We start from the raw sequence: 72,089 nt of genomic DNA, 5'->3' as shown, positions 1-72,089 counted from the left end.
ATGGGGCCAGTATAGATGGTTGGTAATATGTTGAGGACAATATAACACTGAGGTTTAAATAAAGTGGATCATAATATAATCTGTATAGCTATATTCCAATTATCGTCATCATTTTATTTTCATTTGAAATAGAAGTTTCCCCTGCAAAATGAATACGAACATACTTCATATTTAGTAACTATTTGGTTGTGCCCTTGAATTAGGATTATCCAGAAAAATAGAACCAATAGTATGTATGTATATAAAGAGATTTATTTTGAGAAACTGGCTTACTGGATTATGGAGGCTGGTAAATTCAAAATCCACAAGGTAGGCTGGCAGGTTGGAGATCCACTGCTATAGTTCAAGTCTGAAAGCCTTTTCCTGTGAATTCTCTCTTACTCAGAGGAACTCAATCTTTTGTTCTATTCAGGTCTTCAACTGATTGGATGAGGCACAACCACCTTGCAGAAGGTAATCCACTTTACTGAAAGTTTACCTGTTTAAACATTAATCTCACCGCCCCCCCAAAAAAGTCTCAGAAACATGGAGAATAATGTTTGACCACATATCTGGGCACCATAGCCCAGCCAAGTTAATGCATAAAATTAGCCATCATACGCTTCCTTAATTGTAATCAAGTTTAATGCAACTTTTAAAATTAGGCTAGAAGGATACATACCTGTGAGAGATAGAGTTGGTACAAAAAGTGAATACCAGAGAGAAAACTGTCAGTGTCTTTCCTCACCTCAGTCACTTCTGTTTTGCTGGTAAATAGGCTGCGTGCAATACATGCCACCCTGCCTGTCTCGGATCTCCACTCCCACTCTCTAATTGTTACCCCTATCTGGAGGAGCCACCAATATTTGTCTGCCTTTGGCCTTACTCAAAAATGTAGGCAGACGGTATCCCGTACTGTATTTCTCTTCTCTCACTCTACTTCTCTCCTCTGCTTCCCTCCTTTCCCCCTTTCTCTTTGGAGGTCTCCAAACCCAGGGACTCCCCTCATTTAGCCTATGCCTGAGTGGGTAATAAACCTTTAAATTACTTTTAATCATTGGCTCTGGAGAGGACTGTTTGTCATCTAGTATTTTGCACAGGAGGTAATGCAGACATGACAACTGGCCCAGTCATGCAAAAGCAATAACACCAAACTGTTAAAATGATCATTCCTAGACAGAAGTGCAGAGGTTAAAATTTCTAGTTTCTAATCAATGTATACGTGTATTAACAAATAAATATTTCATATTAAAAAAATTCATTTTAAAAGTAGGCCATCTAATTAGAGTAGCTCTGATGAATACTATATAGACCATGCATTTTTATTATATACATTTCAAATATAGTATTACCAACTGCATAAACAAGAATGAAGTCTATTTTCACACAAGTTAAAGGCCCTTGCAGGTATGGCAGTTGTACTATACAAAGTAATCAGAAGGTTAACTTCCTTCTGTCTTGTGGTTTGTCCATCTCTGGAGTCCCAGACGGCTCATTACCACTTGTACAAATTCTAGCTAGCAGTAAAAAGGAAAGAAGGAAGGAAAGGTATTTTCCTTTCTTTTAAGGGTATTACTTGTGGGTGGCAGAGATTAGGTCTGCTCATATGCCATTGTCCAGTACACAAGCACAGCTAGCTTGAAGGGAGACTGGGAATCTTTAGTCTGCATGATCTAGTGCCTAGTATTATAAGAAGAGGGAAAATGGATGACAGGGAATAAATAACCAGCAGAGTTGACCACATATGTAAGCTTTAGATTAATAATTAGATGGATATGTATTTGTATGTACGTGTGTGTGTGTGTGCATGTGTGTGTGTGTGTGTGTGTGTGTGTGTGTGTGTGTGTGTAGGGAGAGAGGGGAAGAGAGAGAGAAGTGGGGAAGGAAGTGAATAGTGTGATTCATAGCTTGAAATTAACTAAAATTGTAACTATCCATCTGCTATGATGGTAATATAATTCAACTCTGTCAATAGGATTTGCTTTATGTCATAAGGCATACTAGTTTCATTTTGATTGATTATGAAAATATGTACGCACTAGAAAATTTTTCTGTGGATATAAAATAAACTGTGTGGTTTATTCATGAATTAGTCATATTAAAAAAATCTCTTCGTAGATAAGTTTCAGCTATTGCCACAACTGTGCTTGTAACAAACTACCCTATGACTCTGAGGCATAAAACAACATTTATTCTTGCTTACACATTTGTGTCCCATAGAGGTCGGATGATTTAGGCTGACCTTGGTTCCAAACTATAGGTTAGGTTCAAGTCTGCTCTATCTTTCTTGGATCAGTGCAACTAGTGGGTTACCCAGGACATGTTCTTCACATGACAATAACAGAAGCACAACAGGGCAGACTCAACTACTTTATATAAGTTCTGTCATGGCTGCTAACAGTTCATACCCCACTGCTAGTCAAATGTGCAAGCCTTGAATTAAAGGCTGATGAAGTACTTCCTGCCTACCTGGAGACATGGCAATGGTGTGGATATATATTACTATTATAAGGAAGTGAAAATTTGGATGACTACATGTAATTTCACATGGCATATCAGACTTATTCCTTTAAATTACTTTATTGATCCGATACTTACTTGGCTCCTATTATGTGCAAGGTACATTTTTTTTGAAAAAAAAATACACTTCCTACTCTAAAGAAAATTAGCCTGGTGGATGATTACAACAAACTAAAAAACAATTATAGTATAATGTGGTAAATTCAGTGATAAAGATATGGAGAGGGCAATTCACAGACACAAAGGCATCTGTTCCAGCCTAAGAAAAAGGAAGAATATTGGGAAGATTTCCTGGAAGAAATGTCTTGAAAAGCTATGTAAAAGAGAATTAAATTCTATCAGTTATCTTTTGATGCATTAAAACTGCTCAGAAAACCTCTCAGAAGTTTTATTCACATGTCTTTGGGTTTGCTGGAGTGGCTCTACTTCACATGATGTTCATTTCCCACCTGGAGCCAGTAGCTAGCCAGGGTATTCTCCTCATGGTAATGGTAAGAAGCTGGATGGAAAGCCTGAATATACAAATACATTGTGTTATATCTTTTAAAACCCCACTGGCCAAAGCAAGTCATATGACTGAGTAAAACATTAAAAGGTAGGGAAGAAAGTATACTCTTTCATGTTTGGGAAGGAGGGTAAAGTTGTAAAGTTACAGGGCAAATGATTACAGGGAGCAGGCAAAAGAACTGAAGCAAATAACTCAGTCTACCATAGAAGTTAAACAAACCTCCAAAAACCGCATTTCCTACAAACACTGATCTGTCTACATTAATATATATTCATATATGTCTAATATTATAATAAAAACAAATACATAAAATGAATAAATGCAATTAAAAATACATACTCAGTTTATATTGTGATTAGTCCATATTAGATGTGATTTAGTCCATATCAAATGTTGGGCACTATGGTATGTGTTTGGATATGTTAATAAATATACACCATACTAATTCCTACAGCATTGGGAATGCTCCCTGTACCATGGTCCACAATGATAACATTTATTTAGTATTTAGTTATCCATTCTTTACATAAATGTTTATTTATTTATTTTGAGAGAAAGAGAGAAAGCATGAAAGCGGAAGGGGCAGAGAGAGAGGGAGAGAGAATCCCAAGCTGGCTCCACGTTCGGCACAGAGCCTGATGTGGGGCTTGGCTCGATCTCATGACTATGAGGTCAGGACCTGAGCCAAAATCAAGAGTTGGATGCTTAACCAATTGAGCCACTCAGATGCCCCTTATACTTTCTATGCCACTTTTCTATATTTTCACAGAATTAATTTGTGATATAACTATATAGATACATTAATTAAGCCCTTTATTAAATTCTCAGTACTAATTTTGGTGGTTATTTGTTGTTGTTATTAAACATAATAATATAGGACTTAATTTTGTAGACTGACTTTAGTAAAGTTAAAACCAGTGGCCATTAATAGGACATTAACAGTAACTAACAGGTTTATGTATGTGTGTTTTAAGTTCCATGGAGAACAGGACTTTGCCTTTGCATTACAAGGGGAGTTTAACAAAGTAGTTTCTCAGGTGTCATTCAAGAGAGTCTGGTGGTGTAGGCTTTTTTATGGATTCAAAAACACCTAATACAAAATTGATTAAATTATTTAATACATGTTATAAAAAAGCAGTCAGTTGATACAGGTAGTCCTAGAATCCCCTTTGGGAACAGGTTTTGGGTTTAGGAACTCTGGAGAAAAGATATGAAGACAGATAATAATGGACAAAAATAGTTCTCAATTCTTGGCTATTTATTTTTTCTGGTATGTACTTTGAACATAAAATAAGAAATGCAGTAACTCCTGGAATCATTATTGCACCATAGCCTAACTAACTTGGATGTAAACTTAACAATAAATAAATAAATAAATAAATAAATAAATAAATAAATAAAAGACATGCACTAGATGAGTGTGTTTAAAGCACACTGGAACTGGTAAATGAAGATGCATGCTATTTTGTATATCATTAGTATTTGCAATGAATCTGTGGATATTTAGTAGAATTGCCTAACTGTAAAAATCATAATAAGATGCTTTTCAGACTCTCCTTGATTATTAATTAGAAGTAAAGACTTTGAATAATTTGCTTTCTTGCTCTGTTATTAAGATGTCCTCAAGTCTCATGACTGATAGCCCTAATTCATATTATTTTCTAATATATCTAATCTGCTATAAGAATTAGTATAGTTGGATAAGCCAGGCAGGATTTTCAGCTTCCTTGCTGTCAACATTCTATACAAATGAATGCCACCAATATTCTTAAATTGAGACATCTGATGTGAGAATCTGGTAAGTGATTACTTAATGGAATATATAAATCCAACCTTGACTGGATATGCTTAGTGTCAAATTTAACTACAAAATTTAGCTTTCAACAAAATTTGAAAGTTATAACAATGCAGTAAAAACCAAACATTATTAAATTATGTCAAAGTTCATCATTCATTCATTACAATAAGAGTAGCTAACAGTTATTGAGCTCTTACAGGCACTTTACATACTTTATTTCATTAAATCCTCAAAGAAATTCTTAAGCTTGATATTATAATTATTTTACAGATGAGGTTCAAAAAAGTACTTTCTCATGATTATACAATTAATAATATGAGCTTTTCCTTACCTATTTATGTCTATCTATGGCTTAATAGTATAAACATAAATATGCTTTTCTTCAATCATCAAATATTTCAGGCAAAATAACCCAGATTTTTTTTTCTACTAAGTTATAGTGCTCTTAATTATTTTGTTCATTTTTCCCTCAGGTAATAATTGAACAATTAGAATGTGTAAGAAATTGCCCTAGAAATTGTTGACAGAGACATAAAAAGGAAGATATGGTCCACTACCTTCATGAGTTTCTTAGTCTGATGATGGTTTAATAAATATTCACTGACTGATTGAATGACTGACTGATGGCAGTGAGCCTACCCATTTTTCTCCTTCAAATTTTTGTCAACTGTTTGCTTGAAAACCACAAAATGGAGGTTTTTAGAATCATTCATAAACTAAAGATATGTATCTGAATAAGAAACTAAAGACATAGCCCCAATAAACTAAATCAATAAGTTAGAATTCTTTTGGTTGCAAGTGACAGAAAATGCAACAAAGCTAGATGTTACAAAAAAGGAGGGATACTGGCTAACATAAAGGAACACTGTAGGGGTAAATCTATCTCTAGTTCAGAAACAAAACTGCACCAGGATCAATTTTCAGTCTCTACTCCCCTTGAGGCTCTGATCTCAGGCCATGGTCCTCCAATTAACAGAATCCAAGCCACTCACATCAAGTCCAGTGTTGAAGAGAAGATCTGCCCTGGTATTCACAGCAACAGTCCTGAAGTTTACTTCAGTTGGACTGGCTCTTCTACTCATGTATGAAATAAACTCAGTGGCCAGGTGGCAACCGCTTCAAGTCAATGAGTCCAACCCTGAAGTACCTAGGGGTAACTCAATTCAAACATGAAGTCTGAGGAATGGCTGAGCGGAGAGCAAGTTCCCCAGATGACTATCAAGAGACTCTTGCAAGTATTTTTCTGATGGGGGCTATGCTTTATTTTACATAGAATAGGTTGCCAGGCTGCTTAATTCTAGAAAATTAGAGTATTTTCTAGAATTACTGAGCAATTCTACTCACCAAAATCATTTATTTAGCAACTATTGACTGCCACGCTTTGATTGGTTAGCTATACTATAAAAATTATCCAGAAGAGAATAAGATATCATTTTTAATCTTAAGAAATAGCTATTTTCTCTGACTTTATAAACTTGGTTTATCTAAAATTATCTAAAAATAGTTAAAACAGTTTAAAACATGATAGAAGCAAAAGAACCCTTTAAGCAAAAAAAAAAAAAAAAAAAATCCTTTTTTCTAGAAGTAGAGAAAATTTACTTTAAATGAGGCTTTTGATTAAGAAAAGGTAAAGCAAAGATCCTATTCTGGAATGAAAAGTTTAAAAAGACAACAAGTCAGGGATGCCTGGGTGGCTCATTAGGTTAAGCATTGGATTCTTGGTTTCAGCTCAGAGAGCCCCATGTGTGTTGAGCTCTGTGCCGACAGCATGAGTTTGGGATTTTCTCTGTCTCTCTCTGCTTTGCCCCTGCTCATGCTTTTTCTCTCTCAAAATAAATAAATTTTAAAAAATATAACAAGATAGTTGTTTCATATAATATTGTAAGTGCTTTCTTTACTGTGAAAGGAGCTGCATTGATATAGGTAGTCTCCGTTATGAAAATGAATCTTTGCTAAATTTGGATGAATATGATGTTTTTGAAAACTATTTATTTGGGGGAGATGTGATACCTACATGCCTGCCTATCCTTATCCAAATTGTTACTCGTAAGTGTTACAGATCAAAACAAGACACCAGATAAAGGCAAGAAGGAAAAAGCTGACCTCAAGTAGATGCAAAAAATTCTACAGGGGCAGAACTGTGAGTGCTGGAACCCAACCTACATTGTTCAGCTGTACTTGCTCACATGGTATTATATACACTGAGGAATTTGTCAATGTATAGTAATCATTGTTAGGCAATGTTTTAATTTAGAAGTGAGGTAGCAGATTCATGGATGTCCTTTTTATTATTACTAGGCTCTATAACATTTATATTAGATATGTTATTTTATACCTGTCTAATAGTATATTCGATATATATTAAGGGAAAATAATAAAGGGATTGGTTGAATTCATGCATTGGGATACTATAAAACATGATTTGAAGAACAGTATATAATTATATAAGATGTTTGTAATACATTACTAAGAATTACAAAGTAATATGAATGATAAACTTCAATTTTTACAAATACATGTATATAAAATAGGTAAACAAGTAAAAGGAATATACAAACTGTTAACAGACTTTATCAATAGTTGATGGGGTTATATTTTATCATTCTTTCATTTGCTAATCAGCACAGTTCAATATAAATATATACTACTTTTAGAAAATATTAACTTATTAATTTCCAGGATGGTATAGTTGTTTTTTAAATATGTGAGTTGTTAAGGTGACTTAATCTGGGATATTTGTGGGACAGTCATATATTTGAAAAATTTACTTGGGGGAAGCCTTCTTAGTATAATAGCTCAACTCATAAATCCTCTCTCAAGTTGAATATAAAATAATTTTATGAGTCAGGTTTGAAAGACAATAGAGTAGAGAGATTAGAGAGAAGCAGAAGTCAATGCAAGACTCAGAATTCATGCTACAAGTCTTCCCATGATGTAAGAAATCACTGTACTGAATGTGTTTTTCCACTTTGAATCGTTTAAACTGAGAAAGACTTTTAATATGTCTGAATTCCTTCCAACATTGCTAATGGTAGCAAGGTGTAAAAAATTAATATTAATAATTAAATAACTTATATTCCTTTCATTCTAAGCCACTGTAATTGAGACAGTTGAGTAATAGATAATCACCCTTCTTACTAAGCATAGAAAAGGAAGAAAAAAAATCATTTCTTCAGCAGTTGAAAGAAAGTTAATCAAGTTTCTTTCTTATAGCCAACATTTCACATCACATTACAAAGGGAAAAATAATAAGACCACTCTCTTAAAGTACTATTATTCATTTTACATGTCCACATTTTGAATATATTTTAGTAAATTTATTTTACCAGAGCATCTGCATATATTTAACCAATTTTAATTAATGGATATTTATAAAATTAATTTTCAGAATCAAAAAATTTGATCATTTATTTGTAGGCTCTTCAACACTTTCTTTTCTTTCTTTTATACCAGGTGCCTGTTAATAATTTTGTTAAACAAAAGTAAAGTTGAACAAACACAATGGCATTGAACCCCACAATTTATTTTCCCAAGATGATATATTAGTAGCTAGAAGAAAACAAAAATGACATATGGTTCACATCAGTGTGAGTGACCAATAATCAAAATAAAAGTTAAAGTTCTTGTATAAGAATGAGAAATGGAGGGTATAAGATATAGAGTAACTCATGTCTCAGCCAAAATCATAATGGATTTTTAGAACCAGCAGGCATAGGTTTTAAAGGAAACTTTTGTTAATAATAAATACTATAATAAAAATTTCTAAACACTGTTTTTTAATAGACAATTATGAATAATGCAACAAGGAGCTAGTAGAATGACAGAAATGCTAAAAATCATCACTGCAAAAGAAGCTGGTCAGAAGGGTAGAACATACAATGGAATAAAGCAGAATAAAATATAGGCAACTATTCTTATTTTATTATTAAACTTTCATCTTCCTATCATCCTGCCAACCTAAAAAACATACATATGACATTTCCCCCTCTCTTGCACTTTCACTCGGTCTCACGAGGCCTGATGTCAGCAACATTTGCCTTGCCTAAAACAAGTTTGCCATCTACTGTCAATTACTAGTAACTACAGAATATGAGAATGCATTCAGTGCATACAAATATGCATTCATTACCTCAAAACTTATACCATTGCTTTTTCTTTTTTCAACAGAATTTATAGAGTTTCTATTATGAACTGGAATCTTGGGATACGGTGGTGAGGAAAAAAAAGACAATATGGTTCCTAAAAGTCTCATGAGGAAGACAGATGTTACTCAATCACCAATTAACGTAAAAAAATGCATCAAATATAACAATGAAGCACTGACTCTGTGCCAGATTAATTCATATAATACTCATAAAAAGACTATGGGGAAGATATTTTCTACATTTTACTGATCAGAAAACTGAGGCAGAAAGTCACATTACTTCCCCTAGGTCACACAGAACAGGAATATAAACCCAGACTGTTTCACTCTCAAATCTGTGTTTTTAAACACTTCTGAACGTGGTGGTTAAAACTGAAACTTTGATATATGCAAGAAAGACAAATATATGATTGGAAAGCACTCATTAATTCACTATTTTGGGGGCATCTGGGGGCTCAGTCGGTTAAGTGTCTGGCTTTGGCTCAGGTCATGATCTCACAGTACATGAGTTTGAGCCCCACATTGGGCTCTCTGCTCTAAGCACAAAGCCTGCTTTGGATCCTCTGTCCCCCTCTCTCTCTGCTCCTGCCCTGCATGCTCTTTCTTTCTCAAAAATAAGTAAACATTTTTAAAAAATTCATTATTTTTGGCCTGTGAAGAAGCAAATACTAAAAAGACAAGACAAACACACTTAACTTCTTAAAACTTATATCATAAACACACACACGCATGAACACACTCATATATATGAGCACTAATGTATAATGCATAGGCTGTTATATGCCCAAAATATAATACATCAGGATAAGTGATTAGTGATGGGAAGGTGAGGAGGTACACTATTTCCAGGAAAATCCTCTCTGAGGAAAGGACATCTGAATAGACATTGAATAAATGTGAGTGATATGAGCATCTAGAAGAATGCTAGAGAGGTAGAAAACACAAACGCCATTAGGAAGGATTCTATTTTTCATTCTTTGTCTCCACCCTCCCACTCCCCTCCCCATATGAAACAAGGGTGACTAAAGGGGAGTGCATAAGAAACATAGTAGGATTATATGAGATTACAGAAGTATCTTAAAAAGCTTTAGAGGACATGGTAAGGACTTTATATTCCAAGTGTGATGGGAAACCAATTGAAAGGTTCCAACAGGGAAATAACATAATCAAATTTGTCTTTTTTTAACGTTTATTTATTTTTGAGAGAGAGGCAGAGAGAGAGAGAAAGAGTAGGGGAGGGTCAGAAAGACAGGGAAACAGAATCCAAAGTAGGCTCCGGGTTCTGTACTGTTAGCACAGAGCCTGACACGGGGCTCGAACTCAGGAACCGGAAGATCATGGCCTGAGCTGAAGTCAGATGTTTAACTGACTGAGCCACCCAGGTGCCCCTCAAATTTATGTCTTTTAAAGATCACACTAATTACTGTGAACAGAGTAGCTTGTAGGATGTATAGAGTGAAAACAAAAGAAATTGATCAGAAGGTTATTGCAACTTTCCAGGTAAGTCACAATTATGAATCTAAAAATCAGGGGTGCTGGCTGGCTCAGAAGGGAAAGGATGCAACTCTTCGTCTCAGGGTTCTGAGTTCAAGCACTACGTTGGGTGTAGAGATTACTTAAAAATAAAAATCTTTAAAAAATTTTTTTAATCCAATAATCAAACTTACAAATAACTGTAATACAAAGGAAACTATAGGTGTCATAGTAGAAGTTACAAAGTATATAGGGCATCAAAGTTTGTATTTGTATGAAGACCAAGAAACTCATCACTAGGGGCCAGCATACACAAGCATACTTAAGTACACAGAGAATACGTCAATGTGTTCAAGAAAGAGTAAATACACTTTACTATGTAATAAGGTGCATGGAAGGGTGAAACATAAATTAGAGTCAAATAATGGAGCAACTAAAAGGACTAGGGACATTAAAATTAGTCTCTTTATTTTTTTTCTTCTCTGCTTTCTTACACAGCTTCCTGTAACAACTCAGTTACATGCTAGTTTCCATCTGTCATTGTGGTTGGTCTATGTCTTTTTAAATGTCCTTGAGACTGTTGGGGAGAGAAAATGTTGTTCAAAAATGGTTAATAAATCTGTTCAAAGACCACCAAACTGTACCACATCTCTAGTCTGACAAACGTAGGTGTATTTGCTGCCAAAAAATTATACATTAGCAAGAAATGCGAGGATTTCACCAAAACAAAGGTAGAGCCAGTGGTCTTATCAGTTTGGGGTTAAGGTAGAGTTTAACTAAAATTTATTTTTTCATTTATTTTAATTCCAGTGTAATTAACACACACTGTTATATTAGTTTCAGGTGTACAATGTAGTGGCTTCAACAATTCTGTACATTACTCTGTGCTCATCACCATAAGTATACTCTTAATCGTCTTCGTCTATTTTACTCATCCCCCTACTTACCTTCCCTTTGGTAACCATCAGTTTGTTCTCTATACTTAAGAATCTGTTTTTTTGTGTGTGTCTTTTTTCCTTTCTTCATTTGTTTTGTTTCTTAAATTCTAAGTACGAATGAAATCATATGGTATTTGTCTTTCTCTGACGTTTCACTTATCATTATACCTTATAGATCCACCCACACTGTTGCAAATGGAAGATTTCATTTTTAATGATTAATAGTCCATTGCATATATATAAAACACCTCATCTTTATCCATTCATCCTACTGATGGAAACTTGGATTCCTCCCATATTTTTGACCATTATAAATAATGCTGCAATAAACATATGGATGCCTATATATTTTCACCTTAGTGTTTTTATATTCTTTGGGTAAATGCCCAGTAGTGTGATTACTGAATTGTAGGACAGTTTTATTTTTAATATTTTGAGGAACCTCCATACCATTTTCCAGAGTGGTTGCACCAGTTTGCATTCCCACCAACAGTGTACAGGGGTTCCTTTTTTGGCATATTCTTGTTGATACCTCTTTCTTGTGTTTTTTATTTTAGCCATTTGGACCGGTGTGGGGTAATATCTCACTGTGGTTTTGATTTGCATTCCCTGATGATTAGTAATATTGAGCATCTTTTCATGTGTTTGTTGGCCATGTGGATGTCTTCTTTGGAAAAATATCTGTTCTTCTCTTCTGCCCATTTTTAAATTGGATTATTTGTGCTTTTTTGGTGTTGAGTTATGGAAGTTTTTTTATATATTTTGGATTAGCCATTATCAGATAGGTCATTTGCAAATATCTTCTCCCATTCAGTAGGTTGTCTTTTAGTTTTGTTGATTGTTTCCTTCACTGTGCAGAAGCTTTTTATTTTGATGTAGTCCCAATAGTTTATTTTTGCTTTGTTTCTATTGTCTCAGGAGACATTATCTGGAAACATGTTTCTATGGCCAGTGTCAGGAAAATTACCACTTCTCTTCTAGGATTTTTATGGTTTCACCTTTCACATTTATGTCTTTCTTCCATTTTGAATTTATTTTTGTTCACAGTGTAAGAAAGTGGTCCAGTTTCAGTCTTTTGCATGTACTTGTCCAGTTTTCCTAACACCATTTGTTGAAGAGACTTTTTCCCATTGCATATTCTTGCCTGCTTTGTTGAAAACTAATTGACCATTGGTTCATGGGTTGATTTCTAGGTTCTCTATTCTGTTCCATTGATCTATGTATCCTTTTTTTTTTGTGCCAGTACCATAATATTTTGACCACTTTATAATATAATGAGAAGTCTGGAATTGTGATGCCTCCAGTTTTGCTTGTCTTTCTCAAGATTTCTTGGGCTATTTGGGGTCTTTTGTGGTTCCATACAAACTTTAGGATTGTTTGTTCTAGTTCTGTGAAAAATGCTGGTGGTATTTTGATAGGGATGGATTAAGTGTGTAGATTGCTTTGGGCAGTATAGACATTTTAACAATATTTGGTCTTCTAATCCATGAGCATGAACTCTTTCCATTTCTTTATGCTGCCTTCAATTTTTTTCTTCAGTATTTTATAGTTTTCAGACTGTAGGTCTTTTACCTCTTTGGTTAGGTTTATTACTAGGTATCTTATTGTTTTTGGTGCAATTGTAAATGGGATTGATTCCTTAATTTCTCTTTCTGCTGCTTCATTATTGATGTATAGAAATGTGACAGATTTCTATAGATTGATTTTATATCCTGTGACTTTACTAAATTCATGTATTAGTTCTAGTAGTTTTATGTGTGTGTGTGGAGTCTTTTGGGTTTTCTATATAGAGTATCATGTCATCTGCAAATAGTAAAAGTTTGATTTCACTATTCCTTACTATTGGATACTATTGGATACTATTCACTACTTCCTTACCTATTTGGATACCTTTCATTTCTTTTTGTTGTCTGATTGCTATGGCTAGGACCTTTAGTATCACATTGAATAAAAGTGGTAACAGTGGACATCCTTGTCTTGCTCCTGGCCTAAGGGGAAAGGCTCTCTGTTTTTCCCCATTGAGGATGATGTTAGCTAGGGGGTTTTCATATATGGATTTTATTATATTGAGGTATGTTCCCTCTAAACCTACTTTGTTGAGAATTTTTATCATGAATGGATGCTGTACTTTGTCAAATGCTTTTATGCTTCTTTTGAAATTATCATATCATTCTTATATTTTCTCTTATTGATGTGATGTATCACATTGATTGATTTACAAATATTAAAACACTCTCACAACACAGGAATAAATCCCACTTGATCATGGTGAATGTTTTTTTTTTAATGTATTGTTGGATTTGGTTTGCTATTATTTTGTTGAGGATTTTTGCATGCATGTTCATCAGAGATACTGCCCTGTAGTTCCTCTCTCTCTCTCTCTCTCTCTCTCTCTCTCTCTCTGTGTGTGTGTGTGTGTGTGTGTGTGTGTGTGGTATCATTATCTGGTTTTGGTATCAGGACAATGCTGGCATCATATAATGAATTTGGAAGTTTTCCTTCTGTGTCTATTTTTTGGAGTAGTTGAGAAGAATAGGTATCGACTCTTCAAATATTTGGTAAAATTCGCCTGTGAAGCCATTTGATCCTGGACTTTTGGTTGTTGGGAGTTTTTTGATTACTGATTCAATTTCTTTGCTGGCAAATAGTCTGTTAAAAATTTATATTTGAAAATTTCTTGTTTCAGGTTTGGTAGTTTATATGTTTCTAGAAATTTATCCATTTCTTCCAGGTTGTCCAATTTGTTGGCATATATTTTTTCATAATATTCTCTTAATATTGCTAGTATTTCAATGGTGTTTGTTGTTATTTCTCCTTTTTCATTTGTGATTTTATTTATTTTGGTTATTCCTCTTTTTTTTTCTTGATGAGTCTGGCAAGATGTTTACCAATTTTCTTGATTATTTTCAAAGAACCAGCTCCTAGTTTCATTGATCTGTTCTACTATTTGTTTTTAGTTTCTGTATCATTTATTTCTGCTGTAATCTTCATTATTTCCTTCCTTCTGTTGTTTTTAGGTTTTACTTATTGTTCTTTTTCTGGCTCCTGTAGGTGTAAGGTTAGGTTGTTTGAGACTTTTCCTGCTGATTGAAGTAGAACTGTAATACTATAAACTTCCCTCTTAGAGCCTCCCAAAGATTTTGAACCACTGTGTTTTCATTTTCATTTTTTTCCAGGTACTTTTTTATTTCTTCTTTTACTTCCTGGTTAACCCATTCATGGTTTAATAGCATGTTATTTAACCTCCATATATTTGTGGTCTTTTCAGATTTTTTCTTGTATTCGACTTCTAGTTTCATACTGTGGTGGTTGGAAAAGATGCATGTATGATTTTCATCTTTTAAAATTTGTTGAGGCATCTTTTGAGGCCTAATATGTGATCTATTCTGGAGAATATTCCATGTGCACTTGAAAAGAATGTGTATTCCACTGTCTTAGGATGGAAAGTTCTGAATATACCTGTTAAATTCATATGGTCCAGTGTGTTATATAAAGGCATTGTTTCCTTGTTGATTTTCGGTTTAGAGAATCTGTCCATTGATATAAGTGGGGTTAAGGTCCCCTATTATTATATTATTGTTGATTAATTCCTTTATGTTAATTCCCCTGTTAGGTGTATAAATATTTACAATTGTTATCTTCTTGTTGGATTGTCCCCTTTATTATATAGTATCCTCTGTATCTCTACAGTCTTTGTTTTAAAGTTTATTTTGTCCAATATATGTATTGCTACTTTTTCTTTTGACATCCATTTGCATGACAAATGTTTTCCATCCCCTTTCTTTATTATTTTAATTTTTTTTAACATTTATTCATTTTTGAAAGACAGAGAGAGCATGAATGGGGGAGGGACAGAGAGAGAGGGAGACACAGAAACAGAAGCAGGCTCTAGACTCCGAGCTATCAGCACAGAGCCTGATGCAGGGCTTGAACTCACGGACCGTGAGATCATGCCCTGAGCCCAAGTCAGCCACTTAACTGACTGAGCCACCCAGGTGCCCCTATATCCCCTTACTTTCAATCTGCATGTGTGCTTAGGTAAAAAATGAGTTTCTTGTAGGGAGCAATAGATGGGTGTTGTTATTTTATCCATTCTGTCACCCCTATGTCTTTGATTGAAACATTTAGTCCATTTACATTCAAAGTAACTATTGATAGATATATATTTATTGCCTGCCATTTTATTACTTGTTTGTGGTTGTTTCCAAAGATTTTCTCTGGTCCTTTCTTGTCCTTTTCTCTTTCATAGTTTGTTGTTTCCCTTCATAATATATTTGAATTTTTTTTCTCTTTATTTTTGTGTATTTGTTAGTGGTTTTTGACTTGTGGCTACAATTAGGTTTGTAATAACATCTTCCACATATAGCAGTCTATACATTTTTTAATTTTTTTTAACGTTTATTCATTTTTGGGAGCATGAGTCACGTAGGGGCAGAGAGAGAGGGAGACACAAAACCCAAAGTAGGCTCCAAGCTCCCAGCTGTCAGCACAGAGCCTGATGTAAAGCCCGCACCCAAAACCCAGAGATCGTGACCTGAGCCAAAGTCAGACACTTGACCAACTCAGCCACCCAGGTGCCCCATAGTAGTCTATATTATGTTGACAGTTACTTAAGTTTGAACCAATTCTTTACTCCTCTCCTCCCCATATTTTAGGTATATGGTGTCAGATTTGCATCCTTTTGTTTTGTGAGTTCCATGATGGAGTTTTTAAGCGAAATACTCATTTTTCACTCCTTTGTGTTTCCTACCTTCATACTGTCATTTTTGTTCTTTCCTTTCCACTCTAACAGTCCTCTTTAATATTTCTTGCAGGGCTGGTTTAATGATCAAGAATTCTTTTAACTTTTGTTTGAGAAACTCTTTATCTCTCCTTCTCTTCTGAATGATAGCCTTGCTGCATAAAGTACTCTTGGCTGCAGGTTTTTCCCATTCAGTACTTTGAATACATCTTGTTGCTCCTTTCTGGCTTGCAAAGTTTCTGCTGAAAAATCTGCCGATAGCCTTATGGGATTTCCTTTGTGTGTAACTGTCTTCTTTTGTCTTCTTCTTTTTTTTAATGTTTATTTTTTGGGGGAAGGGAAGGGCAGAGAGAGGGAGACAGAGGTCTAAAGTGGGCTTTGTGCTGATAGCAGAAAGCCTGATGTAGGGCTCAAATTCATGAACTGTGAAGTTGGACGCTTAACCAACTGAACCACCCAGGTGCCTGTGTCTTGCTTCTTTTAATATTTCTTTCTTTATCACTATATTTTTCCATTTTACTCACAATATGTCTTGGTGTGAGTCTGCTTTTGTTGGGGGTTCTATGTGTCACTTGGATCTGGATATCTGTTTCCTTCCTTAGATTAGGGAAGTTTTATTTCTTCAAATAAACTCTCTGGTCCTCTTTTCTTTCTCTTCTTCTTCTGGACATTCGATTGAGTCATTGAATTCCCTAACTATTCTCATTTTGCAAAATTATTTTTCTCTTTTGTTCAGCTTGATTACTTTCTATTACTGTCTTCTAGTCATTAATTCATTCCTCTGCTTCTTCCAGTCTGCTGTTCACTCCATCAAGTGTGTTTCTCATTTAGTTTATTGAGTCCTTCCTTTATTTCTATTTCCTTCCTTATCTTTGTGTTAATGGGCTCACTGATGTCCTCCACTCTTTTTTAAAGTCCAGTGACGACATTTAGGATCATGTACTTTAAATTCCCCATCAGGCATGTTACTTATATCTGATATCCTTTGGTTAGATCTCCAGCCATGGCCTTATTTTGTTATTTCATTTGGGACAAATTCCTCTGTCTTCTCATTTTGTCTAAGTCACTGTGCCTGTTTCTGTGTGTTAGAGAAGTCAGCTATACCTCCTGTTCTTGAGGGTAATGGATTTATGAAGAAGAGGTCTTAGAGTGCCCTGGAGTATAGTGTTCCTTGTTCCCCAAGGACTGGTGCTTCCAGAAGTATATCCAGTTGTGCTGTGTGCACTCTGCTGTTGTGTCATGGTTGCTTTATCCTTCAGGTCAGTCACCAACAGAGGTTCTCTGACTGTTGTGGGCAGTATTTGGTCCCTGGCCTAAATGTGGCATATTTTAATTAGGTGGGCCCTGGTCTGCTTGTGAAATGAGACCTGCTGCTGGAACCAAGATCCTGAAAAACTCTAAGGTCAGGATATGCAGTGTTGGCAGGGGTATGGGCCAATCTTCTGGGGGTGGGGGTCCACAGTAAAGGGACTGAGGCATGCATGACTAAGAAGGGTGTTTCTTACAGAACATGGTGTGGGGTGGGGGTGTATGCAAGTTATGTAGGGAGAGCCAGCACTGCACTGGTTCCTGCAGGTGATTCTGTGTTTATGCTAAAGGGCAGATAGAGGGAAAAGGTGCCTGTCAATTCCTTTATTCCTGGAGTGTTTTCTCTGTGAATGCTGCCTCTCTGGGAAACACTCCAAGATGAGCAAGATGGGCCACTCTGTGCCCCAAGCATAGAACATAGAACAGATGACTGCTTCTATGTTGTATGTCTATGCACTGTTTGCCTGCCTTCTTTCTAAGAGCAGTCCCAATGTCCTCCAAGCTCTCTTAGAGCCAAGCACACTGACCTTTAAAACTCCAGGCTTTAAGCCCTGCAGGTTGCAGGAACTTACAAAATTCAGGGTCTCTCACTTTCCAAGCCAATTTGCTATGGAGATTCATTTTCCCCATGCACTCTCTTGTGTGTTAGTCTCTCAAGCTTCTCCATAACCATGGATCCCTCCTCACCACAGTGACCACAATCCATTTCTCTCCCAAGCCACATCTCTGCACTTCCTACCTTCTTCAATGTGGCCTCTTTTCTACCTGTAATTGTGGTGTTTGTTCTTCCAGTCTTCAGATCAATTTCTGGGATAGATAGTATGCTTTGATAGTTACATAATTGCATTTGTGGGATGAGGCCAACCTAGGGTCCTCCTATTCCTCTGCTATCTTCCCCTCCCCAAATATACTCTTATTATAAGACTAATATATAATATAACATATATTCTTCAATATGTATATAAAGCAAATTTAAAATCTTATAATAAATAAAAGCTATATATTCACATAGAGAAAATACTTATTTTGAGGAATTGGCTCATGTGAGTATGGAGGCTGTAAAGTCCCATGATTTTCCTTCTGTCAGCTAGAGATCCAGGAACGCTGGGTATATAAATCACTCCAAATTTGAGTGTCTGAGAACCAGGGAAGGTAATGGTATAATTCCCAGTAAAGGCCAGAGGTGAGATATTCCAGCTCAATAGTAAGGCAGGAAAAAAAGGGACAGACTCTTCCACCATATACTTCATGTTCCATTCAAGCTCTCAAGGGATTGTATGATGCTCACCAATATTAGACTAGGCAAACCACTTTACTGAGTCCACCACACCTAATGCTAATCGCATCTAAAACCACCCTCAGAGACAAACCAAGAAATAATGTTTAACCTGGGCATCCTGTGGCCAGTCAAGTTGACTCATAAAATCAACCATCAGAGTGTATTTTTATTCATAATAGAATTTGCTTTGCTATGGTTAAAAAAAATAATAACCCTAAACTATCAGTGCATTAACATAATAAAAGATATTTCTTAATTATGGAAAGTTTGGTGGGAGTCAAGTAATTTTGTAAGGCAGTTGTCATTTAAATGGTGACTGTGTATTCTGTTATGTTTACCTGTCTACTTATGTTTACCTTATCTCTATAATCTCAATGTGTGGTCCCCATGATCACTGCTTTCACATCTACTCTTCCATGCTATGATCTGGAATTGACACATGTTGCTTTCACTAACAGCCCATTGACCAGAATGAACTGCATAGTCATACCTAAGAACAAGGGAGTTGGGAAATGAAGAACACATGGAATAATTGTTGAGCCTTTTTGTGTCTGCTCAAGGGGCAAGGACAAAAGTAGAATGGCCATAAGGCCACTGCAATTTCAGAAAGTTCATGGTGGCTTTAACAAGGGTGGTAACAGTGGGGATGGAGAAAAATGGTCCAATTTTTGATACATTTTGAAGGTACAATAAGGGTTTGTTGAATGGAAAGTCATGGGGTATAAAAGATAAAGAGAAATCAAAAGTAACTGAGATGGAAAAAACTTGAGAGTTTTAAAGAATATCAAGAGCTCAGTTTTATTTATTTATTTATTTTACTTATTTTTGAGAGAGAGAGAGAGAGAGAGTGAGCAAGTATGGGAGGGGCAGAGAGAGGGAGAGAGAGAATCCCAAGCAGGCTCAGTGCTCTCAACATGGAGCCCGATGTGGAGCTTGAACCCATGAACTGTGAGATCATGACCTAAGCTGGAATCAGGAGTCAGACATTTAACCGACTGAGTCACCCAGGAGCCCCAAGAGCTCAGTTTTAAACAAGTTATGTTTTTGATGATTATTATATAACATGGAGGAGGTATCAAAGCAAGAGGTTAGATATAGGAAAGAGGTATAGGCTGGAGATACTAAATTAGGAGGCATCAATATATGGATGGTTTTAAAAGCCATGAAACTTGATAAATTACCTGTAGGATGGGTAGAGTAAAAAGAAACTCCAACATTTGGAGGTCAGGGAGATAAGGAGGAACCAGCAAAAGAAACAAAGAGAGTGATCAGAATGACTGATGGAAAACATTGCAAGTGTGGTACCCAGTAAGTCAAATGAAGGGAGCTTAGTTTGGGAGTTGTGCTTTGTTTTGGTTGTTTTTACAGCAGAGAGTAAATAATTGTGTTTAGTGATATTGATAGATCAAGTAGCATAAGATCTGAGAAATTACCATTGGATTTAGCAATGTGTTGGTCATTAGTTACCTTGAAAAGGGCAATTTCAGTAGAATAGTGGGGTTGCTCACTTGATTAGAATAAACTGCTAATGAAAAAATTCAACTGAGTAAATTTGAAGATCTAATTGGCTTTATTAAGTGATTCATGAATCACTTAATAATCAGGCAGCATCCGATCTAACAAGCAGGTTTTTATAGGTAGGGGGCTGAAGCAAGAAGTTATTAGCAAAAGAAAAGAAAGGATTGTTCCAGACAGGTTTACCTTCCCTTAGGGGAGCTTAGGCAGATTACCTCATCTTCTTTTCTGGGGCTGAGAGGGTGCATGTGACAGACTACCTAATTGATGCTTAAGAGAAAACTCTTGATTACTTAAGACTAAATTTCTGGGGGAGGTTAAAACTCCAAGTAGGTTATACATTAAGCTTTGATTTGGTGACAGCCTAAGTGAAACCATTTTGGGCCTGTGGTTTTCTTTTTAACAATTCCCCCCCTCCCCCCGCCATTGATCAGACTCAGTTTAACTAAGAGATGTGATAAAAATGTAAGGCATCAGCACCGCTCTTAGCTACTGCTCTAAAATTCTTGCAATTTGTGTTTTTCCTTCAGTGTGGTAGCCATATGTCATGCTTAACCTCCATGATATTCACAAGTCATGGTTTCAGGTTCAAATTCTTTAAGTCAGTCATTTTCTTGGCTTCTCCTCCAAGGTTTCACTCTCAGGAAGATCATCTGCTTGGTAGTTAGCAGTTACAAACATGCATTTCAAATTTTTGAGAGGATACAATATGCCAAGGAGATTATAAGAATAGTTCCCAATGTTCAGAGTGCACTTCAAAGCCATAGTCCCCAAGACATAAGTATAATCATGAATTCATAAACCTAAATCAAAAGTAAAAGAAAGACTTCCTTGAAGAAGTGAACTTTTTAAGCCAAGTGGCTTGCTCCATGATTTAATATAATGAAGTTTTAACTTCCCCAGAAGTGTTAATCCAGATACAGCAAGTGGTGTTGGCCACAGCTCAAACACCTCCTGGCTCAGCGGAAAGATAATTATGGGCTATCCTATTATCAAGAACTTTGGCCAGAGAGTCTAAAGACCTTTTTGGGGCCACCATTACTTCAGCAGATGGTTCTGCAATAATTAAGAATTAAGGAGAGTTTGTTGGTCATAGCCTCATTTACATTTAGCCCTAACCAGGGAAATAGAGACCTGACAAACAGAAAGAATCCTAAATCATGAAAACCTCAATAGGTCCTTTCTAACTCAACAATGTAAATTCAGGGGAGTCAACCAATGAGAGATCTTATTTTGCCCTGTGAAAAGTTAGGGGCACAATTAGATTTTCTCCTAGCCTGAAATAAATTCTAGATTACCCCCTCTTAGCAATGGCCTGGGAGATATAGATGATGGCATTATCTTTCCAGGCAAATGCCAAAGTACAGGAAAAGAAAACAAGGGGAAAGGGTTTCATCTTTAAAATCTGCAGTTGATCTATTGTCATGGGCAGAATCAGTTTACCTTGATGTCACCTACTTCTCCTCCTTGTCAATGTGATTCAGAGGTCTCCAGTGTCTTATAGTTTCACAACAGTATCAGTGGTTAGGAGAACTTGGTAAGGTCCCTTTTAGCTGAGCTCAAGAACTGTCTTCCTTTGATAATGTTTCCAGAATACCCAGTCACCAGGCTTTAGACTGTGCCCAACAGGTTCCTCTGAGTTGGGATCCAGAAAGTCTTCTATAACCTGTTGACAGGTTTCAGCATAAGACATGGAAGATTTACTGTAGTTGGTCATACTAGCATGAGAAAACAAGGGATCTACAGAAGGCTGTATGCCAACAGACATCAGTCTGCCTGTGACTATATAATGTGGTATGAGTTTATGCTTCCCAAAGGAAAGCTTCTAATAGTAAGACCAAGGGCAATACCTTAAGACAGAGAAGTCCAGTAGTTTTGGCAAGTTTAGAAATGTTCAGTTTGAGGATCCCATTAGTTCTCTCAACCTTGTCTGATGATTGAAATGATATGAACAGTGATAATTCCAAAAAGTTTTCAAGATTTCCATTAAGGCTCATGTGATTTTTCTCCGTGAAGTAGGTGCCTTGATCATCAGAGATCATGGAAGGTATGTTAAGTAGGAAACACATTTTCTAGCAGTTTTCTTAGCTACCATGAGGATATCAGCCTTATAGGAAAAGAAAGCTTCAATCTATGTGGAAAACACACAAAAAAGAACAGGAACATATTGGTAAACTATACTAAGAGACAGTTGAATGAAGTCCAGCTTCAGGTATCCAAAGGGTCCAAAGGGAGGAAGTGTGAATCCTCTTGGAAAAAAACAAGTTTCTCCAGGATTATGAACATGACAGGTCAGACATCATTGGTAGACTATTTTTGCAATTTTATAAAAGTCTTCCCTTCAATGTCTATTAATAATTTGAGACATCTTGAATGCATGAGAGTGGTTAAAAAAATGTAAACACCAAAAAAATGGGGCATGCCAGGGAGCCAGAAAGAACTGTGCAGTCATCTTGGGTTTCCCATAGCCTTAATTTAATTTTTCTATGTTTATTTTTGAGAGAGAGAGAGAGAGAGACAATGTGAGCAGTGGAGGGGCAGTGAGAGAGAGGGAGACACAAGATCTGAAGCAAGCTCCAGGCTCTGAGCTGTCAGCATACAGCCTGACACAGGGTTCAAACTCACGGACCGCAAGATCATGACCTGAGCCGAAGTCGGATGCCCAACCAACTGAGCCACCCAGGCACCCCAACCCCCCATAGCCTTAATTGTTCATTTAATTTACAACTATTGTTACCCATCTTAATTTCTTTGTTTTAGAAGTAGGCTGTTGCCATGGGCAAGGACATCAGGATGGTAAAAGTCTGGCATCAAAGGGTCATTTTCTGCAGAGGCAGAATAGACTTCATCCACATATGCCACAATCTTTATAGATTCTGTTGCTGCTGCCTCTGCATGAAAGTCAGCTAAAGCATTTCCTTGATACTCAAGTTTAGTCCTTTTAATATGAGTCTCATTTTTGATGAGACACTTCAGAAGGTGAAAGAATATTTTCAAGTGGTAACATACCAGGACACATATTTCTAGGAATTTCACATAATTTCTAGAACTCTTATATATTTATACAAAAACAACATAAAAAAAGAATAGTATTAGTTCTTATTTGACAATACTTCCCATATAGTTTAACATATGAAATAAGCCTAGTTTATTAACAAATCCCTTGGAATGTTCCAGGGAAATTTCTAGAAAAATTCCAGTTTCTTCTAGGACTAAAAGACTTCACTTAGAATTTGATTTGGGGAAGTTTGTAAAAATAGCACACAAAAAATTTTTTTAGGTGCTGACCTGAGTAGTATCACAGACCATTATAAAACTTAATTACCTATTAGCAAAATTTAGCTTTTTTTTTTTAATATCCATTTATTTTTGAAAGAGAGAGAGAGAGACAGAGCACAAGCGGGAGAGGGGCAAAGAGAGAGGGAGACACAGAATCCCAAGCAGGCTCCAGGCTCTGAGCCATCAGCACAGAGCCCGACACAGGGCATGAACTCATGAACTGTGAGATCATGACCTGAGGTGAAGTTGGACGCTCAACCAACTGAGCCACCCAAGATCCCCCAAATTTAGCTCTTTTAATATTAAGAAGACTCAGGGGTACCTGGCTTTATCACTTGGTAGTGCATGCAACTATTGATCTTGGGGTCATGAGTTTGAGCCTCATATTGGGGACAGAGATTACTTTAAAAAGAAAAAAGATATATACGTACATACATACACACACACACACACACACACACACACACACACACACATATATGGAAAACTCAGTTTTCCTAGGTAATCAAAGACCTGATAAAGACAGTAGACACAGGAAATTATTTTTTATAAAACACAGAATATTTGTTTTCTAGGCAAATCATTCAAAAGGTAAAGAAATGTTCATAATCTATTAAGAAAAGCAGACCAAAAATCCAGCAACTTTGTCCTTTTAATGGAGAAAACCAAATTCCAATTTTGTAAGTTTACTTCTGATATTAAAACTTACTCATTCCAACCTCCTGACTGATGGGATTTTGGAATGGTGGGGGTCTGTAGCCCATGGCCAGGAATGAATTCTTGAGACATCTTTGGTGCAAAAAAGGTGATTTTATTAAAGCACAAAGACAGAGGACAGGCTCCTGGGCAGAAAGAGCTGCACTGGGGTTATGAAGAGTGACTGGTTATATACTATGTAATTTGAGGGAAGTAAAGGCAAGAGGGAGGCCTCCAGAAGGACTTTCATATGTTAAAGAGAAAAAAAATATATGCTAAAGAGGACTCCTAAAATACCTGAGTCCTTGCTTTTGTGAGGCTAAGGTTGTTTTCCCCCTAATAAGGGATTAACATTATGACAGTAGGGGGTTCCTGGAGAAATATTATACTCTATTTGCCTCAAGTATTTATTTGTCAATGGGCTGCAGGTTATAAAGAAATTTAACTTTACCTGCCATTTCCTTCTTGCCTTTGTTCCCCACATCACTATGGAGGGGAGGGTGATATTGGGGCTACACGTTTCTAGACATTAGGCTATTGATAAGATTGCCTTTTTCTTGTAATTTACTAAGATATTTGAAAATTGTCCTGTATGACTGTGATCTCTATCAGTTAACTGTTTGTTTTCTTTCCTTTCCTTTGTTCTTGGGCAGCCAGGAGTACCTGAGGAATATCACACATATACCATGGGTGGGGGTGGCTATAGGGTGTCAGCTTGCCTTATGGTCCCTTATCACTGACCACATATAAAATTATTTTCCAAAGTTTCCTTTTTCACAAACTTTCTACAATTTTCTTTTTTATATTCAGATTTTGTCTATTTTCTCTTTAAACAACAAGTCTCATTTTAGGACAAAATTACTTTCTTTTTCCTCAACAAAAATTGCATCTCAATTTCTCGTATCTTTTAATATCGAAAATACATCCTACTTTCTTGGTATGATAGGAAAAGATAGGATAAAATAAGCAGAGAGGGAAACTTCCTGAGGTCCCTTGGTGGGGAAAAACACGTATTTTGGAACAATGCTGGGAGTATCTGACCACAGCAAACCCCCTGGGGCATAAGGTTCCTCTTAAGAATGTAACAGACACCACCCCCTTAGGTTTTTCTCAGGAATTTGACAAAAGACCTCACTAAAAATAAGTAGATCATAAAACCTATGATTCACAAAAAACAGGTATGGCCTTAGACCACCCCTTATACAATGGAAATGAGTCAATCAGGAATGGACAACCCAGCACCTAGCTAACCAGTCAATAAGAGTAGAACCTGAGAAGGAATAAGGAGGAAGGGTGTGGGGGTGTGGGGTGGTGGTGACCAGAACCTTATAAAACAAGGACCCCTGCCTATTGTCCATAGGTATGATGACTGAGCATGAGGCAGGCTGAGGGCAAAACACAAGCCAGAACCAACCTTCCCTCAAGGTGGGACATGTGTGATACTCCTTGGACACTCCTGACTACCCAAGAACAAAGGAAAGGGGTTTAAGTGCTTGCCATGATAATGTGGGAAACTAAGGCAAATGAGAAATTAAATTCCCTTACTGCCTACAGCCCATTAACAAGTTCTTGAAACCAGCAGAGTGACCTCCCTCTAGAAGCTCAGTGATGATACTTGCTGGGGGCAAAAGAGAACCTTGGCTTAACATTGTCCCAACCTCACGGATCCTGTAAGTTTACCTCCTTTATCTTAACTGCCCCAAGATATATGCTGGCAATCACACTCCAAGCTTATAGCTCCCCAATATGCATCTGAAGGGTCTTATGACTGAGGTTTTATTAAAATGTTGATGAATGGTGTTTCGCTAGCAATAGCTAGCCCCTCAAGGTCCTGGAAACCTTGTTTCCAAAATTCTTTAGAGACTTACTCTATCCCTGATCTCCTCCCAACCTGAGGGTATATAATGAGTTACCCATCATGACTCCAGTGCAGCTCTTCCTGCTCATGGATCCTGTCCCCATGCTTTAATAAAATCACCCTTTTGCACCAAAGACATCTTAAAGAATTCTTTCTTGGCCATCGGCTCCAGACCCCACAAACCCCCCATCATCCCAAAACTTTTTCAAGTATTCACCTTCGAATGCCCCTCTCTGTAAAGAGAGCTTTCCTACTACTCTTCCTTTCTAATCTTATATTCTAATAAACCTCTGCCTGCTGCTCATTCTGTGTCCACCTCTTCAGTTTTCAAAGCAGTGAAACAACAAATCCCAGGTAATGAGGTAAAAAAATCCTACAACATAAGGAGATATTTCCCTTATTATTTCTAGTTGTTTTAATCACATATTAATTAGAATTCTTAACTCTTAGAAACCTTAATTTCTAGTGAAAACTAGAAGTAGGCAATTGTGAACCTTTATACCAGCATTCTTTACATTGGAAAATTTATGAATACATTTCATAATTTCCAGAAGCATGTGCCTTTTCCAATGTAGCATTAACACATCCGAATATCTTAGTTTCTCTGTTATAAAAAGCCAAAAGTAGAGAAATCTATGTTTAGTAATTAACGTTTTATTATTTTATTAGGAAATGATCCCAATATTCAACAAATTTAATTCATCCCTTAGCAAAACTTTAACGTTTTGAGTTACCAAGAAGATTTGGGGAAATAATTTTTAAAGTCTACCCAAAACGTTATCTGTTCAATCTGCTCGTTTTTAACAATTATGTTTAGATTATGTATAAAAACTTCATAAGACACCAGATAAAATCAACTATAATTCTAAATTATTTTTGCTAACAAATTGAAAATGATATTACATGAATTTAACTAGTAAATAAATTTAACTAGTAGAATAAAATTTGTTTATCAGAATTATATTCAATGTTGATAACTCTAAAGACATGCCTCTTTTAATTAAACCAGTGAATTTATTGAGCTAACTTTAATTTACTGAAGATTATCCCAGAATACAATGATGTAGAGAATAAAGGTAAAAGAAATATAGATAAAATTAAATCTCCTTAGGATTTATAGCCCATTGACAAGTACTCGGGACAGCCAGAGTGACCTTCCTCAAGGAGCTTAGCTGCCTCAATGATGATAAAACTTTGCTAGAGGCAAAAGACAACCTAATCTTAATATTAACAATATTAACCAGACAGCCAAGATCCTGTAAGTCTTCTTTAACAAATGAAAATCCTTTTGGAAACTTCCTTTGTCTGTACTTCCCCCAACTCCAAAGTATAAAATCAGCCATTTCTCACAAGTCCAGTGCAGCTCTTTCTGCACAGGGGTCTTGTCCCAGTGTTACAATAAAAACACCCTTTTGCACTTTTCAAGAATTCTTTCTTGGCCATTGACTCACGGACCCTAGTTCAAACCATACCAACAAGAACCTGAAAAACATTTGGGTTAGTTTCTATTACATTTCTGAGAACTTTTATGTACACTAATTTACGTAAGTGCTAGTTTGTTTAAGCCAATTAAACAGAGCTTTAGCAAATTAATTTTGGCAATACCATCTGGAGGTAGAAAATATCACACATCTACAAGACAGATACAGACACATATGAACTGTATGTTCAGATATACAGAGACCTTATAGCTTCCGTTTTAAAATTACTGCCATGAGGTGTGCCTGGTGGCTCAGTCCATTAAGCATCCAACTCTTGATTTAGACTCAGGTCATGATTTCATGGTTTGTGGGTTCGAGCCCCATGTTAGACTCTGAGCAAACAGCATGGGATCACCTTGGGATTTTCTCTTTCTTTCTTTCTTTCTCTCTCTCTCTCTCTCTCTCTCTCTCTCTCTCTCTCTCTCCCCCTCCCCTGTTCACATTCTCTCTCAAAATAAATAAACTTTTAAAAGAGAGATAGCTGTTTAATAGCCTCTTCAGAGTAGATATAAGTCTTATAATCTTTGTTTTAGGTACATTTTCTCTATTTTTTTATTAGACATTTGCAATGAATCTTCCACTGAAACTATTTTAGAAGTTTGAAAACTTTTGGAGACTTCTGCATGCAAATTAAAATAAGTATCCCATCCTATTTAATTTGGGGACTATTAATTTCAAGTATTCTTCTTAAGTGATCTTATCTAATTATAATGTTTCCCATAATGGCCATTGTAATTTTAGGTTGTTTTTAGTAAAACTGTTCATCTTGCTAGATATCTGCAACTTTCAGGACTATAGCTCTTAGATATAGAATAAGCAGGTGTGTGCTCAACTCTCTAGATCTAAAGAATCCTATTTCTTTAAGCTAGGCCTTTTAGTTAGGATTCTTGGAGGCAAACTCACACCTAAGAGGGATGTGCCATGGGGTTGGTTTTGGGGAGGTATTTTACAGTGTACCTCATTGTACAGATATTTTCTTGAAGCTGGCAAGTAACCTAGTGTCAGTCTAACTTATTCCATAACCAAGTTATCCTACCATGGGAGTCTTCTTGAGATGGCAAATACTCCAAAAGCCTTTAAATGCTCAACCTATGTCTATCAATGTTTGCATCTTTATTTTTGGCTTCCAATATTCCCATTAGCTACTAATTTCTATTTAAAACACCAAGTCTCACACTAAATGCAATCCAGCTTAAATCAGACCCAGTCTAATCCCGGACTCATTCTAGTTCTTAAATCAGACCCTGATTCTGAACTCAGTCTGGTTCTTAAGTCCAACCCAGTCCAACTCTAGCTGGTAACTACCAATATTTCCCAATACAGACCAAACTAGAAAACTCCAGTAAACAGGGACTGCAGACTGGAACTGGAGAAGGGATTCATATATCGCATTGTGGACTGAACCAAGGGTTGACTGACGATCTGTTACAGCTACTTTTAAGTCCAGAATGACTTATTAACTCTGGACAAAAAAAAGGCCAATTAGGTCACAGTTCAAACGTAAAGAGAGCAGAGCTGAAACTGAGAGGAACTCACCAATGGCATTTGGAAACAGCGAGAAAGACAGTGAATTCAACAAGGTTCATAGAGCACCATGCTTCTGTTTCTCATTGTCCCTGAATTTTGATGGAGGTTTGCTTTGGATCCCACTGCTGCCACCAAATCTGTTAAAGAACAAAATTCAACTGAATAAATTTGAAGATCTAATTGGCTTTAGTAATTCATGAATCAGACAGCATCCCATCTAGAAGGTGGAGGGGAGCTCCAAGGAATTGCACAAAATAAAAGGTTTTTATAGGAAGGAAGATGGAACAAGAAATTATTAGCAAAAGAAAAGAAAGAACTGTTCCAGGAAATGTTGCTTTCCCTTATAGGGAATGGTAGAAAGTCTTTACTAAGTAGACCACCTCATCTTCCTTTGGGGGCTGGAGAGGGCCCATTTGACAGATGCTTAACAGAAAATTCCTGATGGACCAGTTAAGATTATATTTCTTGGGGAGGTTGAAACTATAATTAAGTTATATATTAATTCTTATTTCAATGACTTGGCCTAAGTGATGCCATTTTGGGCCTGCAGTTTTGTTAACAAAACTGAAGAAAATATAGGAGAAAAAAAGTGGAGACAACAAATATAAATCCTATTTTTAGAAGTTTTGCTATAAACAGAAAGAGATGGCAGCTGGAGAGGGAAGTGGAAACAAAAGTTTTTTTTTTTTTTAATTTGTATATTTGCTGATGTGAAATGTTGGGGTTCAGTAGTGAATGTTCAAGAAAGAATTCTTGAAATGTCTTTGGTACAAAAATAAAGATGGTTTTATTAAAGCACAGGGACAGATTCCTGAAAGAGTTGCACTACAATTGTGAGGAGTGACTAATTATACACTTTCAAGTTGGGAGGGGGTTAGGGATAGCATAAGTCTCCGAGGAATTTGCAAGCAAGGTTTCTAGGACCTTGAGGGGTCATTTACTACTGTCTAGTAAAACCTTAGTCATGAGATCCTGCAGATGTATTTCAGTGGGCCATATGTTTGGAGGGCTATTGCTAACATATATCCTCTGCAGGAGGAGGAGGTGAGGGTAAGAGATAAAGGAAGTTTCCAAAGGGATTTTTATATGTTAAAGAAGACTTATAGGATCCTGGAGGTCAAGCTAATGTCAAGCTAAGGTTGCTTTTGCTTTTTGCCTCTAGCAAAGTATTAAAGGTAAGGCACTTGAGTTACTAAAGAAAGATCACCCTACCTGTCCCAAGTACTTGTTAATGGGCTGTAAGTTGTAAGAAATTTTTTTTTTCTATATTTCTTTAGCCTTTGTTCTCCAAATCATTTACTTTGCTTTTTTTTAATTTTTTTTTTAATTTTTATTTTTTGAGAGACAAAGAGAAACAGAGCATGAGCAGAGGAGGGGCAGAGAAAGAGGGAGACACAGAATCCAAAGCAGGCTACAGGCTCTGAGATATAAGCACAGAGCCTGATGTGGGGCTTGAACCCATGAAGCATGTGATCACAACCTGAGTTGAAGCTGGATGCTCAACTGACTCAGCCACCCAGGTGCCCCTGCTTTGCTTTTTCAAAAAGCAAAATGATAATAGCATACATACTGAATGAGAATGGTTCAGAGTACCCAAGAAGGCAGGGGATCCACTTCTGAGGTGAGAGTTTGGCTTAACCAAAGAGAACAAATATAATTATGATTGATGGGTATGGGAGTCCTGAATTTTTTTCAATGAGATTAACAAACAAGGTTGTAATATAACAGTAAAAGTGGAAAGGAAGTTCAAAGTTAGGGGACAGAGGGAAAAATAAGGAATTGAAAATTTATTAGAATCAGGTTAGAGAAAAAGTGAGCTAGAACAATAAGAGAAATGGTATGTTTTGAAAACCAAGGGAAGCTGATGCTTCAAAAAGAAAGCTGTCAAATGTTTCAAGTGCTGTGAAAAGTTAAAATGACACTGAAAAAGTCCACTAGATTTAGAGATTTGGAGGTATCTGTTGACCCTAGTGAGAATTACTCTAAGGACTAATGGAATCAGAAGTCAGATAGAAATGCATTTTTGAGTGAGTAGAAGGTAAGTGAATAAGGATAATTTATGTTTCTCTCTAGATGTTTGGCTATGAAGGAAGAGGAGACTTTTTAACAAAAAAATTGGGAAAGAATTCATGAAACTCAATAGCAAAAGAATATACAATAATTCAATTAAACATGAGCAGAAAATCTAAGTAGACGTATCTCTAAAGAAGACATACTGATGGCTAATGGATACACAAATGGATGCTCAACATCAGTAATCCTCAGGGAAATGCAAATCAAAACCACAACGAAATACCAACTCATGCCTATTAGAATGGCTATTATCAAAAAGAAAGAAAGAAAGAAAGAAAGAAAGAAAGAAAGAAAGAAATAACAAGTGTTGGCAAGGATGTGGAGAAAAAGGGAATCCCTGTGCACTATAGGCAGAAATGTAAACTGGTATAGCCATTATGTAAAACAGTATGGGGCCTCCTCAAAAAATAAAAGAACTACCATATGATCAGCAATTCCACTTGTGGGTCTCAGCTGAATAAAACTAACTCAGAAAGATATATGTATCCCCACATTTACTACAGCATTATTTACAATAGTCAAGATATAGGCTAAACAACCTACACATCCCTTAATGAGTGAATGGATGAAGAAAATGTGATATGTAATGAAATATTATGAAATATTTATCAGAAATAAAAATGAAGGAAATCTTGACTTTTGTGGCGAAGTGGATGGATCTCAAGGTCATTTTGCTAAGTGAAATAAGTCAGACAAAGAAAAATGACATCTGATCTCACTTACATGGGACTCAAAAACAAAACAAAACAAAACCAAGCTCAGAGATACAAAAAGTGGTTGTCATAGGCCGGGGGGGGGGGGGGGGGTGTGGGGGGAAGATGGGAGAAATGGGTGAAGGATGTCAAAAGATATAAAGTTCTAGTTATAAAATAAATACTGGAGATGTAATGTACAGCATGGTAACTAGAGTTAATAATATTGTATTGTATATTTGAAAGTTGCTAAGAGTAGATCTCAAAAGTTCTTGATCATAAGAAAAAAAAATTTGTAACTATGTAAGATGATGGATGTAAACTAGACTTACTGTGGTGACCATTTTGTAATGTATACAGACATCATATCATTATGTTGTATACCTAAAACTAATATAATATTCTATGTCAATTATATTTTAATTTAAAAAAAAGTCTGAAAAAAAAGAGTAAATTCCTTTCTCAGGTTAGCTCTCCACAGCCTTCCAAAAATAGCAGAAATAGGCCCCAGCAGTGCTCCTAGCTTCATGGGAAAAAATAGGGAGCTTGAAAATGGAAAGGAATGCAGATAAACTAGGGACAGAAACCAAAGTAAGGGCCAAGGAGCAGGGAAAGCTATTCTTCTCTCAGAAGGTACTCAGTGATAGAGGGGGAATTGATGAATATGAGCCCCTAAAAACCACATTAGCAGAGGCTTCCATCCACAGAAAGATAGAACCAGAGAGAATCAGAGTGAGATAAAGAACCAACATTTGGTCAATGAAGTAAGATACTCCCAACCTCTAACATTCCCTCCTTCCTTGCAATGAAGAAAATCAAAACCAAAAAGAAGTTAGAGCCACAATTCTCAAACTGTACGCTGAGGTGCCCCAGGTGCCCCGGCCACCTCACAGGAGTGCTATGGAATAATTTATTTTGATTTTTAATTAATCAATTAATTAATTAATTATTGTTTTAAGCAATCTCCACATGCAACGTGGGGTTTGAACTAATGACCCCAAATCAAGACTGAGCCAGCCAGATGCCCCTGCTATGGAATATTTTAAATATTTGAGGGAAACAGCAACACTCAATATCTGCCAGACACTACATGAATCACCAGCTTGAAATATTTTTGAATTTAAAAATGTTTGGTGGGGTGCCCATTGTCTCAGTCAGTCAATTCAAGCCCCATGTTGGGTGTGGAGCCTACTTAAAAATAAATAAATAAATAAACAAACAAATAAATGAATAAAAAATCTTTGCAAAGCTGGGTTTTTGGTTTTTTTTACCCCTGTTGCTTTGAGAAAAAACAAGTGCCTCTTGAAAGTCAAGGTGGAACAGGAAGCAAGGAGGCACCAAGGGATGTTATGAAAAAATTATTGAGACAATAAAAGCAACATGAGTTGAGAAAATTTGGGAACCTCTGCAGTATAACAAGAAAAGAAAATGAGAAATGTGCAACTCAGAACAGAGCACATCCACTTCTACTCAAACATGGGAGAAATAAAAGCAAATTATATCTTCCTCCTATCTCTCAGGTTAAGGCTAATATGAAAAGAGGGTAAAAAGTGAGGCCTGAATGTAATTTAGAGTTGACATTTCAAGACCACTGGGACTATTAACTGAAAGTGACTAAGAAATTATGAAATCTGTCTGAGCTATTGGCAAGAGAAGGATAAGACAGATTTAAGTGAGTGCAGATAAAAGTAATTAAATTAAATGGTAAACTATCCCAATAAGTTGTGATACTCAATTATAATATATAAGGACCATTAAATTTATGTTGATGGCCGATGGAGCAATTTTTGACCATAAGAAGCAGTTATAAATATTAAGGTTAATCCATTCCTGAATTCATTCCTTGAACAGATATTTATACATTATACACTCATCATTTAACTAATGGTACGAGACACAGCAAAAGTTTGCAAAAGACAGTGTTTAAAGCAGCATGCCTTCTCTAATAAGTTTATCCCTCTACCCTGTCTCTATTTTTTTTTTTTCTCCAAAGCACATATAACTCTCCAAAGGAACTTATTTACTTATCTACATGTTGTGGTCTATCTTTACTACTAGAATATAAGTGCCAAAAGAAAAAAGAATTATCTTGTTCTTTCTCCTCTCCTCCATTTCCCAACATTGGCATGCTCCATAGATCAATACTGGGCCCCCTTCCCCTGGCCTACACTATCTCTCATCCCTTGGATAGAAACATTATGTGTGTTGATGCTATATGTGCATCTCCGGTTGATATTTCTCTAGAATACCATATTTACACATCCAATTTCCTACTTGAAACATGGATACTGAATAGGTACTTGAAATTTAACATGTATTCCTCCATTTCCCACCCTTCCCTGCAGTCCCTAATCTAGTTAACATTTTAGTCGCTCTTCTCATGCTCAGTAAATGGCACCATCATCCACCTAGATGGTGAACAGTTTAGCGCTCAAGCTGAAAACTCAGAACTATCCTTAATCACTCTTTTTTATCTAAAAGTCTATCAATTCTACTTCCAAAATATGTTTCAATTCCAATTTCTTCTCTCTATATCTACTGTTACCAAACTATTTCAAGCAATGTCTTGTGCCTGGGCTACTATAGTAGCTTCTACTGGCTTCTACTATATTTTTCACACTGCAACCAAAGAGAAATTTTCATATCCAAAATTTAATCATTATACATAGACACACACACACCCATACTAGAAAAATCAGTCAGTTTACAATTAGTCTCCATATAATCAAGACTCCAAAGAAACATACTGGAGCATCAAAGTCTGACTCTACATAACTGACATTTGGGGGTTTTCCCATGTTTTCCTAGTTTTTATTAAAATCTGTCCCTTCCTGGGAAAAAATATTTACAGAGAGGGATGGAGACAAACCACAAGAAACTCTTAAATACAGAGAACAAACTGAGGGTGGAGGTGGGGTGGAGGAGAGGTGAAAATGGGTGATGGGCCTTGAAGGGGGGCCTTTGTTGGGATGAGCACTGGGTGTTGTATGTAAGCCAGTTTGACAATAAATTATGTTTAAAAAAATCAGAAAATCGTCGAGTACTACCAAATACTAATACTAAATTAGAGCCTCCTGAATTGCTCATAGTGCTTAATACAACTATAGAATTTAGACGTCCAAGCTTTATTATGATAATAAACATCAGGGATTTCATGTTAAAAAAAAAAAAAAAAAAGTCCCTTTCCTGCTTCTCCAACAATGCTCCATGAAAGCAGAAGTTTAGTATATTGCTTGCTGTTATATCTTTAATACCTAATTAAGTAGGAAATAAAAAGTAGGCTCCATAGGCCCCTAGACTATAGCCGCACCTGTACAGAATGTAGCCGACTGTAACCAATACCTCTCTCTAGAATCCTCAAGGGATTCTAGAGAGAAATTTTCATATCCAAAATTTAATCATTATACACAGACACACACACCCCTACTAGAAAAATCAGTGAGGAAGATTTCTGATTGATTTCTTGGGATGATCTCTCCCTCACTACATTCAGAAACTAGGCAGGATAGTGGATCAAAGTGTAACGCCAGTCACGCTAACAGGGTCGAATCTCAGCTTTGCCATTTATTAAACATCAATGCCCTCATTGTATATCAATGCCCCCTGTACATCAACGTCCTCACTTATAAAATCGAAATGAGTACCTACCCCCTTAGGGTTGTTATGAGGATTAAACGTGAAGATCTATCGCTTTATCTATATAATCATTTATTTACATTTATTAGAGTATATCTCCCTAGAGGCCACCAATTCCGTGAAATAAACAGTGGCCAGAGCCTATGAGGCTGCTATATGCACGATGATTCAAGAAAACAAAACACATTTCTTTGTTAACTTTTTGTTCCTTAAACTGAGTTCTAAGGGCACTTACTGAAGGAAGAACATGCTATCTTTAGGTTTTACTCTTCCAAGACTGTAAGCAACCCCCCCCCCCCCCCCCGCCGGCCAGCCAGTCAATACGCTTTCGCGATTGGCCAGGAAATAGGAATCCAGTGAGCTCAGCTCCCGCCCAGGCCAGCGCCGCGTCCAGTCTTGCTCCCCGCCTGCGCTGTCGCGGCAGTGGCTCTTTCATTCCCTGGGTTTACGTTCTTTCCCCTTCACGCGACTGGGACCCCTCATTCCTTATTTGATACATTTTTAAATCCTCACGCTTCTCTAGGGCAAAGGTTTTTTTTTTTTTTTTTTTTTAATACCTTCAGCAGCTACCTGTAATTTAAAACCACTTTGCTTTCCCTTCGTTTGGAACCTAGTTCTTCATTTTCAGAAACCGGTTTCCGAAGAGACAACCGTCGCGGATGCAAGTCTCGCGAGAAAGTGACCGTCTATCGCGGTATTTCTCTGTTTCCAGAATCCTTAGCGCGAGGCGGAAAAATACTCGTTTATCCCCAGCTTCTGTTGATTAGCTCATTTTCACTGCGGCCTCTTCTCTTCGCTTTCCGTGTTGCAGTTTCTCTGAGGGAAATGGCGGCTCCCGAGCAGCCTCTACCGCCGATGGCAAGAGGATGTCAGAGCTCTGCTTCACTCTCTCCGTCACGGGGCGACCGAACCCTTCTTGTGAGGCACCTGCCAGCCGAGCTGACTGCTGAGGAGAAAGAGGATTTGCTGAAATATTTCGGGGCGCAGTCGGTGCGCGTCCTGTCAGATAAGGGACGACTGGTAAGGGCGCTCCTGTCCCAAGCCGCCGGGGAAGGCCCTTGACTCGGGGAGGGGGAAGCTTTGACAGAAGGAAGACAGAAAAGAGTGGGAAAATGCGCTTGTGTAGTGAGGGCGTGTCTGTCTTTCCTCTTTAATGTCCAGATGTCTTGCGTACCATGTGAAGTTTTAATTGGCTTGAGCCTGCATTAGTCACAGCGCCGCCGAGAAGGGCAAGGCAGAAGAGTGGCTTATGTTCCCTTTTCTGATCCATCCGGGGAATCTCAAAACTCCTCTGAATTTGAGAGCATTTCTTTTAGACTCAGTACTCAAATATAAAGTACAAAGGACTTTGCAAAAATGTTGGTTCACGTATATGCCACTGTGAAGATATTCATTAAAATAGAGGAGAAACTACAATAGTAACTTCAGTAAGCCAGTTATAGAATTTCTACTAGACTTTTTACGAAGAAATTATTCATAAAATCTTTTTCTAAAGTAAAGTGAAAAAAATAAAAAGGGGCACCTGAGTGGGTCAGTGGTTGAGGCTTCATTTCTTGATTTCGGTCAGATCGTGTTCCGTGGGAGGTGAGATGGAGTTCCTCTCCGGCTACCCGCAGAGCTTGGACCCCGCTTAGGATTCTCTCTCCCTCGCCCCTCTGCCCCGCTCATGCTCGCTTGCTCGCTCTCTCTCTCTCTCTCTAAAATAAAATAAAAATAAAATAAAAATTTATTTCTAACGGAATCTTTGGGGAACAATATTTTGAGACTGCAGGAATTTACTCAATAACTTCATTTGCTTTTATGCCTGAAGATGTTTTAGATGGGTTTCTCTCCATTAAAATAGTACGGTGATGTTAAGTTTCTGCAAGATGGCCTATGATGCAGCGAAATCAGTGGTTTTAGTCTCCTCTGGTGATTCTAATATGCACCCAGGGTTAAGAAGTACTGAGAAGAACGACCAGTTTTGATCAAAGTGTCATGTATACCAGCAAGTACAAGTATTCTGTGTTATTCAGTTTAAATACACTCTTATTAGGTCATGTTGGATCAGATCTGACAAAATTAGAATGTGTGATATAATATAAGCAACTCTTGACAACAACTCTTTCACAGCATAAGGATTCATTTACTTTTGACTTATGTTTTTTTCTGATGGTTTTTAAACTATTTACAGTTTATATTGAAAAATAGACTTCTCCCATTGAACCCTTATTACAAGGATAAATCACAAAGGAAACATGCACTTAATGATTTTCTGTTGGTAAACATTTTTAAACTTCGCATTTATCTTATAGAGGAAAGTTTTTAAGATCTTCATATATATTATAAATTGCAGATATTTGTATATTGAGATAGTTTAAGAGTTGTCCTGTGTATAGTAGGGGTTTTTAAACTTCTGGTCTATTGAACTATTTAAAAGCATGTGTAAAACATACTGTATATGTGTGTACACCTTCGTATTTAAAAGGCTACATAGCTGTCATCTCAAGGAACTCTGAAGCAAAAAAGATTCAGAACCACTGTACTGAAATTAATTATCAGTTAAAACAATCTCGATTTTCCATCCTTTTCCATGACTATTAATTTTTGAAATCACTGTCAACTGGTGAAGTATCAGACTTCCTTATGGAAGACTGAAATTATGTTACAAATAATTTGTACCTTAATTATTTTTCAGAAACATACAGCTTTTGCTACTTTTCCTAGTGAAAAAGCAGCTATAAAGGTATGACTTTTTTATTTATTTATTTTTTTACTATTAAAGTTGTCAGCAATTTCCTATTAACTTATCTTTGTTCAAAAATGAAATGTGATGTTAAACCACAGTTTTCAAAAGCAAAAGGGTCTGTATTTCAAGAGTTTTCCTCACAGACTGCATTTGGTTTATCAGTTGGCAAATCTTCTCCAATGTTTAGGTATTTGGAAATTAGAATAGATTCACTGGAGGGGCGCCTGAGTAGCTCAGTCAGTTCAGCATTGGACTCAGGTCATGATCTTGCAGTTCAGGGGTTCGAGCCCTGTCAGGCTGACGGCTCGGAGCCTGGAGTCTGCTTCAGATTTTGTGTCTCCCTCTCTCTCTCACAATAAATAAATAAATAAATAAATAAACAAACAAACAAACATAGATTAACTGGAAAGCAAATTAAGATTGAATTGTAATTTCATATGTACTTAAAAATAAATTCTAAAGGATGCAAAGATTGATAACTCTCTTTAACTGCAAGGTAAGATGTTTTAAGTATTAAAGGGAAAATACATGTATTTTAAAAATCCTAGGGATTCATTCACAAAGAAGTTGACCTTTGAGGTAGACCTTTAAATGATTAGTTGGATTTTGAGAAGAAAACAAAGGGAGATGGGCCCTTTCAGGTTGGGTGAACACTAAGTGAAGCTGTCAAACATGGAAAGTTGTAAGTAGAGCAAGAATTAAGGGTTGAAATGGAACTAGGACTTGGAAAATAGGTTGAGATCTAAATTTGGGTGGGAGGGAGGGACTGAATTTTGTTTAGTAGATATTAAGGCACTGATAGTTTTGAGCTGGCCAATAATATAGTCAGATCTGTGAAAATATCTGGTAGAGTTCATGTAATGGATTAGATGGGGAAAAACTAAAGGTAGGAAGACCAAATGGAAAGCCAAGACAAGAGAAGTGTTATAATGGGCAAGGCAAGATAAAAGGTCTGAATAAATCAATAAGAAGACAAAGGAAGAAGTAGATATACACTTGGTAGAGATTGAGTTTGTAGGTCTTGTGATTCCTATACATAATTAGGTTTGAGATTTTTGGGCTGAGGTATTAGGTTATTACATTAGCTGACATTAAGGGCAGGATTTAAAAGATACTTGCAAAGGTAGATAATGAATTCAAATGCTATCTGTTAACTTTGAGGAGTCAGTGAGCTACTTCTGTGGAAATATTTTTAATACAGTTAAAAATATGGCTTTAGAGCTGAGACAAGCTCAAAATGGAGTTTTTTGAATCAGGTGAATGGGTATGGTTGCCCAAGGAAGACAGACCAGCAAAGGAGAATGAGAAGAAGAAGTTGAAAAGGAAGTAGAACTACAAAGTAAGTAGCTGAGAGAGGTGGGGGAAATTAGCTAACATTAAAAATGAAAAACCATATATCCTTAAAGAGAATATGTATGACATCCATTTTGCGAGGAAGAAAATAATAATAAAGATTTATGTTCTCATTGAGGCTCACATTCTCTAAAGGGGAGGCAGATTATAAATAATAAACATAATTGTTTAATATTTTAGAAAATGATAAATGCTATGGAATACAAAGGAAAAGGAAATAGGATCAAGAGTGCTAGATGGGAATGGTTAAGTTGCTGTTGAGGTGATAAGGGTCATATTTGAGCAACGATCTGAAGGAGGTGAAGGACGTTAGCTAAGAGAGTACCTGGGGAAAGTACATTCCAGTCAGAATAATGGCTGGAACAAGGGCTGTAGTATGGGAGAACGTCATGTTTAAGTAAGCCAAAGTGGCTGAAGCAGACAAAATGAGGGGGAAATAATTGGATTTGAGGTTAGAGAAGTAATAGAGGCCATATCATGTAGGTATTCTTTTTTTTTTTTTTTTTAAAGTTTATTTAGAGAGTGAGCAAGAATAAGCAAGGAGGTACAGAGTGAGAGGGAGACAGAATCCCAAGCAGACTCTGTGCTGACAAAACTCACGAACCCTGAGATCATGACCTGAGCTGAAATCAAGAGTTGGACACCTAACCAACTAAACCACCCAGGCAACCCTCATTTAGGTATTCTAAGGATCCTAGATTTTACTCTGAGTAAATGGGGAGCAATTGGAATATTTTGAGCAAAGCAGTAACATAATCTAACATATCTTTAAAAGGATCACCTTGGGTGTTGTGTTGAGAAGAGATGTAAAGCAGGGAAGAGTAGAAACAAGGAAATCTGTAAAAAGGTTATGGTGGCAATTTAGTTCAGAGATGATAGCTGTTTGGAATGAGGTGATAGAAGTGGTTAGATGCTGGATATATTTTGAAGATAGAAGCAAACAATTTCTTGATGTGGGAAGAAGACTTACAGATGATTCCAGTATTTTTGACATAAGTGAGTAGAAGAATGGAGTTATACCAGCCACTGAAATGTGAAAAGTCCCAGATAGAAAATATTTGAGGGGATGAGGAGAGAACATTAGTGGCTTAGTTTCTGAAGTGTGAGAAGTTTGAGATGTTTGTTTGACACCTAACAGGAGCCATCCTGTAGTTTGGATATGTTTTCTTGAACTTCAGGACAGGTTTGCACTGAGGTTATGAATTAGGGAATTATAAGCATAGTGATGGAATTTAAATTTAGGATGCTGATTAGATCACCAAGATAGTAGCTGGAAAGAGGGCCCATAATAGAACTCTGGGGTGTATGCCAACATTTAGAATTTGAGAAGGCACAAGCCAAGAGAGTAAGCAGTAGAAACCAGTGAGCTAGGAAGCAAACAGCAAGAAAGTATGATGTCTTGACACCAAGTGAAGAACATGTATCAAGGAGGGAGTGATCAACTGTGTTAAATGCAATAAGATGATGATTGAAAGTAGACCATTGGCTTGGCAGTACAGAATTTGTTGTCTTTGCTAAGCAGTGCCAGTGGACTGAGTTGGTGACTGGATGGGAGCAAAGGAATTTTAGGTAAAGGGCTTAGGTAATTCTTAAGGAGTTTTACTGCAACAGTAATTAAAGGAGGGGAGAAGAGCAAAGTGGGATCAATGGATGAAGAAAAACAAATTAGGATGGGAGAAATAGAAGCATATTTGTGTGCTAATATGGACGATTTAGTAGAGGACAGAAAATTAAAGAAGACTTCCCATACAGTTTCAGGGAGCAGAAGAGAGACTCTTGAGTAGATGGGAGGGTGGGATTTAGTATACAAGTCAAGCAACTGGATTGAGATTAAAAACATGACTAGTTAATACATTATAGCAGAAGGTAGAATATGTAGATGCATATGCTGGTAGATGGGAGTTATGGTGGGAATCTGAAGTTCTCGTATAGTTGTTTCAGTTTTCCCAAAGTAGGAAGCAAAATCCTAAGGTAAAGAATGGGAAAGGAATGTTGTGAGGGTTGAGGAACCAGGAGAAAGTACAAAATAGTCTTAGAAATTAGTAGAAAAAATGAACTGAAAATGAGATATGTATGGCATCATTAAGTTCCACTCCAGATTTGTGGTTGTGGTCATGAATTTAAAGTGAGTCCAGGCTGATTGTGTTTGTTTTTCTAACCTTTTCAGTTGCCTAGGTATAGGCAGATTTGGATTTCAGCAGATTTTAGTTTTGGTAAGTGATAGGAAGCAGTCCCTTAATAAACGACAAAGGCTAACCAGCCTGACATTAGAAATGGGTAAGAAATAGCCAAGGAAATATTAACAGCATTAACAAAGAACATGTGTAAGTTATTATATAGATGTTCTCTAACAAATAATTTTTGGTGGAATTATAAAATATTTTACTCTTGCTTTTCCAACTGAAGGCATTGACAAGACTACATCAGCTGAAACTTTTGGGTCATACTTTAGTTGTTGAATTTGCAAAAGAACAAGATCGAGTTCATTCCCCATGTCCCTCTTCAGACCCTGAAAAAAAGAAAAGGTATGTAGATAGGTTTTCCTAAAATTTTAAAGTGTTTTTAATCAATTGTGTTTCTATTGGGTTGTCTTCAGACTAGCAAGTAAATGATTTCAGATAATAAATGATACATCTCTTGAATCTAGTATATTATATTTATGTTTGTTCTTAATTGTGCATTAGGAATCTTCAGTGTTGATTTAATATTAAGAATTTAATCAGTGTGAAGTGAGAAGAGGGTAGGGTGAAAAGTAATCAATTTTAAGTGGAGGAAAAGTAATCAATTTTAAGTGGAGGAATATAACTAGACTTCAATTTTAAGTGGAGGAATAAAACTAGTATAAGTCCTTGTATTACAGATAGCAGGGTGTCATGAAAAGGCATGGCCTTTGAAATCAAAGACTTGTATTTAGTTCCCAACTGTAACTCTTTGTAGTTATAAAACTTATAAATTTGCTTTGCACTAGTGGTTCTCAGAGTACTCCCTGGACCAGCTGCATCATCTGCACCTCAGATTCTTGGGGTGCCTGGTGGCTCAGTTAAGCATCCATCCAGCTCTTGATTTCAGCTCAGGTCATGATCTCACTATTCCTGAGATTGAGCCCTGTGTTTATTATCTGTCAACACAGAGCCTGGTTGGGATTCTCTGTCTCCCTCTCTCTGCCACTCCTCTGCTCACTCTCGCTCTTTCTCTCTCTCTCTCTCTCTCTCAAAATAAATAAACATTAATGAAAAAAGAAATACAGATTCTTGGGCCTTACCCTAGTCCTACTGAATTTGAAATTTGGTGGGGGGAAGGGTAGGAAGGGGAAGATAAAGCCCAGCAGTCTGAATTGTAACAAACTCTTTAAGTGATATTGATACATGTTAAGAAATTTGAGTACCACTATTGTATACCGTGTGAACTCCAGGGGTATTTTTTTTTGCTTTTTGTTGCTGTTTTTTTGTATGTTTTGTCAATGAGATTTGTCATACCATCTTCATAGGGTTTCATTGAAGAGTAAAAAGACTAAATGAAAATGTGTGCCTTGTATAATGTCTAGGATAGAGAAGGACGTTTACTAATGTTGATTACTATTTACCTTTCTTTTGCTATTTGTTTGAGAAATGGTTGGAAGTTTTATTTATTATGGAACTATTTTCGTAATACAGTACCATGTTTGAAAAGGTAATATGTCTTTTCTGTATGTAGTTTTTTTACTCTATTTCTAAACATAAGATCAACTTTGATTCTGTATTTTTTAGATCTGATGATCCTGTGGAAGATGATAAAGAAAAGAAAGAACTTGGTTGTTTAACCATAGAAAATGGGATTGCACCAAACCATGGGTTAGTATTTTTTGTTAGTGTCTTGTTTTTTCAGTTTTGTCATTCAGAGTGTGTGTGTGTGTGTGTGTGTGTGCGCGCGCGCACGTGTGCGTGCCTGTATTGCAAATAAGATGTTCTACAGGATATTTTATTATCTGTCATGTATATTTTTAACATGTTGATTGAACATTTTCAGCAGTTAGAGTTTGTCACTGAATTTGGGACCATTAAAATGTTAAGAGCTATAAGGGCACCTGGGTGGCTCAGTTAAGCATCCAACTTTGGCTTAGGTCATGATCTCACAGCTCATGAGTTAGAGCCCCGCGTCAGGCTCTGTGCTGATAGCTCAGAGCCTGGAGCCTGCTTCAGATTCTGTGTCTCCCTCTCTCTCTGCCCATCCCCTTCTCACACTCTTTCTCTCTCTCTTAAAAATAAATGAACATAAAAAAAAATGTTCAGAGCTATAAGATAAGCTCTGGTAAGAAATACCTTTTTTTAGTGCAGTCAGAAAGCAAGTTTCTTTTTAAATGTACTTGTTTGGGATTATTAGGAACAAGGTAAATCTAAAAGTACTGAATTATGTGAGCAATTTTGTATGTTACCTAAAAGTGAGTTATTGATATGAAATTTGCTAAAACATGATAAACATTTTAAATATTTTTTTTAGGCTGACTTTTCCCCTGAATTCATGTCTCAAGTATATGTACCCACCACCTTCAAGCACAATCCTAGCAAACATAGTAAATGCTTTGGCAAGTGTGCCTAAGTTCTATGTACAGGTAAGTAGAATGAAACGTAACTTTCCTCAAAGTAAATGCTTAAATGACTTGATAATTATTCTCCATGCTAATTTTTATACTTTTCATAATAGTATTAATCAGACTAATTCCAACATGCAATGTATTATAGTAATTAAGGGTGTCTTAGTTTGGGTTGCTATAACCAAGTACTGTAGACTCACTGGCTTATAAACAGAAAATTATTTCTCACAGTGCTGGGGATTGGAACTCTGAGATTAGGGTGCCCGCAAGGTTAAGTTCTGGTAAGGGCCCTTTCCTGGGATGCAGATGGCTGTTTTCTCTTTGGATCCTCACCTTGCCGAAAAAAGGTGAGAGAGGTCTCTCGGGTCCGTTTTATAAGGGATACTAATCCCATTCATGGGAGTCTACCCTTATGACCTAATTACTTCCCAAAGGCCCTACCTTCTAAGACCATCCATCACACTGAGTGTTAGGATTCAGTATATGTATATGGGTGGAGGTTCAGTCCGTTGCAAAAGGTAATGAAGTGTTACTGGATTCAAGTAGAAGTTTTTCTAAACTGTGGTATAAACATAGTAATATGCTTACTATTAATAATACTAATAAACACAATGTAATTTGGGAAATATAATTTCTGGTAATTTTTGTTACTTAAGCATACACCTTTAATGTAGATATTCTTTCTTAAAGAAAAAGGCATAGTAGACCCTTAAGCAAATGCTTGAAAGTATTGATAGTAGTAAGATACTTTGAGGTACAAAATGTAGATGATATTTATTTTCTTTATTGTACCTTCTGTTTCATAATTCTACAATAATTAAGGGGAAAGACATAACATTTTGATAGCATTCACATTGCAAGAACATGACATTTTTAATAATGAGAATAATAGTATTTGTAGAATTGACAAACATTTCAGGAAGGCTAATCTTCTGAGATATACCAGCACCTGGTATTATCCCTGTTCTGGGATAAGGCAAGAGGTGGCCAGCCTTTGCACTAAATCAGGAGTGTTATTGCAAAGTTTTAAATTACATAAAATATAAGATGTGAGTTGAATCGGGTGCCTAGGTGGCCCAGTTGGTTAAGCATCCAACTTCGGCTCAGGTCATGATCTCACGGTTTGTGGGTTCGAGCCCCGCGTTGGGCTCTGTGCTGACAGCTCAGAGCCTGGAGCCTGCTTTGGATTCTGTGTCTCCTTCTCTCTCTGCCTCTCCCCCACTTGTGCTCTGTTTCTCTCTATCAAAAATAAATAAATGTAAAAAAAAAAAAAAGTTGTGAGTTGAATTGTCATTTTATTATATGATTTTAAATGTGTTTCTGCTTTAAGGTTCTTCATCTTATGAATAAAATGAATTTGCCCACACCTTTTGGACCAATTACTGCGCGACCTCCCATGGTAAGAAATCTCTTAGAATTTTAAAGATTTACAACATCTCTTCTGAGGTGGGATTATTTAGGATCAAGTTCACAAATATTGTTCCAGTAACCTCTAATGTGCATTGAAAATAAGGGACAAATACAAAGTTAATAGAACATTAGTCAAATGAATAATTAAAAGTGGAAAAAAGCCAGAACATGAAAGAGATGCATTTGGTAATAGAGGCCATCATTTCTGTGATATCTTTTTTTTTTTTTAAACATTTTTTTAAATTAAGTAAGCTCTACATCGTGGGGCTTGGACTCATGCCCTTGAGATCTAGTCGCATGCTTGGGGTGCTTGGGTGTCTTAGTTAAGTGTCTAACTCTTCATCTCAGCTCAGGTCTTGATCTCTAAGGCCATGAGTGTAAGCCCTGTGTTGGGCCCCATGCTAGGAGTGAAGCCTACTAACAAAAAAACAAAAAGAGTGGCATGCTCTACCTACTGAGCCAGCCATTGGCTCCCTAGAGGCCATCGTCTGCTGCCAGTGTTGTTGTTCAGTCCTCTGATCCAGAACATTCTGCCATTTTATAAAATAATTACATTCAACAATTATGAAAATTTCCATTGTTTCTGGTTTTACTGCATATAGAACTTCATTTGCAAAAGACAAGAAATGTTGCTAATAATTTTTATTAGAATTTACTGTGCAAACCTATCAGTAATTTAGATCATCTGTGTCTGCTGTTGAATAATTCTAGTTTCTATTTTGGTGTAGTACTCTTAGTATTTGTTTAGACAGTAGCACTGAGAAATTATTTTGAATCCTAACATTTAAGTAGAACATTTGCTTTTCTACTATGTATTGCATATTGGCTACTTTTCTAATGTCTATACTATTAACCTTGATAATATTTTGTAATCCCAACATCTCAATGCCTGGCACATTACAGGATTATTAGTTAAGATTAGGCTAACTGTTGGGTGCATGGGGGCTCAGCTCAGTTGGTTAGGTGTCCAACTCTTGATTTTGGCTCAGGTCATGATCTCGTTGTTTGTGGGATTGAGCCCTGTATCAGGCTCTTTGCTGAGAGCATGGAGTCTGCTTGGGATTCTCTCTCTCCCTCTGCCTCTCAGCCCCACAAGCTCACATGCACACTCTTTCTCTCTCTCAAAATAAAAAATAAACAAAGATTAGGCTAACCACTGTTAACATAAAACTCAAATCTTAGTCACTTAACACAGTATAATTTATTTCTTATGCATGTTAAGTCCATCCCAAAATGGACAGAATGGTGTTGTACTCTACTGAATCATTCAAAAGACATAACTTCATTACGTGCATTCCCATATCAATGAGGGTATTACCATACATCTTGCAGATCAAGAAGGAAGAGAGGATTATGGGTGGATTTTTTTTTTTTTTTTTTTTTTTTTTTTTAATGCTAGCATTTTGTTGGTTAAAACTATTGTATGGTGAAATCTAACTGTAGGAGGTTTGGAAATTTAGTCCAGCTAGGTGTGAAGGAGGAAGAAACAAGTTTTGTGATCAATTAGCCATCTTCTGTAGCAGGTGTTACTCAGTGTTGCATGTGTAAAAGAATATCGTGAGGGAAAGAGATCTGAGAATAATGTGTCTGGATGGAAATGGTTTTTCTGTTCTATAAATATCATAGATTGCTGTAGTCTTTTTGTTTTTTCTTTTAATTAGTATGAAGACTATATGCCATTACATGCACCTCTTCCACCTGCATCTCCTCAGCCACCAGAGGAACCTCCTTTGCCAGATGAGGAGGAGGAATTATCAAGTAAAGAATCAGAATATGAAAGTAGTGATGATGAAGACCGACAGAGGTTTGTAATATCAAATAAGATTTGTTTAGATTTGAAGAAACAGAATGATTCACTTGCTCTTATTAAATTTTGCCTATAATTGTTCGTAATTTGGGGTGATTAGAATTTGTCCCCAACCCTCCAACTCTTGACCATGCATATTAGGTACAGATTAAGACCTGGGACTATATATTAAGACCTAAGGAAAAATTTTTGGATTATGAGTGATTTTTTAGATTGACGATTATGATACTATAAAGTACAATTGATCCTCATTATTTGTGGATTGCTTATTTGTGAATGTGCCTACCTGCTAAAATTTATTTGTAACCCCCAAATCATTACTTATAGATAGGGCTTTTATGGTCTTTTGGCAATGTGGGCATGGTGCAATGATGAAAAATTTGAGTTGCTTGACATGTGTACTCCCAGATGAGGTATAACAGGGTGACATTCTGCTCCCATACTGTTAACAGGTATCCTTTTCATGGTCTATTTAATACTAATCTTTTCACATTTTTATGCTGTTTGTTGGTGATTTTGCTGTTTAAAGCGGCCTCCAACCATAGTGTTGTAGTTCTGTCTAATGTTTACAAGATCAAGGAGGCTGTGATGTGCCTGATGGAAAAAACACATTAGATAAACCTTGTTCAGGTTGGAGCTGTAGTGCTGTTGACTGTGAGTTCAGTGTTAATGAGTCAACCATATTTAAAATAAGGTGCCCTTAAACCAGAAACACATAAAACAAGGTGTTTATAGATCAGTTGGTGAAATGTTAGAGAATAGGCTTGCAGGAAACTAATCCTGACTTTCCCCTAGGGGCATTGATTCATTCATTATTCACTAATTCTTTGTGGAGACTTTTTTTGGCAGAGGGGACACTTTATAAAACATAACTCTCTCGAATAACAAGAATAAGAATAGATTGTATTCATATTTTTTCAGCTTATTCCGTGAATTTTATTCACCTCTGAGTATTTCCAGAGCATTTCTGAGGGATTTATGCAAAGCCATTCATAGTTACTAATGCAGATGAATTTATTGGTTGTTCTTGACAGCCTACATATATTTTATTTAAAGATTCTGGTGAAAAGCAGTAAGTTGTTAACAATGTCCAGGTGTACAATCCATAGCATAGCCTAGAATAGGAATTGCTAAACATTTTCTGTATAGGGCTAGAGAGTTCTGTTATAGTAGGAAAGTAGCCATAGACAAACCTAAATGAGCAGATTTTGTTGTGTTCCAGCACAACTTTCTGTTTACAAAAACAGGTAGCTGGCTGAATTTGGTCCTAAGGCTGTTAATTGGCCAATCCCTCCTCCAGCAGACTAGTATGTGCACATGATGGGAATCTTTTTTTTTTTTTCTTGTTTTTTAAGATTTTTATTTATTTTTAAGATTATTTATTTATTTTTAAAGTTTAATTGTTTTGAGAGAGAAAGACCAAGTGTGGGAGGGGCAGAGAGAGAGAGAGAGGGAAGGAGAGAATCCCAGGCATGCTCCACACTTGAGTGTGGAGCCTGACACGGGGCTTGAACTCAGGAACCATGAGATCATGACTTGAGCCAAAATCAAGAGTTGGATGGTCAATCAACTGAACCATCCAGGTGCCCCTAAGATTTTTTATATTTAAGTAATCTCTACACCAAACGTGGAGCACACCAACTGAGCCAGCCAGGTACCCCATAGGTTGGGAATCTTAGGTAACTGTGTACAGAAGTCAGATACAGGAATGCTTGACAGGAGTCAAAACCCAAGCAGAGAATCTAGGCAATATTTACAAATAATCAGTAAGAATTTCACTATTATTGAGTCAGTGTTCACTTAAGTAGTGGCTCAATATATATATTCTTTCAAGAGAAATAGTTAAAATCAAAGTGTAGGTGGAGCCAAAACTACATAAATGGGGTGACTAGAGTGTCTTCAATAGAGACATTTTAGGAAAGCTGACAGCTCTTGATAGACTATAACTTTAACTTGTTACTGAATAAAGAACAGCATAGAGTGTTGCCTTGTGTTAATTCCATAACCTCTGTAAATTTTACTTTCTTTGTAAAAATTATGCAAACTGGTGAAAACTCTGTTGTTTTATTTAGGTTTTCATTTAGGGATATAGTGAGGAATTCTCTAAGTAATTCATCTTGAGTAATGAGAAACAGTCTCTGGTTTCTGCTTTTCTAGTATCTTCTGGAAATTAAAAAAAAAAAAAAGGAAAAACAAAAACCTGTACTGTTCATTCAGCAAATATTTGTTGATTACCTACCTAACTTATGCCTGGCATTGTTGTAGAGGCTTAGTGTACTTTGAGCAGTTTGTGAACAGAGGCATGTTTTTGTATTACTAGATTTATTCATAAAATTTTGGGTAAACTATGATTGTTAAGAGGCTTTATGTTTACATAGCATAAGTTTACATTTTTCCTCACTTAGATTTAAAGCTTATGTTAACGACTTAATTCTCTTTTCTTGAATTTTGTGTGCATGTTTATTTTGCTTCCAAATTTCACAAATGTAACTATAGATATAGAGCTATCTATGACTAGTGGTTTTTGAGCTTGTGCTCTGTGGAAACACCATGTCCGATCCTGTGGAAGATACAAAAAAGGCTAGACAAGATCTTTTCTAAATATTATTCACACTCACAATGAAGATAAACTACATACAATGTATCAATTGTTACACCTTGATAGTTATTTATAAACTACTTCAGAGTATAGTACTGTATTTGAAAACATTGTTCTCAAGTAACTTATCTTGTTTGTGTAATGATTCATGTGCAACAATTATACACAAAATGCTTTAAAATAAAAATACTTCAGTTTAGGCTATCTTTAATTAGAAGAAAAGTCAGTCAAGGAAAGAGAAAAGTTACATAAGTTGTTGTATTACTGTATCTTGTTTTAACTGTTTGGCATCAGGTGTAGTCATTTTATTTGAACAACTAATAATTTTTATACTAAAACATATCTTTTAGAGATAAATTGAAACTAAGTAAATTTCCAATTCCTTTAAAGTAAGATGAAAGTTGACCAAGGAAATTTAGAATATGAGCTTATTTTAAATTATTATCTTAATTGATGGCTTAGAAACTGTACTTAATGGGGCCCTGGGTGACTCAGTTTGTTGAGTGTCCGACTTCAGCTCAGGTCATGATCTTGGCGGTTCATGAGTTTGAGCCCCACATTGAGTTCTGTGCTGACAGCATGGAGCCTGGAGCCTGCTTCGGATTCTGTGTCGCTCTCTCTCTGCCATTCCCCCACTCGCACTCTGTCTCTTTTAAAAATAAACATGAAAAAAATTTAAAAAAACAGACTATACTTATGCTACATAAATCCTAATTTACTAGAATATGTCATTTATACTTCTAGCTTAATTTATATTATATGCGCCTACATGAGGAATTTTTTGTTTTTATTTTTCTTTCCCTAATGTAGAATGACCAAACTAATGGAACTAGCAAATCTTCAGCCCAAAAGACCAAAAACAATAAAGCAGCACCATGTTAGAAAAAAGCAAAAAATAAAGGATATGTTGAAAACACCATCTACTGCACACAGGTAATTTTGTTTTGGGTTATGAAATAAGCATTTTCTGTGTACTTTGTCTACTTGCTTAACTCATGTCATTTAAAAACAATTATGGCAGATATTTTACTTGCCTGTTTGCCATGGAATTCTATGCATTTTAATATCTTAGATAAAATTATCATTAATTGCAATTTTAGTTTTGTTTTTTTTTTAGCTATTCTACAATATAATTTCCCTTGAACTTGTAAGTAACTTCATAGAGAGTTTGCTAAAAATCTTTTTTCCATTTGAAAGGAATGAGTCTTATTTTTTTAAAGTTTCATATTAAGTATAAATATGATGTATGTTTCTTACCTATGTATGTCTTGATACCACAGTCCCATGCTTTTAATCTCTATAGCAGCACAAATAACTAAAGATAAGTCATGTGAACCAAATTCAGTTTTCCAATAGCCACATTAAAGGAGTAAAAAGATGCAGATGAAATTAATTTTGATAGTATATTTTATTTATCCCATAATATCCAAAATATTATTTTAGCTTATAATTAATATAAACAATTATTGACATTCAACATTTTTTTGTACAAAGTTGCTATATTCTTGTGTGTATTTTATATGCTTATATTTTAATTTGGAAAGCAATATTTCAAGTGCTCATTAGCCACATGTTTGGCTAGTGGAAATTCTGTTGGACAGTACAGCTTTATTGTACAGCATATAGAATACAGTACATAAAAATGTGTATATTAAACATAGAATGAACTTCTTTGTGTATTGGTAAATATCCTCAAGTTTGGAATCAGTAGTCCCCAAGTACTGTCTCTATCATCTAATGAGTGATATCCCTTAATGTCAATCTCCTTGTCTAACTAGGAATTTAATAATACTCATATTAGAAAATTTGTTAGGATTTATTGAAGTATTAAGTGGAAGTTACTTTGTGTAATGCTTATAGTATTATGAGCACTTTATCATTGTTATGGTAAATATGAAATGAAGTTTTACTCAGGATTTTATTTGCAATTACAAAGTAATGCTGTCACTGTTTATAAACAGCAGTTTACATCCAGTGTTGTTACCTTCGGATGTATTTGACCAACCACAACCTGTAGGTAATAAGAAAATTGAATTTCATATATCTACTGACATGCCATCTGCATTTAAGAAAGATCTAGAAAAAGAACAAAATTGTGAAGAACAAAATTATGGTAAGCATATTCTAGTTCTTTAATATGCTATGTAAAAATTCTTAATCTGCTTTTTGTGTTAGAATTAAATATTTGAAATATGCAGACTTCCTTAATATCATGAAATACTATCCATTTTGAACTTTTTCCTGTAATCAAAATTAGTCCTTAATGATGAGACCATCACTGTTGTCTTTTGCTAGTAATGAACTATGGGGTGAAATTTAGTCTGGTTTTTGCTGATGTTTACACTAAAAATACAATGGAAAAGTTTCTTCTGTTGACTTATGTTTTCATTGTTAGATGTGATGTTGTATTATTGATTAGGAAACAAGCTATGTGACTATTGTGTCTGTTGTAGATTTCATGTAAATATTTTTTTTTTTTATCCAAAAGACATGGAAGATTGTTTACTAAGATGGTGTTAAGTTTAAAGATTATTAACATTACAGATACTTTTTCTGCTTACTTCAGGCATTAATTTGATATTATAATGACATTCCTTTTTTTTAATCTTGTTTTTTAATTTTGGAAATAATACGAGCTTATAGAAAATAAACATATAAAGTAACATTTTAAGAGTTAATACCTCAAACCCCACTGTGCCCTGTCTTACTCCATAGAGACAGCCATTGTTAATAATGTAGAATATAGTTATTCTTCAGACCTTATCCTACACATGTGTAAACACGTTTTCTTTTTTTTTAAATGGGCATCATGTTTTATGTATTTGCCATTCACTTACTATTGACTTATTGAAAGTGTAGAGCATAGCAGACTTTGCTCGGCACTAAAAGACAAGTTAGGCATCGTCTCTGACCTCTTGGAGTTTAAAATCTAGTGGGAGTGGCTTACTGTATTAGAACATAAAATATATACCTTATTTTGTTTTATGGTTGCATAATACTACATAGTCTAGTTGCATTAATCTTTATTTTTATTTTTTTTTAATGTTTGTATATTTTTGAGACAGGGAGAGAGAGAGAGAGCATGAGTGAGGGAGAGGCAGAGAGAGAGACACACAGAATCCAAAGCAGGCTCCAGGCTCTGAGCTGTCAGCACAGAGCCTGATGCAGGGCTTGAGCCCACGAACTGTGAGATCATGACCTGAGCCAAAGTTGGATGCTCAACTGACCGAGCCACCCAAGTGCCCTTCATCAATCTTTATTTAACCATGCTCTGTTGGTAGAAGTTGAGGTTGTTTCTGTTTACTATTTGAGAAACCACTGGAACATAAATTTTTGCACGTGTGTTTTTGAGCACTTATGTGAATATATGATCAGAGTTCCAATAACTGTTAGAAAGTGAGTGGAAAAACTGCTTTTAAGTCCTTTCTCATGGTTAGTGAGAAGGCATTACCTTTTTTTTCTTCTTCTTTTTTTTTTTTTTTTTTTTTTTTAAGAGAATGGTATGATGCCTCCATCTGTACTCTTGTCCTGGCCCTGCTGGCATTAGGGTTGGGCTTGTGTCAGCCATCTGACCATAATCTCCACCAGAGAGGCAGCATGTACAGTACCCTGGCCCCAGAGCACAGTGCCCATCACAGAAAAGGAGATAATAAATATTGTGAGAAACAACCAAGATGATCCAAGTAAACTGCTTGGCCTGGTCTAAATGTCTAAATATTAGCTATTGTTGTTTAATAAATGAACAGTAGGTAGAGCACAGATAGCTCCTTTTTTGCTTATATATGTATGTGTGGGTGTGTGTGTATATGTTTGTTTATTTAGAGAGAGAGAGAGAGTGAGCCCAACCAGGGGAGGGACACAGAGAGAGGGAGAAAGAGAATCCCAAGCAGGTTCTTATGCCATCAGCGTAGAGCCCGATTCAAGACTCAAACCCACAAACTGAGATCATGATCTGAACCAAGATCAAGAGCCCAATGCTTAACTGACTGAGCCACCCAGACACCCCTATATTTTTCTTTTTGTATATTTTTCTTTCTTGTTTCATGTTAGTCACCCTTACATGCAATATTTTTAGTTTTTAAGTTTAATTTTCTCAAAGGTTTAGACCTGTATGAGAGGGTAATAGTCTTCCCATTCTACATCAGTGCAAGTAGTAATGTTGAAGTACTAGTAGAAGCAGTCTTAAAGTTTTTTTTTCTTATTGATGCTTTCAGGCCACAGGAGATCTGTTTGTACAACAATTTTTCAACATTACGTACAAACTTTTATAATTCTAAATATGGCATATTCTTTGCACTATTTACATAGCTTTTTAGTTTTTTGGTAGTATGACTAGAATTTTTCTAGTGAACGTTTAACCCTAACCCTATCCTTCCCATACCAGTTTAATTTTTGCTGAAGGTAAAATTCATGTTTTGTAAATGAAATCTTTAATGTTGCTATATAAAATTTAAAATTTGCCATGTTGGGGCACCTGGATAGGTCAGTTTGTTAAGTGTTAGACTTCAACAGTTCAGGTCATGACCTTGCAGTTTGTGAGTTCAAGCCCCACATTGGGCTTTGTGCTGATAGCTTAGAGCCTGGAGCCTGCTTCAGATTTCGTGTCTCCCTCTCTCTCTGCCCCTCCCTGCTTGTTTGTTCTTTCTCTCTCAAAAATAAATAAACATTCAAAAAATTTTTTAAAATTGCAGTGTTTTTTAATTTTCCTAGTCAGTAATCTCTTAAGTATGATTACTTGTTTTTCTGTACTTCTTGCAGGATTCAAGAGTAGGATTGACTTTTTTTTTTGGTGGGAGAGTGGGGAGAGGTTTAATGAAGTTTTTTTGGTAACTTCGAATGAAAGTGTCTTATGATTTCAGCAGATGTTCTGATCTTAATCTTTTAATAATCTTTGATGGTTGTTTTCTAATATTCTGATGTAGCATTATGAAGTCATCAAATGCATTGTATAATCTTGAATGACCACATGCCATTACAGAATGCCTTTGATAGTTATGTAATTTATTTAATGAATTGCAGATTTCTTTCATGTAATTATTCATAGTTCAGAGTGGGTAGGTTAAACAAAATACTGTTGACACCCCCTCCCCTCCAACACACGTTTCTGCTTATCTTGCTCACCACATTTAATCAGCTATCCCCTCTGGCACCTCAAACTAAATTCCTTGAAAATAAATTCAGTTTCTTTCCACTTTGCAGGCCCTTACAGGTAACAACACAAAGCAACCATTTGACTGTTTAGCTTTTGTCTGTGTCTGTTTCATGTTACAGTGACAGAGTTTAATAGCCATGATAAAAACCATATGGTCTGCAAAGCCTAAAATATTTGCTGTTTGAACATTTACAGAAAAAGTTTGCCTACAGAAAAGTTCTAAAGCATTGAGAAAAACACTATAGAGTTTTAGTGCCAGAAGATACCTTAAAATGGAAAACAAAACCTGTTTGAAGGGAGGGAATTTTTAATTGCTGTTGTTAACGTTAACTTTTAGATTTACCTGCTACTGAGGGTGATGCACCCAATGTAGGATTTGGAAAAATCTTCCCCAAACCTAATTTGAACATCACAGAGGAGATTAAAGAAGACTGTGATGAAATGCCATCAGAGTGTATTTCTAGAAGGGAGTTGGAAAAAGGCAGAATTTCTAGAGAAGGTAATTTTGTGAAATAAACCAGTGCTCATTCCATTTCTTTGATGCTTCAGAAACAAAACTTTTCATGTTCTTTACCATATTTAAGGCATATCCTTCAAAACATCTTTCCAGTTAATGTTTTTAATCACTTTTTTTGATTTTTAATACCCATATTCGGTAGGGAGGAAAGTGTCTCTCAATACAGTGTTTTCAGTCTATATATAATTGGAAAAAATTTTTGTTTTCATTCCTAAAACTTTCATATGACATTTAAAAAAATCAAGTGGCCCATAATTTGTAGTTCTATATTCCAAATACAGTAGATATATCATCACAATATTGTGTCTGAGATGCATGCAAAGCAGTTGTTTGTTTTAAAAAAAAAGTTTCAATTTTGTAGTGATTAAAGTCTGTGTTTATGGATTTTATTTCCTAACATGATAGTTTTTTATTTCTAAAGAATTTTTCCTGTTTTACTACATTTTAGGAAATTAGGGGTTTTAATTGACGTGTAGCATGTTATAATTTTTTCCATAATAATGGGAAATAACCCTCCAACTAGCATTTTTGCATAGAATGTCAGTTGTTAGGAACTGATAATTGACACTTAATAGGAGTAACTGTATAGGGATTCAGAAGCCACAGTGTGTATGAAATACTTGATTATCAGGTTTGACTAAATTAATACTTACATTTGACTGTGTTTGTGCCTGGTGGTTTGGGAAATTGACTTTAAGCAAAACAGTGACACAAATGGTTGATAACATTAAATTGCTTCAGTCTTTTTAATAAAGTAACATCATAAAGGAGCCTCAATAATATTTTATTGGATAAGTTTTGGTTATTCTAGATGCCTGAAGTTTTTTTTTTTTTTTTTTTTTTTTTAATGTTGATTTATTTTTGAGAGACAGAGAGACATAGAACATAAGTGGGGGGAGGGGCAGAGAGGAAGACCCAGAATCTGAAGCAGGCTCCAGGCTCAAAGCTGTCAGCACAGAGCCCCACGTGGGGCTCGAACTCACAAACTGTGAGATCATGACCTGAGCCAAAGTCAGATGCTTAACTGACTGAGCCACCCAGTGCCCCTAGATGCCTGAAGTTCTTAAATTTATTTTCATATTATCAACTCACATTTTTAGTGGGTATTTTTGTTAATAATACTGCTATTAATGGCTATAGTTTTGACAATTTCATATGCTTTTTTCATCTATTTAACATTTGTATTATTATGGTTTTTCTTTGAAAAAAATTAATGAAAAAATACTAATTTTATATTGTTTTGTTTTCCTTTTAAATAAGAAATGGAAACACTTTCAGTTTTCAGAAGTTATGAACCTGGTGAACCAAACTGTAGAATTTACGTAAAGAATTTAGCTAAACATGTTCAAGAAAAGGTAAGTTGAAATTTATAAATTGGCTTTTTATTTTACCTTTTTTTTCCCCTGAACCTTCTTATTTGTCTTTTTCTTATTAAAATTCTAGGACCTTAAGTTTATTTTTGGGAGATACGTTGACTTTTCTTCAGAAACACAACGGATAATGTAAGTGGAAGCATATTCTTAAATTTTTTTATTTTATCTGTTACAAATTAACCCCTTTTTATCCCAGCATTTTCCCTGTTGCATAAGTTTTAGATATCTAAAGCTGTAGTCAGCAAACTTCTTTGTAAATGGGCAGGTAGCAGACATTTTCTATTTTTAATTTATTACAGGTCATAAAGCGTCTGTTGGAGCTACTCAGTTCTACTTTTGTAGTATGAAAGCAGGCATAAACAATACATAAACTATTATTTATGGCTGAGTTCCAATAAAACTTTATTTATCCAAGTAGCATAAATTCCAGTGTTTATCCCCAGTTGTAAAGCTGTGGTTCTCAAACTTTACCCTGAGTAAAAATCACCTGGAGAGCTTGGTAAAAACAGTTTCTTCAGTCCATCTGGGTTGAGGTAAGACCCATGAATTTGTACTTCTAAAAAGCTCATGGATGATGCCAAAGCTGCTGGTTCAAAGACTACACTTTGGAAACTACTGCTTTAATAACTCATGCAGGAATATATAGCAGTCAGGCCTAATTTTCAGATTCTTAACATTGGTAGTAACTTCCCTTCTTTTAATTAGTCTGCATTAAGCAAGTCTCCCACTTTTGGTGAGAGCAAAAGAAATGGATGTGATTTGTGAATGAGTTAAGAGCTAATGTTTAGAGTTAGAATATCATTCTTTAAAATGCCATCATTAGTGAACTCAAGTATTTAAGACCCTCAACCATATAAATTAGAAGTAGGGAAAAGTAGAAAAGGCAAAGAGAGAGACTTGACTAGAGGTAAAAGAGTGGAGATAAAAGAGTAACTGGAACTAGTTAGTCTTGTTTTAATCTTTTAAAGTCTGTCTGGCTTGTTTATACTTGTCAGTGGCAAATATCTCTTCTTATACTATACCAATAGTTTCTGTTGCTAGGCATGCAAAATACTGGTCCTTTTTCTTGTTTCTACTTTTGAATCATTATAAGAAACAGAAGAATATATGTATGAAATGTTTAGTGTACATAAATACATATGTGTGTGTGTCTATCCATTTCCTCTGTTTTTTTGTATTGCTGCATTTAGAATTTGAGGGGAAAGATAATTCTATATGGAGAAAGCTGTATACGTCAAAATGATCAATTAATTGTTTTCCATGGGACTAGTCATGTGAATTAAAAAAAAATTACTGCATTTTTAAAATGCTTTGTATGGACTATCACAGTTGTAGGCAGTACTTTAGTTGTAAATTACAGTTTGGTTTTTCCGATTTTCTAATATAGTTTTCCAAAAAATGTTGAAAAATGAATATGCTATAAAATAATAGAACACTACACTTAGAATAAAAAAAATCTGATTTCTGTTTCACTCTAACTTTACCTGTATGACCTTGAAGAAGTCACTCATTCTCTGTAGGCGTCACTTGTAAAAATGATTTTGACTAGATAATAAAGTCCGTTTCTACTTTGAAATTCTATGTTACTTTTCTGTGGTACCTCTCAGCCTTTCTGTTCTTGGTTATGTAGTTGTTTTTTGTCACTTGGGTAGATAGTATTGAGTTGGCTGTATGAAATTTTTTAAAAATAGAGCTACAAAATAAAAATTTAAATTTGTTTTCATAGTTTCTAGCAATATAATTTTTAAACTATGTAAATACAGCATGGCAGAGTATCTCTTTGACAAGCACACGTTGGGAAACAGTGATAATGAGAGCTAAGCCTTAGGCTGTCTTCCCATCGCCACATGGGTGACTTCCCTGGTCACTGAGGCAGTGCATGTATGTTGGGGTGACATTTTCCCTTTTCTATAAGTTGTACCAAAACATCTACTTAACTTCCTTCATTTGTAACATTCCTTCAAACAAAGTAATTTGGTACACCCCAAAAAATAAATAAAAATAAACTACCTAAATACATTTAACATAGCTTTAAAAAGCTAGATATAAGCACATTATCAAACTTATATTGCGTAGAATCAATTTTAGAACAGAATACAAAACATAATTTTAAGAAGTCTTGAGTAATGTTCTAATCAGACACTGTAGTCATTTATACTCTGAAATAGAAAAAATTTTAGATGTTTGACACATTTCTATTCCCCTCATCAAAATTGTTTGACATTCTTTAAATCAAAACCTCTTTTTCTTCCTTGACTACTAGGTTTGATATACGTTTGATGAAAGAAGGTCGCATGAAAGGACAAGCTTTCATTGGACTTCCAAATGAAAAAGCAGCAGCAAAAGCCTTAAAGGAAGCTAATGGATATGTTCTTTTTGGAAAACCTATGGTGGTTGTATCCTTTAAACAGTCTGTTCCAAAGACAATGTGTCTTTTAAGCAGAAGGGTATACTTCCAACTAATTTTTATGTTATTGTTAAGAAGTCTCAACACTTGGCATTCTAGCTCCAGATACTCAGTTACAAACATACTTAGCTGAATCAGGTGGTTGTTTAGATTTTTATTGGAGAATAGAGGAACCTCAGCAGCATGGGGTTATTAAAATTTAGCCATGTTTAAACATTTCATTTCTATAGCTCAGTAGTACATTTTTATGCTAAGCCTAAAAGACTATAGTATTCACAAATCCACTAGGAGTCATTAAAAAAAGATATGATTCACTGCAGTTTTACTGTTTTATTTTGTAATTCATATTTCTATTTGAAAATTTACCAAAATATATTATTGATTAAACATTCTGCTTTTAGTAGTTAATGCAGTTTGCAAGATGGAAATCAGAGGGATATATGTAGTGAAGGTCCAGGTGTAAAAAAAATGACTATAAAGAAAGGTAAATTTTTTACTTTTGCAAATCATGGGGAGCAAGTAGGCACTCAAAAAAATATTTGACATGTCTGAGAGTAGGAAGACAAGTATAAGAGATACATTTTAAAAACTGTACTTCTTGAGCGCCTGGGTGGCTCAGTCGGTTGAACATCCGACTTCGGCTCAGATCGTGATCTCAAGGTTCATGGGTTCAAGCCCCACATCAGGCTCTGTGCTGACAGCTCAGAGCCTGGAGCCTGCTTCGGATTCTGTGTCTCCTATCTCTGCTCCTCCCCTGCTCACGCTCTGCCTCTCTCAAAAATAAATAAACATTAAAAAAATTTAAAAACTGTACTTCTACCCTATATTAGAATGTTCTTAATAATTATTTAGAGAGGATTACTGTCATGTTTGTGAAGGAAACCTTAATTTTTAAATATTAGCAATTTGCTCGATCTGCTAGACCAAAACAAGATTCTAAAGAAGGAAAAAGAAAGTGTTAAAAATTAATAAAGGTAAGTGTGGATATAACATAATAAAAGAACAAACTGTCTTGAGATAAAATTAAGGAAAGATAAAAGCCTGATAGTAATAAATTCAGGTATCTCCTAAGGTTTTTAAAGGATGTGAATCAATTGATCGATCCACCCATGTCTCTATCTCTGTGTCACTGTGCAGTTAATTCTCAGTGAATTTCAAAATTATAACTACCTTATGAATAAAGCCCATATGTATGTAAAAATTTAGTTTGGAGAATGAATTTATGAGAGGAATGAGTCTTTGTCTTAAATCTTTTTCTAGCTAGAGGAAAGCAATGCTTCTTAAACTTTAATATGTATTATGGTATTCTGAAGGTCTGATAAAACAGTTTGCTAGGCTTCCCCTCACCCTCACCCATTTTCTAACTCAGTAGGTCTGGAGTAGGGGTCTTGGGTAGTCAGTCATCCCAGTTTTCCTGTGCTGAGACTGGGAAAGTGTCTACCAAGCCAAGACAAATTGGTCACTCTTAATGGGCCTAAGAATTTGTATTACTAATTATATATGTCACAGAACTATTTACATATGTTTTGAGGCATGAAATTTTTTGCCTTTCCAATAAGTAATTTTAATGCGTACTTAAGAAATTTAATGATTAGAAGTGGTAGAATTAACCATTTTAAGCTTCAAAGTTTGTGTTACATTGTTTGATTTTAGGAAATCAAATGAGTAGAAATACATTCATTTTGTTTTATTTTAAATCTTCCTGCCTTTATAAACTGGAGGAACATGAAATAACTTGGTCAACTTCACTGGTGTTAAGCTGAAAAAAATATAATTAGGGAAAATTTTGCAAAATGTTTATTCCTTTTGTGAAATGCCATGATAATTTGAATTTTGTGAAGTATATATCCTGATGTAGTCAGAATTCTTACAAATACCTTAATGGACCAGTTAAAAATAAACAATTTTCAGTGTGTGTTTAAAAAAGTAATTTATTTGTAAATATAATGTGAAAACTGAGAAAAAAAAATTAAACTGAATTCTGCTGTTCTTCTTTAGAAGCATTCCTGCGTAAATACTGCTGTAATACTGTCATACAAAGTGTATCCTTTCTTGTTGTATCCTTTTTGGGGCAATGTTTTTTGTTCTTCCTAGAAATGTTTTGTCACTTTCCCACTCATGGATTCAGAATAAGCAATAGTTTTTTATAATTTTATTCAAATGAGTTATTTTTAAAATTATCAACATTGATTGGACAAATCATTTATGTGGTTTTTTTTTGTTTTGTTTTTTGGGGAGTTTTTTTGTTGTTTGTTTTTTTTGTTGTTTTTTTTTTGTTTGTTTGTTTTTGTTTTTTTGGTTTTTTTGCTTTGTTGCTGAATCTTCTATGCCATTCTTGAGGTTATGTAATTTTTCCAGGGAAAGTTAGTGAATCAGGTCAACGTATTTACTTGGAGAATGTATGCATTTGCTTTAACACAGAAATTAGTCTTGTTTCTTATATTTATGTATTTCCTAAACCTAATTCAGTAACATGCCTTCTGTTTTGTGATGTATCTGGTTTAGGTATTCTATATAATGTGTTGTAAATTTTGTTTGGGGAAAGGATTTTTTTCATTTAAAAAAGTACACATAATGAAAATTAAAATAACTGGATTTCCTTGTCAGTTCCAAATAAGAGGAGCAGACCTCACCTCTGAGGTTTTAATATTGATATGTCTTTTGAGATAGATAGCAAGCAGAAGTATCTTTTTTCCTCTTTCTTTTTCTAAACAAAACAAAAGGAATAAGAAAAGAGGAACAGAGAGGAGAAGACATAATGTTGACTCAGGGTAGCACATTAAGTGAAAAGAAACAATACTGGTAGGTATACATAATAACAATGGTTTCCAGACTAGTTGTTGACTGGTATTACCCAAAACAGTGGTTTTTAATCCTGGCCACATTTTGGAATCACCTGAGAAACTTTTCAAAAATACTGATAAAAAAGAAAAAAACCCTGAAAAATAACACTATTGCTTAGGTTTCTCTCCATTTTGATTTAATTGGTCTGGCGTACAACGTAGATACTGGAATTTTTCAACCCTCCTAATGTGTGACCAAGGTTGAGAACCACTGAGGAAGGATTTTTACATATAAAGGTTCCTGGGCTTTTTCCTAAAACTAATAAATCAGAATTTCTGTGAATGAGACCAAGAATCTAATTCGAAAAGGTTCCTTCAGTAGTTACAAGGGCTGACCAGTTTAGATACTGCTTAGATTAGAATGGTTAGATGCGTAGCCATCCAACCTTCTACAAGTAGGAAAATCAAGAATTAGAGCCTCTACATTTCTTGCAAATCCTGCTATTACTAGTACTATGAAAATAATTCAAAATTCTGTTAATAAATTATCACTCTAAGAGTATGAAAATTTGCAGATGTTGAAATTGCTATTTTTTAATAGAGACAGTTAAAATGTTTTATTCTAATGTTATAAATCCGTTTCCATATAAGCTGTTTATGTTGACAATCAAAAATTTGTAGTACTGACATGATTCACTAATTTTCTAAATATAAATGTTTTAGCTTTTAGTTATTTTAAAACAATTGAAATGTTTTATAATCATTATTTTTAATGAATTCTTATGGTGTTTTAGGTTCCTTTTGCTTCCATGTCTTCCAACTGCTTTCCAACTTTGAGGAGAAGAAATTGACACCTGGACTATGGAACTGTGCGTAACAGCTTTTAAAGTATATTTAAAAATTAAATCTATATGCATTTAAATCTGTTTATTGGGGATATATTACATGTATTTTAATCATCTTCCTCATATATAATAAATTATTTTCTTTCCAATAAATGTTCTTAATTTTTCTTTATGTTTAATACATTTGGAAAGTGTAATTTGATAATTACATAAAAAATTTTTCAGGTAAAAAAATTTTTTTTTCAGGTAATTTTACAATACTAAATAGAAATTTTCTTTTATGATTACGGATACAGCTTTTTTTTCCTTCTTACCTGGATACCACTGCACTCACATACTTTTTTTTTTTTTTTTTATACTAATGTTGCTTCTTATTTCTTGTAATTATTTTAGGAGTGGTTTGTTTGGCTATGAGTTTTGCTGTTTTTTGTTGTTGCTTGTTTTGTTTTAGTAGTGGGAGATTTTTCCCACTTCAGGGGATTTGTATTCTTGTTCTTAATTGTCTTTTATTTTGGTGCCCCCAAACCTTAAAGGTGTAAATGTTTTCCATACAAAAGTATCCTGTTGTCTTAGTGAAATTAGTTTCAGCTATGTGTTAATATAAAACTTTGATATATTTAATTTGTTTATTAAAAGTGTCCTGTGAATATGTAATAGTAGCTTCATCTTAGAATCACTGCCCAAAGACTTGGGTCTTTGTTAGAATGCTGTTGTGAATCACATTTTATTCCTCATAGCATCGTGAAATAAAGAAAATAGAAATTTTAAAGGTAAGCATTAGAAGTATGGTGAAGTGAATCCGGGAACATGCTTGTGTTTAGATGTCAAATATGTAAAGAAGACTAAGGAATAGGCAGAAGCCAAATGAAGAAGGTATCTCAAGTAGGAAGGGGTGGTCAACTACATCAGATCTGTTCTTAACACACCTCTCTCCTGACAAACTGATTTGATGGATGGAAGAAATGAGAGGAGGTATTAGAGAGAATAGCAGAGAGGAATTTAATATAGTGAGAAATGAAGATGACTGTTAGAAGAGTCTTGCTCTCAAGGGGAATAGAAAAATGTTCTCTTAATCTAGGGAGATACAGTATGAAAAAGGTTTTTGATTTTGTTTTGTTTTATAAAGATTTAGGATATAGCACGTTTGTGTGGACTAATCCAGTAGAGGAAAAAGCAAAACCAAGGATGATATAGGAGGGAAAGGGATATTGCTGGAGGTACAGATATGGTGTACAAATAGAAGAGTTAGTTTTAAAGATGGGCATGCAAACATCTCATTAATAGCAACAGAAGGGACAGATTGTGTAAGTCTAAATGGTTATAGTTTGGTAGATACATAGTAGGAGCATGTAGAAGTTGTGTTCTATTTTTTTCAGTGAAATAGGAAGGAAGTAAGATCTTGAAGAGGAAAAGAGTGTTGGATCCAGGGGCAAAAAGGAAGGTGTAAAATAGACACTTGAATGGCAGAGTGAATAGACTTAGAAGGATGGCTAGAAGGTACTTAAGTGGTGTTTTGAAGTCTGTTGTTAATTTAAGTGACACTAGTCAAATAGTTCTATGTTCATTTCCAAGTATTCTAGAATTGGTGCTATCACTAAGTAGACAGAATTGAATTTAATTAGAATTGGAATATTCCTAGGTGAATACAGCCAAGTGGGAGAAATGAAAAAGTGTTGATACACTCAAGGGAATGAGTATAAAGAAGGGGTGTAGAAAGAGATCTGCGTAAAGAGCAAAGTGAGAAAATGAAGGTTAAGACACAATGGAGAAATGGTATGATCAATTACAGATTGCAGTATGATTAAAGATATGTTGGAGTTATATACTAGAGTAAGAAGTACAAATTTGGGAGGTTGAAATAAGAGAATAAGGTGACTGCAATTGACAATAGTAGAGAGAATACGGTAATTAGTGACTGCAAGTTCCAGGATGTGGACATGGTAGTTGAGTGAAAGCAGAGTCATGGAAAGAGATTAATTAAAGATATTGAGAAACTTGGGTATTAAAAGAAATATCTAAGTGGATTTTGAAATTATTAAGATTTATGACAGGAGCAGTGAGCTAAGAGCTAAATAAAATTATTCCTTAGAACATGTAATTGTGTTAGGTATGCAAAAAACAGTTTTTAAAAATTAATCATAAAACTTTTCTACAGTGACAGGAAGTTCAGGTTAATTTACTGAAAAGTGGTATACTGCAGTGGTTTTATAGATGTATATTCTAACATCACATCTTGTTTCTAAGGCTTAATTGCTTTATGGCCTTGGTCAAGTTATTACCTTCTCTATCAGTTTCCCTGGGCATAATCATAATACTTAGGGTTGTTGTAAAGATGTGTGATGAATATAAAATACTTAACGAGTCTGATATATGTATATCTATATTGTATTCAAATTCTCCATAAATATTAACTCTTGTAGTAGTAGTTGTGGTGGTTCTCAACTCACACCGATTCCAAAGGTGACGTAAACATTCTGAGATCTTAGACAGTCAATTTCTCCACTGTGATGACCAGAACTTCTATTGCCTCTGTTCAGCAGGAAAATTTCCTCTATTATTCAAGTTTCTTCTAGCTGATCTAAGAATTAAATTGACATGAGACATAATTCATAATTTCAAGAAATGTGCTTCTTCAAAATATAATCTTTCAGTAAAACATAAAATGTTCAGTATCAGACTCAAGCTTATCTTTAGTTTCTCTGTAACAAGCCAAAAGTAGATAAATCTATGTTCAGTAATTAATGTTTCATTATTTTATCATATTTGGAAATGATTTATTAGATATTCCTTAAATTTACCTTAACTCCTCAGTTAGCAAAACTTTTAGGTTTCAGATTACCAAAAAGATTTGGGGACAATATTTTAAAAGTTTACCTAAAACCTTTTTATCTTACCTATATCTGTCTACTTACTTGTTCTTAACAATTAGGTGTAGGTTGCCCACAAAAACAACTCTGTCTGCAGAATCTGACATTATTCTCAGTTTATATTGTTTTGGGCTGACAAGTTTTGCAGTAGAGATTACATGAACTTATTTGACTTTCAGTAAACCCAGGTGGAATAAAAGTATTATTTTAATGCTGATAACTCTAAAGACATGTCTATTTTAATTAAACTAAAACCTTCAGTTAGTTTTAATACCAAATACTTTCCCAGATCACATGAAGTTGAAATTCATTTGGATTTTCTTTTTTATTTTTGAGAAATTTTAGGAATTCAAAATTATTATGTGCTTAATTTTCTTTAAGCAAATTAAACAGAGGTCTTTTACAAATTAATTTTAGCAATACCAACTGGAGTTAGAAACAGCCATATATCTACAATAGATACATATACTGACAAAGGCAGAAGCCTTACAGTTAGCAATATTTGAAGAGAAAAAGGGGCAAGAGAGCCCTTTTGCAGTGTACTTTTTAAAAAGAGCTGCTTTCAGGGGGTGCCCAGGTGGCTCATTTGGTTGAGCCAAATGACTCAACTTTGACTCAGGTCATGATCTCCTGATTCATGAGTTTGAGTTCCACATAGGGCTCTGTACTGACAGCTCAGAGCCTGGAGCCTGCTTCGGATTCTTTGTCTCCCTCTCTGCATCTCCCCAACTTGTGCTCTGTTTCTCTCTCTCGAAAATAAATAAGAATTAAAAAAAAAAAAAAAAGACCTGCTTCCTTCTTTTTTTCCTTTGCCTTGGTAGTTGTGGGCTGTATTTACACTTCAGAGATATAAGATTTATGACTTTAAGGGACAGAAAAAGAAAGAATGTAAAGTGTGTGTGTGTGTGTGTGTGTGTGTGTGTGTGTTTTCTAGGAGTTACAGGATAATTGCTGTTTAGAATTTACCTTTTTCTAAAATACAGGACAATTTTGCTTCAATATCCTGATCTTTATAGTATCTATAAATGTGTCAAGAGGAATAGGTGAGGTTTTGGAATTGGTAGAGACTGCGGGGGGGGGGGGGGCGAGGGGGGAGGGGGTGATTTGCTTCTAGAGTTGCATTTTTGGTTTTGTAGAAATTTGGCAGGCAAACTTGTTTCTAATTCCCACAAAGAACTGAATTACAGCTAGAATATCAGGATTGATCAGCCATTTTAACTAAACTTGCCTCTTTAGATCAGGGAGATTTCAACTAAAGTGGGAATCAGAAGATTTATATCTTTGTAAAAAATTCTGTAGAAATTATTTTAACAGAAGCCTTCACAATTCAATGTTGGCTTCTGTTAGCCCCTGAATATCAGCCTTCTGCTGTTCATTTGTAGGAAGGCCATAAGAAATTATGGGCATCTGTTTATTCTGTAGTGGGGAGGTTGTGAGTGGCTACTAATCTTCTAATTTCTTTCTAAATTTGGTGGGATCTTCTGAAAGTGGAGGTAAAAACGGGCTTTGTAATTTTTAAGATTTACTGCTCTCCTAGGGACATGAAATCTTTTTCCCCTGGGTGGGGTGGTTCAGGATATATCTACAAATGATATTGCATAGGAATGCCTACAGCTGGCAGAGCCTGATTACAGAGCTCTGGAAAGTAGGAGTTCTTATGAAACAGGAAAGTGAGCCGTATCACTTGCTTCAGTGCTTTTGTTAAATTCCACTTCACGGGTTTTTATTTAGCATTGACATAAGTAACCTATATACTTTGAATCTAGAGTTTAGGCTGGAGTACTTTTTGTACGGAAAGGGAAGTTAAAATAGGCAGATGGGGCCAGATTTTAAGAAGGGGAATTTACTTTGAATGTAGACATCAGTATTTGTCTTAGGTCTAATTTCTCTTTCATTTTGTCAAGGGAATCCCTAAGGCTCGCAATTATTATACTATTAAGACAAGAGCTCTGTATAAAGAAATTTTTTTGAAACAGCCAATGTGAAGGATTTATTGTCTCACCATTGATGAGTAAGATTTTATTAATTTTATTTATTTATTTAAAAAAACTTATTTTTTTTTTTTATTTATTTTTGGGACAGAGACAGACAGAGCATGAACGGGGGAGGGGCAGAGAGAGAGGGAGACACAGAATCGGAAACAGGCTCCAGGCTCTGAGCCATCAGCCCAGAGCCTGACGCGGGGCTTGAACTAACGGACCACGAGATCGTGACCTGGCTGAAGTTGGACGCTTAACCGACTGCGCCACCCAGGCGCCCCCGAAAAACTTATTTTTTAATGTTTATTTTTTGAGAGAGAGAGAGAGACAGAGCATGAGCGGGTGAGGGGCAGAAAGGGCAGGAGACGTAGAATCTGAAGCAAGCTCCAGGCTCCAAACTGTCGGCGCTGAGCCCAATGCAGGACTCGAACTCATGAACTGCAAAATGATGACCTGAGCCAAAGTCGGATGCATAACTGCTGAGCCACCCAGGCACCCCAAGATCTTACTAATTTTAATAGCAACTCAAACCGATAAGCCTTTTTATGGAAAGACTCCTAGGTGACTTTCTAGGCTTAGGCCATGAATGTGAGAGGCATATCTAGAGGGCATAGACGATAGATACAGTTCTCATGATCCCAAAGTTAGCTCCCAGAAATAGTCTAAGGAAGCAAAAACCTTTGTTACATAGGCAGTGTGGATGAATTTAGTGAAAACAGTGTCTTTGATAGCACACAGAAACCTGAGATACCTCCAATCATAGACCCACTAATCTGTGACACCAGGCAGATGCTACTGGAATGGGACTTTTCAGCAGTATTAAGCGGCAAACCACAAAAGTCCTTTATGGACTGGGACCTTTTATGACTTACCTTTCTGAGAGCTGGCTTGGCTGGACAAAGAGAGTGCTGCTTTCAACTTCATATCTCACATCCTCACTCTCTGTGGCTACCAAGGTGCACCCCAGTAAGTACACCCTCCAGAGTGGTGGAGACCAGAGAGAATATATTCACAGATCACAAATCCAAGTTCTCAAGACATAAAGCAAGACAAAAGGAAAAACCTCATCCAGTTTTTACGTGGGAGACCCACACAGCAAAGTTTGTCAAAACATATGCCAGTCTGATGAGAATTGTGAACTCAGAAGTCTGTAATACTAGTTTGAACAGCAGACTTGTAAGGGCCTTTGCTGATATTCTTAACCTGTAGTAATTCCTTTTTATAACAATGGAGCGACGATCTCTGGGAGGAAATCAGTCAGTAAAAACCAAGAGTACTCTCTACCAAATTAATTCGAATTGCTAAGCCCAAGCAACTATTTCCAAAAATATTTTCTCTCGCTCCTCTAAATTTAGAAAGAAAAAGGACTCATGCCGCTTGTTCCACCGGACCTTGCAGACAGATTGCAGGAGGTTGACATGGTAAGAAATCTTACCTTTTGCCAGCTGTCTCAGATGTGCCAGGATTTCTCAACTACAGCAATCTCAGGGTGAGCAATATTTAGCCAGTTAAAGTTTATCCTGCCAACTAGCCAACTGTTGGGGAGGAAAAAATTTCCTTCAAGATTCTTCTAACTGGTCTAAGAATTAAGCTGACATGAAACAAATTCATAGTAGGAAAAAAACAAATTTTAATTAATGGAGGCCCAATAATAACATGAAGTCTTAAATATTCAAGTTTTATGCTTCTGTACATTTTATGCAGATGTTGCCAGGTGAACTGGGGAGACCCAGGGAGATTCCAGGCCAGGGGGGGCCTCAACCTAGCTGAAGGAGTTGTCAAGAGCTGTCTGTCTTGTCTTGAAAAAACTCAAGGACAGGCACACAACACAGTGGATGAGCGACATAAGCAGGAAAGTTTATTAAACTGAAAAGTATACTCTGGAGATATGAGAGCAAGTGAGCTCAAGAGAGAGCTGTGTGCCTTAGGGGTTGGGTTTCTAACTTTTACTGACAGTTGTTAACTAGGGGGTGGAATATTTATTACTTGGGGCAGGAAGCAGGCTTTTATACTTTTTCTTACTAATTTGGTCTGGGGTTTCCTGTCATGGCATCTGCCATCTTGGGCCTGTCAGGTTTGATCCAGATTCTTGTGGACTGCTACCAGGACAGGCCTCTCTCTGACGTTTCTGATAGCTGGCCATGACTTCCTTGTTGCTGGTCTCCAGGTATCCTGTTAGAACCTAACTGCTTACTCCAACACAGACATAAATCAATGAGGAATTGACAAGATAAAGAAAACTTAATTTGGGAGCTTCAAATAGTGAAGGATTCTAAACAGAGTTTAGGCTATGGCTGTAAATTACTAAAACTAACAAGACATGTTCACACAACCTTCATAGCTCTGAATTTCCTATCTCTGGTGATAAAGATACCTCAGGGAGAGTGCCTTTCATTTATTTCCTGCTTTCTGGAGACAAGGTGGGGAGGGGGAGAGCATTCTTAATAATTAGTATGCCAAGGTGGCACATTTTGTGGACAGCCTGTCCTTGGCCTTCACACTTCTTGCCACACTTGGACGATGAGACTTCTTGGCAAGTTTAAGAACTTTGGTGTCCAGGAATTATTAACCTGTTTATGGATAATGTACAACCATCCCACCACTGTGTCTATTTCATAAATTGAGCATATGACCCGAATAGGTCCAATTAGAAGGATTTCCAGGGCTTGTACAGATCTTCCTTCCTTCCTTCCTTCCTTCCTTCCTTCCTTCCTTCCTTCCTTTCCTTCTTTCTTTTCTTTTTTCTTTTCTTTCTCTTTCTTTCTTTTTCTTTTCTTTCTTTTCTTTCTCTCTCTCTCTCTCCTTCCTTCCTTCCTTCCTTCCTTCCTTCCTTCCTTCCTTCCTTCCTTCCTTCCTTCCTTTCAACTGGATAGAGCTATACCTGGAGCTGCTAAGCATTATCCTGGTAATTGTGATAATTGTTTGTTATCAGTGAGTTTTTTAAAAAAATCATGGAGAAGTACTAATAATTTAAACCTATACTAAAAACCCTAACAGCTAGTCTGTCATTGAATTTTTTAGTTACTATAAACAAAGTAAACTTTAAATAAGTACTTTTTCCTTTTGCTGGAGGGATTTGGCACCCTTATGGGCTGACTATGGGTCATATATGTTACCCTTAAAGCATAAGGAGTGAAGTTTCATATAAACCACATAAAGTGAGAGTTAGAAAGGGTTTGTTCTTCAGAGGAAAAGCACAGTGCTATGAAATTAAGAAAGTAGGTACTTGACAGCCAAAATCAAATGTTTTACTACAATATACAATATATACTTTTATTTCCATGTGATTTTCCATTTATGCCTTCTACAAAGGCTGGGATTAGTATGAGGGAAGTGAGACCTATAGGGTATAAAATTTAAGTAGTCAGGCACAGAATAATGCAGGTGCTCCTCATCCCAACCTAGCATGACTCTGCCTCCTACTATAGTAACATAAATGGAATCAGCATAATCCTGATTAGGTAAATCAAAAGGCAGTAGCATTCAGGTTTCTGCTTTAGATGATTTGGAAAGTATATGCTATACAAATAAGACTCCTTTAAAATCAATATCAAGATATATCAAGGCTTTTAAAAGAAGTAAGGGAAAATAATATTTATTGAGCACCTGTACTTACAGTAATTATTTGATCTTCATCACCCTATAAGAAGAGAACATTTCCCATTGTGAGCAATGGAGGAGTTTTTTGTTTTTTTTTTTTTAATAAACTTTAGCTGTAAGTTAGTAAGATATTTGTTTTATTTATAACTCACTAATACATATAAAACAAAGAATATTGACCTCAGTATGATTGCTCAGGAGAGGTGATAGCCAACCACATATGTTAGGTACATAAGAGAACTGATGATCTCAGGAGGAATAGTGTTCTCACTCTATTCAGTTCTATCCAAGAACTGAAGTTACTATATATCCTACTCTGACATTTTCTGAAAGGAAGCTGTTATAGAGGTATTGGATTCACATAAAGGCCAGTAAGAAATCTAAAGTAAACGGCTCAAACTCACTAAATATTGAAAAAATACTGGGAAAGGGAGAACCTGTATGCAACAAGCATAAGCTTTAATGCCTTGGGGTGAAGTTAGGAGATGAATCAACATGTTAGAACATCTGTGATTAAAAGGGGTTACATCTATTAGAAACTACATCAACTGAAAATGAGAAAAGGGGTATTTGACTATACGAGAAATGTTAATTTTTTTAAATTGTGATATAGTACTGATACACTAGGATATTTGAAAATCTTAAGAATTCAAG

The 72,089-nt window shown here is 35.8% G+C and overlaps 1 protein-coding gene and 1 long non-coding RNA gene across 6 annotated transcripts; one reads left to right on the top strand and one right to left on the bottom strand.

The window, feature by feature from the left end:
* Positions 1 to 21,526: 21,526 nt before the first annotated feature.
* Positions 21,527 to 36,113, bottom strand: LOC109271950 (uncharacterized). Its single transcript, XR_002082182.2, has 3 exons — positions 36,003 to 36,113; positions 29,054 to 29,181; positions 21,527 to 21,869 (listed from the first exon to the last, which is right to left on the bottom strand). It is a non-coding gene; the product is annotated as an uncharacterized LOC109271950 (long non-coding RNA).
* A 49-nt stretch (positions 36,114 to 36,162) lies between these two features.
* RNPC3 (RNA binding region (RNP1, RRM) containing 3) lies at positions 36,163 to 63,763 on the top strand. 5 transcript variants are annotated; one of them, XR_008418312.1, is made up of 17 exons: positions 36,163 to 36,465; positions 38,123 to 38,170; positions 41,933 to 42,051; positions 43,273 to 43,356; positions 44,003 to 44,114; positions 45,427 to 45,495; positions 47,168 to 47,310; positions 50,723 to 50,845; positions 51,874 to 52,025; positions 55,402 to 55,563; positions 56,842 to 56,936; positions 57,025 to 57,083; positions 59,218 to 59,350; positions 60,264 to 60,335; positions 61,360 to 61,403; positions 62,085 to 62,163; positions 62,939 to 63,763. XR_008418312.1 is itself a non-coding variant. In XM_019457668.2 (15 exons), the coding sequence occupies exons 1-14, from the start codon at positions 36,271 to 36,273 to the stop codon at positions 60,321 to 60,323; spliced, it is 1,554 nt and encodes a 517-aa protein (XP_019313213.1). In that variant the 5' UTR covers positions 36,163 to 36,270; the 3' UTR covers positions 60,324 to 60,335; positions 62,939 to 63,763. The 5 variants fall into 5 exon arrangements, 1 of the variants encoding a protein (XP_019313213.1); XR_008418313.1 differs by having other exon boundaries at positions 61,360 to 61,418; positions 62,939 to 63,142; XR_008418314.1 differs by having other exon boundaries at positions 51,877 to 52,025; positions 61,360 to 62,163; positions 62,939 to 63,142.
* Positions 63,764 to 72,089: the final 8,326 nt, after the last annotated feature.

This window comes from Panthera pardus, unplaced genomic scaffold, assembly GCF_024362965.1.
Source record: "Panthera pardus isolate Hobbes unplaced genomic scaffold, ASM2436296v1 HiC_scaffold_11, whole genome shotgun sequence".
NCBI classification, from domain to species: domain Eukaryota; kingdom Metazoa; phylum Chordata; class Mammalia; order Carnivora; family Felidae; genus Panthera; species Panthera pardus.
Note: the sequence above shows the minus strand (reverse complement) of the source record. Positions and strands in the feature narration are given on the sequence as shown.

Bases quoted from the DNA above. Each gene is read 5' to 3' on its own strand.
- RNPC3 (XM_019457668.2), top strand. From the start codon at position 36,271: ATGGCGGCTCCCGAGCAGCCTCTACCGCCGATGGCAAGAGGATGTCAG. The intron at 38,171-41,932 runs GTATGACTTTTT...TTCCAACTGAAG, and splicing joins GTGAAAAAGCAGCTATAAAG to GCATTGACAAGACTACATCA. The intron at 42,052-43,272 runs GTATGTAGATAG...TGTATTTTTTAG, and splicing joins GACCCTGAAAAAAAGAAAAG to ATCTGATGATCCTGTGGAAG.